Source organism: Capsicum annuum, chromosome 11 (genome assembly GCF_002878395.1).
Source record: "Capsicum annuum cultivar UCD-10X-F1 chromosome 11, UCD10Xv1.1, whole genome shotgun sequence".
NCBI classification, from domain to species: domain Eukaryota; kingdom Viridiplantae; phylum Streptophyta; class Magnoliopsida; order Solanales; family Solanaceae; genus Capsicum; species Capsicum annuum.
Genome location: NC_061121.1, coordinates 83,331,821 through 83,403,909, shown reverse-complemented (window position 1 = coordinate 83,403,909; position 72,089 = coordinate 83,331,821). Strand labels below are relative to the sequence as shown.

Below are 72,089 nucleotides of genomic sequence, written 5' to 3'. Positions count from 1 at the left end.
TACTCACATTCAAGAAATGGGTGGACTAGGTCATTCTATCAACGATGACCTAAATGGAATCACAATGATTTTGACATCTAGGAAGATTGGTAATGAAATCCATATTAATTTTCTCCCATTTCCACTCAGGTAACACAATTTCTTGGTACAAACCATCAGGTTGCATATGCTCAACTTTCACTTGTTGACACTCCATACACTTGGCCACCTAGTAAGCCATATCTAGTTTCATATTACTCCACCAATAGAACTCTCTAAGGTCATGATACATCTTGGTCAAACCGAGATAAATAGCATAATGGGCTTTTGAGCCTCGGCCATGACACTTTCCCTCAATCCATAGACATCGAGAACACATAGCCTACCTTGGTATCTCATGATAACATCACCACTAATCACAATGTCCACATCTTTGTATTGATTCACATTACTCTTGATCTTCATCAAGGCAGGGTCCAATACGTGCTTTTCCATTATCTCAACAATAAGAGATGATTGAGATACTGAAAGCACAAATACACCACTATCCTCAAAGTCCACAGGTCAAACTCCAAGACTAGTAAAACGGTGAATGTCCACCAATCCCTACTTGTCCTAATCTATATAGGACAAACTTCCTATGGACAAATAGCTAAGAGAATCGGCAACTATATTTGCCTTAGCTTGATGGTAATGAAGACTCATATCACAGTTTTTCAATAGCTTAAGCCATCTTCTTTGTCTGAGATTCAACTCTTTTTGAGTAAACATATATTGAAGGCTTTTATGAACAGAAAAGATATCAACAAAAACACCATAAAGATAATTCCGCCAAATATTCAAAGCAAAGACCACAGCTAATAACTCTAAGTCATGGATGGGGTAGTTTTTCTTATGAACTTTCTATTGCCTAGAAGCATAGGCCACCACCCTACTATGTTGCACCAATATAAAACCAAGATCGACACAAGAAGCATCATAATACACCATAAATCCATCACTACCCTCAAGTAAGGTCAAAATAGGACCAAAGTCAATTTATCTTTCAACTTCTAAAAACTACCCTCACAAACATAGGACCACAAGAACTTGACCTTCTTTTGGGTCAACCTGGTCAACGGGGAAGCTATAGTGAAAAAACTGTCCACAAACCTTCTATAATAACCAGCTAGACCCAAGAAACTCTGAATATCTGTTAGAGTCGTAGTTCTAGGCCACTTCTTAATTGTTGTAACCTTTTGGGGATCTACCATAATCCCTTCACTAGAGATGACATAACCAAGAAACGCTACGGCTTTCAACCAAAACTCATAATTGGAGAACTTGGCATACTAACGATGATCCTTCAAGGTTTACAACATGGCACGAAGGTGATCTACATGATCCACCTCACTCTTAGGGTATACTAAGATATCATCATAAAGACAATGACAAAAATAGCTAAGAATGGATGAAAGACCCTATTCATCAAATACATAAATATTGCCGGGGCATTGGTCAACCCAAAGAACATAACAAGAAACTCATAGTGACCATACCAGGTGGCATTGGTCAACCCAAAGGACATGACAACAAACTCATAGTGACCATACTGGGTTCAAAAGGCAGTCTTAGGGATATCTGCATCCCTAATCTCAAGTTGATGATAACCCGATCTCAGATTAATAGAGAAATATTTTGCTCCTAGAAGGAGATCAAACAAATCATCAATCCTAGGAAGAGGATACTTATTCTTTATGGTCACTTTGTTCAACTAACAATAATCAATGCACATACAAAGGTAACCAGCCTTCTTGTGCATGAACAACACGAGAGCACCCCAAAGAGACATATTAGGGCGGATAAAACCTTTATCTAAGAGGTTTTTCAATATTTCCTTAAGCTCTTTTAGCTTTATTGGGGCCATTATATAAGGAGGGATGTAAACCAGATAAGTGTCCAAAATAAGATCAATGCCAAAATCAATTTTCCTATCGGGATGAACACTGGGAAGATCATCAGAAAACACCTCAAAAAACTCATTAACCATGATAAGGGATTCTTGGGAAAGATCTTTCGAGTTAGAATCTTTAACTCGGACCACATGATACAAACACCCCTTTTGCAATCAACTTTCAAACTTTAAGAGAAATGAATCTTTCCTTAGGAAATAGAGAACCACATTTTCATACAATGGCTGGCTCATAAGGGAATTTGAACATGACCCTATTGGTCTGACAATCTAAGGTAGCATAGCAGGAGTGCAACCAATCCATCCCCTAAATGACATCAAAATCAACCATGTCTAACTTTATTAATTCAACAAGAGCATCTTTTCTACTAACAGATACCACAAACACCCTATAGACCCATTGAACAACAATTGAGTCTCTCACCAGGGTAGAAATAAAAAAGAAGCCAACAGATTCTCGATACCACAATCAAAATGCACAGCCACATACGGAGTCAGATAGGAAAAAGTGGACCTTGTATCAAGCAAATAATACATATCACAAAAGAAAAGTCTCAATATACCCGTGACAACATCAGGGATGCCTCAAAATTCTAGTGAGTATCATTTGCATAAAAGAGGTTTTGGCCAACACTGGTGCCAGAAACAAAAGCAAAGACACACATAGAACCTTTTGATATGAGGGGAGGTGGAGTAGCAATAGGGGCCCTATTGGCCCAAGAAGCTGCTAGAGAGGGGAACTCACGTTGTATGTACCTAACCTGACCATAACAAAAACAATGGTTTCTCCTTTTCTCATAATGACCACGATGACTCTGACCACAAAATCTGCAAAGCGGGTGGGATGGAGCCGATTAAGCCCCACAATTCTAAAATTGGGTACTTGGTTCCTAAAACCCTTTATTAAACTGAGATCAATGATCACCCTACGACTTTGGGTAAGAAGAGTGAGTACCAGCCACGGAGAATGAACTCGAACTCTCCCACTTCTTTTGTGGCCACTTGTCACAATCTCTATCACTACTCTTAGAAGGCCTAAACTTCTTGCCTTGTCTATCACTAAGCTAAACTTTCTTTTTTTTCTGATTTTCTACTTGTTTCATATACATAATCAATCTAGAAATATCCATGTTCTAAATCAATAAGGTCGTCTTGCTCTAGAGAACTAAATCACAGGGTAATCTCAAGACAAACTTACACATCCTATCCCTCATGCCATAAACTATTTTGGGAGCATAGCTTTACAGTTGATGGAATTTCAAGGCATACTTTTGAACAGACATCCTTTCTTGCTTTAAGTTCACAAACACTTCTGCCTTTGCTTCCCTTAACTCTTGAAGAAAGAAGCATTTTAAGAAAGCTTAAAAGAAATCCTCCTATAAAGTCGGACTAGCATCAACAACTCTAGAAAACATCCACCCTTCATACCATTGGTATACTACATCTGTCAATTAATAGGAAGCAAGCTCAACACCTCACTTTTTGAGGCATGCATGATTCAGAAAATTTTCTCCATTTCATCGATAAAGCCTTGAGGATCTTCCTCAACCTTTGTACCTGTGAACATAAGAGAGATCAACCTCATAAATTGGATAATTTTTGTGGACTTAGAAAAATGGTACTCGGAGCACCATGCTTTAATTGTGAGGCCACCAATTGAGTTAAGAGGTTCATACAGCAACAAAACTCCACATTAGAAGTATTCCCTTGAGGGAAATGAGGAGAAGATTCATTCTCATAAGTAGGGTTGTTGGGTGGAACCCTATGAGAATGGCCAGATACTGCAGTCCTAGCCCGGGTCTAAACTCCAGAAGTTGGATAAGCTTTGTCAATAGGATCCTCAGTTAGGGTTGAAGTATTTTCTTGAGTCTCAAATTTCCTTGGAGAAATAATCTATAAGATAGCAAATAGAATCAGAGGGATCCAAAATCTTAGACTTTATAGCTTGAGATTGAAACACAAGAAAGGAACAATCCTAAGATGTCTCATAGCCCTTTTTAATAGGTGTGGTGCTCTTCACACTCATAAAAGCAGATCTACTTGACACGGCACTGTGAACACCCAACTAACCATGAACCTAAGTTCTAATACCAACTTGACATGACCCAAAACCTGGTCCATGTCATATAAGCACCCCAAGCTTACATAAACCACAGGTCAACCCAATAACCTAACCCAAACAACTCATCCTACCATAGGAGTCGAAGGAACTCTAACTCACAATTTAAGAATCACAGAAGTGATATAATAATTTAACATTAGATTCATGATAAGTAACTTACACCCAAGTTCATAGTTGTGCATAATACCTCTATACAAAATAAAGTCAATAAATGTATACATCCGAACAAGCCCCCAATGATAGAAAAACCAAGTCTAAATAGGTCTAAGTCTAATCATAAGAGACCAAGAGATGAAGATCTTCTAGAGTAAGAAAGATCACCACTTCAAGTTTATGCATGAACCGCTTTAATATACTATACACTACATAGGAAAGAAGAAGATACTCTGACCCCTATATCACATGGGGACATAGCATCCAAAGATGGTTAGCGGTTGGAGCGTTGGTATGTAACTCAAGGATAAGTAATATAATATCATCACCAATCAACATCAAGTCAATATATCACATTTCATTTCATTCAGATACTACTCCATCTATATAGATATATCACATGCTAATCAAGATATTAAGGCTCGTCATCATTCTTAAGCATTCATTCATTAGACATAAAGTGGGGGACTCCGACCCTCCACACTTATAGGTTTAATAATTCACATTATGCATAGGAATTTAACAACATTCACATGCACTTATACAAGGGACTTGAACCATTCTTACTCTTTTATTAGCCAAGGATATTAATCGCATAAGCAATTATTCAAACAAGGGGCTCTACCCATACACACATCCAATTAGACATAGGAATTCAACCATATGTCCACACATTTAATTGGGCATGGGACTTTGACCTCATATCATTAGGCATGGGATTCTAACCTAAACCTACACTTAGACTCTAACCATAAGTCATTTCATTCGGCGAGGTTCTGTAACCGCAATAGATCTCTCTATGCAAAGAACTTTATCCTTGAGAAATATCATTGGTCAAGGGACTTTAACCTTAATCCATGCATAAGGAAAGGGAATTCAACCTCAAGCCATCACATAAGGACAGGGACTTTGACCTCAAGATATCACAACTATAATTAGTTGGCATTTGGGACTTTAACCTTTTGCTCATGCATCAACATACCTTCAATACAATATTTAAGGACTTTAATGACTTTAGACAATTCAAAACTAAACATAACCACATGGTCCTTATGGGAACCTTGATTTCTCAACCATCTTAATTGGCCAATGCCTTCACTTAATTCAACATACAAAGAAAGTTATGGTCATTAAGACCTTTACAACAATTCTATGTCATATTCTCACCACACTTGGGTTCAACCTATAATTTAAGTTCATCTTTATATCTAGGGACTTCACACTTTCATTAGTCAAAAACCAATGTTATAATTTCATCACTCATGGTTCATAATTCCTTTAACACATTGTTTATCATTCATCCATGTTAATTTGATCCATTTCCCTAGTTCTATACATCAATAACATATGACTAGACATTTTCACAAACACCTTGGGTGTACGCCTTTAACAAGGCTATTTCCTTGGTATATATTACCAAGATTAGGGTTACTCAATACCCTCATGTTAATACACATATAAAAAGAACGGACACATGCAATTCATTATCAATATCACTTATAAATATAAGTCTAAGCAAGATTCAACATCATATATCATTAGGCAACAAAACTCTTTTCATTTATTTTCAAAACAACCATGTATACTTACTAATCCAAGTGTGAAATACATGGTTTAGAGATATTTACAGATGTAAAGTGATACATTCCTTAAACAAGATGACACATCAATAATCTTGGCTCTTTCTTGCCACTAGATGAGCTCCCTCCAAACCCGAGCCTCCAATCTTGCTCCAAGAAGCTTTTAGAGTGTTTTGGATTGTTTGAGTCTTATAAATGATGGATTAGGAGGCTAAAATCCTTATATAGTGTGAGGTATTAGGGTTTTAGTCAAGGGAAGTAACCACATATCCCTTAGTTAAAAGGTAAAAAGTGTACTCATCCAGGGGTACGACTCCCCCATACAACTCCTTTAGCAATCATACAGTAAGGTACAAGTGGTATCCTATCACATACCCTAGGCTTATCTGAGGTCAACCATATTGTTGTGGGTATGAATAGTCACCCTTGAGTCCTATCCAAAGGGTAAGACTCTTCCCTAAATCATAAGATTCACTCATGACAAAAACAATCCACTTTGTTTGAGGCCCCCTCTATATGGTTAGTAGTATACAAATTGTATACATTGGTTATGACAAAAGGGAGGTTATTTTGTATAGGAAATTACATGATACCCTTATGGACTAATCAAGGAACAAAAAAAGGAGTTAAGGTGGGTACGAGTCGTGACCAAGGGTACGACTCAAGTCTCTAGTCGTACCTAACTCAGAGGCACAAAAATAAAGTTATTTGTCAATAGTTTAAGTCTAGTTGTTTCAGTAGAGGCATGAAACCCTAGTCCTTTAGTATATCATCCATGTGGATCTACATCATCAGTCATGTGTTAGTACCCATGGCAAGGTACCAGCACCCTTCCAACTTGGTTATATGTTAGACCCCAATAGCTTAGATTGGGGAATATCGGTTATAGCTAGATCCTACAGTATCAGCACAGTAATTAGTGTATTTCAATTTAGGTTTACTTGACCAAATGTATAGATTTTCAGTTGTTTAGTTATACACTTTAAGTCTTTCAGATTATAGATTATCTAAGAAATATATTTATGTTTGGTCTTGCATTCTCAGATATTACATGTTTATGCATTTATGCTCAATTACCTTATGTATTTTAGCCAGTTCTTATCTCATAAACCAGTACATTCAAAGTACTGACCGTATTCTGTTCTTTGTGCTATGTTGATATATAACATAGGTTCAGATGCACGGTTTCCTGATCGCTCTTAAATAGCTCAGCATTACTCAGCAGCTGTAGTGGTGAGTCTTTATCTATCGAGGACATTATTTGTTTATTTTGGTTACTTCAATGTTTTCTTATGTTCAGTCAGTTGGAGTTAGTTAGGGGTATATCTTATCAACTTTTCATGATGTATAAAGGCATTCAAACAATCAGTTAGATAGTCATTTTAGTATTATCAATTGTTTTCACATAGAAAGTTGGTTTTAAGAATTCTATCAAATAGACATATTTTTATACATATTTTAGTATCAAATGTTATAATGCCTATTCAGTTGATCTTCTACACATATATTGTATTAATATTTTGTTCATTATTATAGTAGGTACCAACCTATGGGTTAGCATGTGGTCACTTATTGTTGTAAGCATCATTGTCGTGACCAAGGGGTAGCCTCAGGTCATGACAAAACATGGTACCAAATCCTAAGGTTTTAAAGTGTCGTAGGGAGTCTTAAAGTTGCGTTAAGTGGAGTCTTATGCTTGGGTGTGAAGCACGCCATACCTATAGACAGGAGGCTATAAAATATTTTAGGAAAGTTTCCCTTCTTTCAGTGTTCATGTCGTGTGAAAGAGCATGATCTCTATTTAAAATCTCTTTATAATTCATCCTTCCTTCAGTTTATAGAAAATGCCTCCCAAAATAAACCATGGAATAAAAAATGTGGATTAGCCTGCACCACCACTTGTTCAAGAAAATCCCCTGAATGAGCACGTCTCTTACACTGAGTTCAAGGTCGCTTTTATGGCCTTATCCCATTATGTAGTTGCTCAGAACAACCATCAAGTTATCACCCCAGCCAATCCAGTAGAAAATACAGTTGGCATGAGGATTCGATATTTTACTCGAATGAATCCCCTCTATTTTTTAGATTCAAGTGTGAAGAGGATCCACAGGATTTTATAGATATGGTGTAGAAAGTGATAGATATTATGGGCATCTCTTTGAGTGAGAGTGTAGAGTTGTTTGTATATTAGTTGAAGGATGTTGCTCATACCTATTTTAAGCAGTGGAAGAAGGATTGGGGTATAGAGGCAGGGCCTATTGAGTAGGAGGAATATGCCATAGCTTTCTTAGATAGGTTCTTTCCATTATAGTTGAGGAAAGCTAATTTAAAGAGTTCTTTAATTTTATGTAGGGTAATATGAGCGTGAAGGAGTACTCGCTTAAGTTCGCTTAGTAAGCGAGGTATGCTCTTACTATGGTGGTGGATAACAGGTCTAGAATGAGTAAGTTTATGTCTAGTGTATCTGATAGCATGGTCAAAGAGTGTAGGACCGCCATGTTAATTAAGGAGATGGACCTATCTAGACACATATTCATTCTCAAGAAATTGAGGAAGAGAAGCATAAGGTGAGAGAGAGAACAAAAGGGCCAACACAGGTAGTTTAAACTTTTCTCATCCAAGGTTTGAAAGTTGTAACCGTTCTTAGTTTAATTAGAAATTTCCATCCCCCTCTCCATCTTCAGCTAGTGTACCAGTTCCTAAGTTCAGGCAGGACAGTTAGGATAGGGCTCTAGGCTCTAAGTCCTAGGGCAGTATGAACAGTGGACGTACTAACCTACTCTGCAGGAAATATGGTAAAAATAATTTAGGTGAATAATGGGTTGGTAGTGACGTGTGTTTTGGATGTTGAAATCTAGGCCATAGGATTAGGGATTTCCCTATAGGTATATGGAAAGGCAAATATGATCGCCAGAAGGGCCAAAATACTTCTTTAGCAGCACCAGTGAGTCACCCGACTCAGCAGGTTGCCACTTCCAGTGCCACCAGCAGACAGTGGCAGAATGGGCTATATGCTCTCTAGACTCGGTATGATAAGAAGAGTACTCCTGATGTGGTTCTTGGTATGTTACAGGTTTTTCATTTTTATGTTTATGCATTATTAGATCTCTAAGCTTCACTTTTTTTGTAACTCCTTATATAGCTATAGATTTTGGTGTCATCCCCAAAATGTTAATAGATCCTTTCTCAGAGTCTACCCAAGTAGGTAAATCTATTATAGCCAAACGGGTATGCAAAAATTGCTCGGTCATAGTATCATAAAAAATTACTTCGATTGACCTTGTGGAGTTAGAAATGACTGATCTTGATGTCATTCTTAGCATAGATTGGCTCCACTAATGCTATGCCTTAGTTTATTGTAGAAATAAAGTCATTCAGTTTTAGTTTCCTAAGGAACCAACCATTGAATAGAGGGGTAGTACTTTAGTGCTTAGGGGTCAAATTATTTCATATCTTAGAGTAAGAAACATGATATTCAAGGGGTGTATTTATGATTTTTCTGAGTCAAAGACTCAAATTCTGACACCCAGAATCTTGATTTAGTTCTAGTAGTAAGGGAATTTCCAGATGTGTTCCCTGAAGATCTTCTCAGAGTTCCTCCCGAAAGGGAAATTGACGTCGGAATAGATAACCTTCAAGATATCCAACCTATCTTTATTCCACCATACAGAATGGCTCTAGTTGAGCTTAAGGAGTTGAATAAATATTTAAAGATCTCTTAGATAAGGGTTTCATCAGGCCTAGTGTTTCGCCATGGGGTGCTCCAGTCTTCTTCATGCATAAAAAAGACAGTTCTCTCAGAATGTGCATCGACTACGGTCAGTTGGACAAAGTCACAATCAAGAATAAGTATCCACTCCCCAGAATTGATGACTTGTTCAACCAAATTCAGGGTGCCAATTATTTCTTTAAGATAGACCTTATATTTGGCTATCATCAACTCAAAGTCAGGGAATATGGCATTCCAAAGACAACTTTCAGAACTTGATATGGTCACTTTGAATTCCTAGTTATGTCTATTAGACTAACGAATGCCTCTATAGGTTTTATGCACTTGATGAATAGGGTGTTCAAAGAGTACTTGGACATATTCTTCATAATATTCATTGATGATATCCTTGTCTATTTTCGTAGTGAGAATGATCATGCAGACTATCTGAGAATTGTGTTGTAGACCCTTAAAGCTCATCAGTTGTATGCCAAATTCAATAAGTACAAATTTTGGCTGATATCAGTAGCTTTTCTTGGACATATTTTTCTGGTGATGGCATTAGAGTTTACCCTAAAAAGACAAAATCAATAAGAAATTGGCATAGACCTATCTCTCCATCAGACATCAGGAGTTTCTTGGGTTTGTCTGGCTACTATAGATGGTTTGTTGAAGGTTTTTCTTCTATTGAATCCCCTATGTCTCGATTGACTTAGAAGAAAGTCAAATTTTAGTGGTCGAATTCCTGTAAGAAGAGTTTTCAGAAGATAAAGACTCACCTCACTTCTGCCCCCATCCTGACCTTGCCAGATAGTTAAGATGGATTTGTAGTTTACTGTGATTCTTTAAAAGTTGGTCTTGGTTCTATTTTGACGTAGATGGTCAAGTTCATATCTTAGGTCTCAAGACAGCTTAAAACCTATGAAATGAATTATCCAATCCATGATCTTCAGTTGGCAGCATTTTCTTTGCCTTGAAAATTTGGAGGCACTACCTTTATGGGGTTTATGTTGATTTGTTCACTGACCATAAGAGTTTACAGTATGTGTTCACACAGAAAGATCTAAATCTTCGTTAGAGAAGGCGGCTTAAGTTGTTAAAAGATTATGATATAAGTGTGTTGTATCATCTGGGCAAAGCCTGCAAAGTGGAAGACGCCCTTAGTAGATTGTCTATAGGTAGTGTTGCCCACATAGAGGATGATAAAAATGAGTTAGTCTATGAGGTTCATTAGCTTTCTATGTTAAGAGTTCAGTTGGTAGATTCAACTGAGGGTAGTACTTGGGTTCAGAATGGTTCGGAGTTGAGAACCAAAGGCCTAGTGGTACATTACAGAGTTTAGCATCCCCACTTGAAAGTGGGAAGTGGTGAACATAGATTTTGTGATAGAATTTCCTCATATGCATTGTCAGCATGATTGGATACGAGTCATTGTGGATAATGACCAAATCAACTTATTTCTTGCTAGTTCATACTTCATATTCAGCTGAGAATTATGCCAGGCTTTTATCTTTGGAGTTGGTTAAGTTGCATGGGATTCCATTGTCTATCATTTCAGATAGAGGTACTCAGTTTACCTCTCACTTTTGGAAGGATTTTCAAAATATTCTTGGTACCCAAGTCCATCTCAGTACAGCTTTTCAGCCTCAGATAGATGGTCAGATGGAGAGGACTATCCAAGCCCTAGATATATGTTTAAGGCATGTGTTATTGACTTTAAAGGTAGCTAGGATGACCACTAACCTTTGATTGAGTTTTCCTATAATAATAGTTATCACTCCAGTATTCAGATGGCTCCATTCGAGGCTTTCTATGGGAGGAGATATGGATCTCCTATTAGTTGGTTTAAGGCAGGTGAGGGTGCAATGACAGGGCCAGATTCAGTATTTGAGGCAAGGAAAAAGGTTTAGTTGATTCGAGAGAGGTTGAAGACAGCCCAAAGCTATTAGAAATCTTATGTAAATGTGAGGAGAAGAGATCTTGAGTTTGAGGTTAGTGATTTGTCCTATTTGAAGATTTCGCCTATGATGGTAGTAAAGAGATTTGACAAGAAGGGGAAACTTAGTCCCGCTATGTTGTCCCTTACAAAATCTTGAATATTTTTGGAATGGTTGCCTATAATCTTGAGTTACCTACAAATTTGGTATCAATGCATCCGGTATTTTATGTTTCTTTGTTAATGAAATGCATTAGTGATTCAGTTGTTGTTTTTTCTTTAGATAGTATGAACGTTAAGAATAGCTTTCCTATAAAGAAGTCCCAGTTGTGATTCTTGATCATTAAATTTTTAGACTAAGGAACAAAAAAGTTCCCTTGGTTAAAGTCCTTTGGCAAAATCAATCTGTTGAGGGAGCTAGGTGGGATGCGGAAGCAGATATGCAAACCAAGTACCCTCATTTTTTCTCCACAAACTCTGATTCAGCTTGAGGTAACAATTTTTTCCATTAGATTGACTCTTTTTCATTCTCAGTTTCAACTATGTAACTATTCTCATGTCCTTACATGCATTCACGAAATCATTTTAGTTCATGTATTATGTTTTAGACTCAGTTATGTAATCATGTTACAAGTCATGCATGTTCAGTATGTGATCTCAGTTTCCTCAGTAGTCTCAGTCTAACCAGTTTCATTCGAGGATGAATAATACCAAGGGAGAGATATTATAAAACCCCGTAAAGTTCTAAGCTTGCTTCAGCTTCTAGTTGCCTAAGGGGGTCCAAGGCTTGAAATTTTCACTACGTGTTAAGGACTTAAGTCATTTCCAAAACCCAAAAACTTCAATGATTTTTATTTTAGTCTTCCCGACCACGAGACATTAATTTTTGAGTTGATTCATATTTGGCGTTATTAAAAGTACATGTCGAACTAGTTTTATGATTTTTGGTCGGGTGTAGGGATGAGTTTTAAAAATGAAAATAGTAACCCCACCGGGATAGGCCTGCAACGCCCAGTTTAGTCCGTCAGGCCAAAGTCCTCGGTACCTGGTCTAGTTTGTTAAACTGGAGCCCACAGCATGGGGATTACCCCGCTGGTCTGGAGCATGTGTCGTACCCATGCCCATTTGTCCAGCCCCTTGTCCTTTAAACTAAGGGCGTTTGGGTCATTTTCCCTCATCCGATTTTGTCCATAACACGAATTAGGGATTCCAAAAGGGCATTAATTTCCTCTTTCACTCTAATTGATCCCAAGAAAACCCTTATTTATCCCCAAGACCGAATTCAAGCTTCATTTTCATGAAATCAAGGGTTCAAGCTTTACGTTCAAGCAATCTTTAGGATTATAGCTATTAAGGTATGTGGGGTGTTCATCCATGGGTCCATTTCACCAATGGAGCCCAAAAACCTTTCTTTGATTTACAAATATGAATTTTCTCCTATCATGAAGTTGCATATGTTTAAGATGAGTTTAATTGATGTTTTTCCCTAATAATTTGGCTTAATTCATGTCCTATAAGATCTTTTTGAAGGTAAGGGTATTTGATGTTTCAAGTTTCAAATTCTTATGTCGTATTTAATTGAATTTCATGTCATAATATCAAATTCAAGAATTTGGCCTTAAAGTCACGTTGTTTTCTCACATTTTAAGAATTTTTCATGTTCAAGTTCATGATTTCGACATGTTAAATTAAATGTCTACATTTTAGGTCTTTGAACCATGACCTCATACTATTGTTTTTAAGCTTTGTTATCATATTTATGGTCATTAAGTGCTGACAGGTTATGAATACCCGATACTTACGTGTTTTATATTATTTTTGTTTTCAAGTAATGAGTCAATTAGACCATTGTTTTAATATCATATTCAGAATGTCAAGTTCATGCTGAGAACATACAAGTACAGTACCATGTTAGGCTTAACGACTAATAACACCAGTGTCATTAAGTTAGGAGTAATGCTTAGCACCAAGTAAACGTAGGGATAGCATCTCCCCGTCAGTTAGGCATGAGACGTTACTAGCATTCCCTAGGTTCCAGACCTATGGTGCTAGTATGGATTATGAGGGGTCCCACATCAGTAGAGGCATGACACCCTCGTCCTTCTAGATATAAGTCTTGGGGATCCACATCATCAGTCATGTGTTGGTACCCCTACCTAGCAAGGTACCAGCACCCTTCCAACTGGGGTTACAGGTTGGACTCCAATAGCTCATATTGTGGCATATCAATTATCGCTAGCTCCCATAGTCTCAGTATAGTAATTACTGTATTTCAGTATAGGTTTGCGTGACCAACTGTACAGAATTTAAGTTGTTTAGTTATACAGCTTTTAGTCTTTCAGATTACAAATTATCTCAGAAACATGTTTATGTTTGGTGTTGCATTCTCAGATATTATATGTTCGTGTATTTATGCTCAGTTACCTCATGCATTTGAGACAGTCCTTGTCTCATATACTAGTACACTGAAAGTACTAACTGCATACTTTTCTTTACGCTATGTTGTCTTATAACATAGGTTCGGACGCATTGTTTCCCAACCGCTATTAGATAACTTAGCATTACTCAGCAGCAATAGTGTTGATTCCTCGTCCATTGAGGACATGATTTATTTAATTCTATTACTTTAGTGCTTTTTTATGTTCAGTCAGTTGGAGTTACTTGGAAGTCTGTCCCATCAACTCCTCATGATGTTTAGAGACTTTCAGACAATTAGTTAGACAGTCAGTTAGTCATTTCAGTGTTATCTGTTGTTTTCAGATAGATGGTTGGTTTCTAGTATTCTATCAGATATTTTAGACAAGTTTTGATATGTATTTCAATATCCACTGTTACATTACCTCATCAGCTTACCTTCCGCAGATGTATTGTATTACTATTTTGTTTAGTGCTCACAGTAGGTACCATTCCATGGGTTAGCTTGTGGTCACTTGTGGTTGTAAGAACCATTGTCGGGGCTGGCGGTAACCTCGAGTCTTGACATAAATGGAGGGTTGTTTAGACATAAACATACCATAGCACAAGTCCTTAGGACTAGGCACTGGAAGAAATATGATTGCATATGTCATGGGTAATACAACATAAAGCCATGTTTAATATTCAGGGAACAAGGTAGGGATTTTTGCTCTAAACTACTATTTCTTAGAACTGGGCATTACGTGAGAAATAAACGTATGGATAATGAGCATCATGACAAATAGCTTGAACACTTGGAAGCTCGGATTTCTGAGAACCATTATTGCCTTTGCTTCATGGGATGGAGTATGGACATACGTGGCATGTTGAATATGGGCCTTAGACATAAGCACTATTAGAATGCATACAACACTAGTAGAGTGTCATCTTAATTGAAATATAAGGGAATCACTAAAATAGTAGTAAATTCACCCTGACTCTCCCCTAAAGATCACCTCTAGGAGAAAATTTAAGATTAGCTATCGATCCCCATCCTACTACACTTATAAGCACCACACTTTGTTCTAAGGGGTCACCATGGACATATACTAGGGACTCTTGGCTCGCTTAAGCTTAAAACCTTATTTATATAGGTACTACCTAGGGCTTAGCACATTCTTACAAACTTCATGCCCTAATCCATTTGATGACTTAAGCCTCACTCCACCAGTTCAACCTGGACCACCGGCCTATATATCACGACTTTCCCACTTCAGTATTCCCTAAGTCATCAACCTCATCCCTTTAACATACCACATCAAGCCTACCAATTTACTTCCACAAACCTCGCATCACTAACCTCGAGCTAACATACTCCTTTCACCAGAATCAACATCGAAGGTTCAAACCTAGTGTCTATCAACCATCATTCACGAAAATATACATATTGTTCACCCCACAAGGACATCACCCTAAATTCTTTTTTCACCCTTCGATAACCTATACATATCTGGAGGAAACCATCCTTCTTATGTACCAAAGAACGGAAGAACCATACAAAGAAACAAATTAGGATGGATAAAACCCTCATACAAAAGATTTTTTTACTTTCTCCCTAAGTTCTTTCAACTCGGTTAGAGCCACTCCATAAGAAGGGATAGAGATAAGATGAGTGTTTGGAAGAAGATAAAACTCATTCAATTTTTCAATTGGGAGGAACACCAGGAAAATCATTAGAGAACACCTCGAAATATTCACAAACCACAGGGATAGACTGCAAAGAAGGACCTTCAAATCTAGAACCCTTAGTGTGCTCTAGATGGTAAAGTCACCCTTTTGGAAAATAATTTTTGGACTCTAAGATACGAAATGAACCTTACCTTAGGCCCTAGGGAACTACCTTCTTATTCAATCACTGACTCTTTTGGGAAATGAAAACTGACCCTACGGGTCTGACAATCTAGAGAAAAATAGAATAAATACAACCAATCCATCCCCATAATCACACCAAAGTCTACCACGTCCAACTCAATTGGATCCACGAAGGTCTCTCTACCATGGACTAAAATCACACAACCACTATAGACCCCTTTAGCCACAATAGATCCTCCCACTGGGGTTGTCTCATAAAAGGATCTGGAATACACTCAGGATCAAAACCAAAATGAAAGCCATATAAGGAGTCACATAAGAGAGAGTAGACACCAAATTAAGAAGACAGCACACATCAAGAGTTATAATATACCAACAACCAAATCTAGTGATGCCTCAGAATCCAGGATAGATAACAAGAGTATAAAGACAATTTCAGCCAGTGTTGGTATCAAAAGTAGGACCCCTTGGTGCAAAAATTGAAGAGCTAGCAACTGGAATCTTATTAGCTCCAGTAGCAACACTGACCGAAGGACAATGCCATTGTATATGACCAAGTTGACCATACTTGAAGCATCAATTCTTCCCCTCACAATAAAATCCATGATGCCATTAACCACAAAACCAGCAAGGAGGATAGAGAGGGACTAACTGGGCTCCATTAGACATATATTGGTCCTCCTTTACCCTAGGACCTACATCCTTTTGAAAATAACGATCACCAGATAGTTTTGGGCAATGGGCTCTAGCCGATGGGTATGAACCAGAATTTCCCTTGCTCCGTCCCTTAGTCCATTCTCTCCCATGTCTACCGTTATTCTAATAACCCTACCCTACTCTGAATATCTAAACTTTTTACTATCCCTCTCTACCATCTTAGCCTGATTTCTTCTCTTATAAACAAGACCAGACTGACGTGATAGAGAGACTACTATCTGGATTAGTAGATCAATCGAATGGCAGAACTCAATATTAGACACTTCACCTTGAGGTTTTAGAGCAGGACTAGAGGGACCGCTGGAACTCCACTAGGGTAATCAAAAGTAGCGACCCTGGATCAAGTCTGTACCCCAAGGGTAGGACGAGTTCCATCCATATTATCCTCAGAAGAGATAGAAGAGTTTCCATGAGTATTAAATTTTCTAAGAGGCATAATTTGAAAAGCGAACATACGAGAAATAGAGGAAATTTCAAGACCTTAGACTCTATAGCCTGAAGAATAGATCACAATAAAGGGAATATTCATAAATTCCTCATAGCTTCTCCCTTATAAGTGTGGCGTGCTACACACCCATAAAAGAGATTCTACTTGACATAGCTTTATTGGACACCCAATGACATTAAACCTAGGATCTAATACCACTTTGTCACGACCCAAAATAAGGTCTAGCCATGACGGGTATCTCAATTCTGCCAGGGATTGGAGATTACCTCCTTACACCTAACCAACCAACATAACATGCTTAATTTTGAATGAATTTTAAAAATATAACAAGATATCATAAGGATAAGCTTAAAGATATTTAAACATGTTTATAACCTAACAACCAAAAATGGCCAAATAACCTACCAACAATATCTAAGTCCATAGTAATCCAACAAAGCCTTCTAAATAAAGGACCGAAACTGAATACCAATAAAGTGCTAGGATATTTCCTCGACTATAGCCAAAATAAGTCTAAGCAATCTGATACATAAGAGACCAAAACATGAAATATAGACTTCCAATATATGGAAGCTCACCACTTCAATGTTAACTTACTAGCTGAACCCAAATCCAAATCACTATGCAGAAGAAGTAGAAGTATGTTCAATTCCTACATCGTATGAGGATATAGCATCTAAAGACGGTTAGTAGGGTTGATACTAGCATGTAAATTAGAAATAAAAACAACATAATGTCATGTTCAATAGTTTCAAACTCATTCAAAAACCAATGCGCATAATCAAATACGTATATATATATATATATATATATATATATAACATGTCGGGATAGGGAACAAGGTTTAATATGCACATTAAAACTTTAACCTAGATTTTGTAGCTCAACCGTCATATAATAGTACCCACAATCTATATGGGGCTCAGTTCTCACCCCCTGGTTGGGCCCCAATGTGTATAGCCATATGAACTGGAGAAATATTATATATATATGCATGAGGGACTCAAACCCTTCAATCATAGACTAAGGTGACTCAAGAAACCGATCATTAAATGTGATATAATTAATTATCATTTTTATAACAATACATTATTACAAGTAGGTAAACCAAACTATGTGACAAAAAACCTTTTTCCTTGAGAATTTCTTAAACATATTGAGGGAATACAATTTCCAAAACTATAATCAAGGCAAAATCATCAAATTGGGGTTTAACCATGACTCCTCAATTTAATCACTATTCCTATGCACCCACAAGTTCAAAACCATATTTAAAACATGAATGGTCATAATTAAACCAAGGGAAAACATTATTCAACAATAAGCATTAAAAACCCTCAACCCTTGTTATAATACCAATATGGATATCTCATGAACAATACTTTAAAATATGAGCTTTTAACATATTAACAATAAGGGAAGAATAAAATTCCTCAAATACTAAGAAATTTAGGGAAGAGAGCACAAATGAAACCCTAGATGACCATCTCTTTTAGAACCCTAACTTTAACTTAAATGAAGAATTATAGAGAGTATTTATGAGTATTTGATAGAGAATAATAGGCTAATAAAGTCCCAAAGATGGTTTTAAGTCATGGGGTCAAAAGGTTAAAGTGGAAAATATCCAACATACCCTCAGTTTAAAAAATAAAAAAGTGTCTCCTTTGGCTGCGAGTCACCTATCAACTCATAACCACACCTTATGTCTCGTCACTATGATTCATAACTAAAATAGTCTCTAAGTACCCCCATCTACTGTTGTCCTTACGACTTATTCAACCGACTCATCACATGACCCTACGAATCATTGGGTCCAAGTTATAGTTAGAGTAAAACCCAATTAGGTGAACACACGACACATTACAAAATACCCTTCTTATGAATAGTTAGGAGTCTATACAACTCATTAAGTCTAGTCATTATCAAAGCAGTGACTTAGGAAAATCCTTACGGGATTATTATAACTGTCCCATGACCCATACATATTACAACTCATCAGGAAAGTCGTTGCTATGGCAAAAAGCTCAGAACTCAAAAAAAATTCAAGGGCCAAAATATGGGGTGTTTTAAATATTTCTCTTGATGGTTTACGGACAATATTGAATCATGGATGGTTGGTTGACTTGAGTGGATCTTGGATCACATTGTTAATACACTAATTGGATATTGGAAACTCTCATTTTGGTTGGTTGTTAAACTTACATCGACATATCATACTCATTTATGAAACATTGGTACCACAATGGAAATACTTATAAAATTGGCTTTTTATGATAGAAAATATGATATCTTTAAAAACCCTTTATAGATGTATGTGCAGGAGAGGAGTTATATATATTTCTATTGAATATTAGTTGTATATGGGTTGATGAACCCCCTATGTATTCTATCTAGGAGCAGAGCTCAGTAGGTGTTGGTTGAAGAACGCCCCATGGGTCCTACTTGGGAGCATAGCACTATAGGTGTATTCAGAGATTGTGTGATGACCTCGTGCATCATCATCACCATCATCATCTTCATTGCATTCCATATATTGTGCTTATTTTGTTATTGTATTTTTATTCTTGACTTGATATCTATCCATTTGTTTTATCTTCATATACTTGTATTTGGTGTATGTGTATATTTGTTATTCTTTCCCCTACCTGTATTTGTTAAATATGTATATAGTAGAATTATTGGTGGAGACGGTGTGGGATACCATTTAGGACATACCTGATTATAGGTGACATGCCTATAGTTTGTATTTGTATGCTTTATTTTCTACTTTATTTAGTTGGCAGATGATACCTACTGAGTAAAATAGACTACACCCATCCCTGCTATGTCCTTTTGGTGCAGATTCAGGTATGAATGTGCCACACATATAGCTGATTCATGTAGTATTTGGGTTTATTCGAGGTAGTAGTTGATCTAAACATTTGGAGTTGACCACTACCTTTTACTTCTTTATACTACTATACTATGTCTTGCTGTATTTAGAGACAAAGTTTGTTTCCTGTTGATATCCTATCTTTATTTGGACTTTGAGTTGTATTAGTGGTCCTTACACTATGTCACCAAGTTTTGAGCTTTGGTTTGGTAAATTTTATTATATTTCCACTATTATCATATTTGTATGGATTAGCTACACTCTAGAAGCCTTGTCCTAGGTTTTTGGTATTGATTTTCCTTGTTATATCAATTTGGGTGATAGTCTTACTTGTCAAGGCTTTCCATGACAAGTGTTATCATGACCCTTATTTTTGGGTCATGACAATTAATTTTATAAAGTCAAAGGTAAAAGGACTTGAAGAGTAGGGTAATAATGACTCAATCGAAGCAAATAAGAATGTCATTGTTATGCTAAGATCGAGGATCCCAAGCCATCAATATTAAAAGGGGTTCATGATACACAAGAGGTAAAGATCTATATTTGGAACATGGAGAACTATTTCATTCATGAAAAAGTAAAGGAAGATAAAACCATGATCAACACTATTGTGTTGTATCTATCAAAAAATGACATGCGATACTAGAGAAAAAAAGTGGCTAATATTGAAAGAGGTATGTGCATTATTAGCACATAAGATCAGTTTAAGGTTGAGTTTGAGCATCAGTTCTTTCCAAATAATGTCTTGTATATGGAATGATACAAACTTAGAGAGTTGAGGTAGACAATGAGCATATACCACTTAGTAAAGGAGTTCACCACCCTTGTGCTCTCATCCCTAACTTTAACAGTGATGACTTATTATTCCCCTTTATGGATGGTTTGCAAAATTAGGTTAAGCAGGAGTTTTAACATCAATAATTCACTAATATAGACAAAGCCAAGATAGAGGCTAAATCTATAATAGAGTTCAGGAATGAGAAGTATTACAAAGGTAGAAGAAATAAGTCAAAGGATAGAATTACTAAAAGTAGGGTAAGGTATGGTAAAATCAAGGAATTACATCAACAATACACCAAAACTCAAGATACCAATAAGTTCAATTTGAATAAAGTAATTGACGGCCAAAGCTACACCAAAAAGAAAGTGCAAGTTGAGAAGAAGGAATTGTCATGACCGGAGACTACCCCTAGTCATAACACAGTGTTTGGAACCACAAGTGATCCCAAGATAACCCATGATCTGGCATACTACTTAAGAAACTAAATTACATGGTGTAAAACCAAATTTATTAATCTAAAACAATGTCATGACAAAGTCTGAATAAATGAAATACTCATACATTTTACATTGTGATAAAACTAAGAAGGAAACATAAATCACATGTAATGACTCTTACTAACTGTCTGTGAAGCCTCTACTATACTGAATATATATAGCTGACACATGCCTCCAACTACCATAAATCAATACATATGAATAATCATAATATAGTACATTAACTACAACTAACTGAAGGTTCTTGAACTAGGAAAACTCATTACCTGCTGGCTGGAAGCTGCAAACTATTTGATTATAATGTGTAGTCTACAACTGGTACCTACATTATGCGAAAATGTAGCATATAGACATATATGTGGATCAGTACTTTGGAATGTACTGAGTAAGTAGGGGTGAATGCTATAAGTTAAACGGATTAGATACATAATCTTAAAACATGTATGCTAAGTGCTAGTAGACTCACCAAGAGACTGAAATCAATTAAAAGCTGAAGTATCTTAAAACATGCGTAGCAAATATAATCTGACAAACTGGTGAATCACTATACTTAGTTTCTTAAATCCTTACTTTTGTTGAATAAGTAGAACTGAAACTATGAAGCGGTAAAACATGAATACTGTATGAAAATCTCATGTAAAGTTGAATATACTATAAAACTAAACTAAGGGCATGCATGGATACTGAGCATGAAAATATGAACATATAATATTTGAGAATGCAAGGCCAAGCATAAATATATTTCTGAGGTAATTTATAATCTGAAAGACTTAAAGTTGTATAATTGAATAACTGAAAATCTGTACACTTAGCCAAGCAAACATGAGCTGAAATACACTGAATATTGTACTAATACTTTGGGAGGTATCATGTAACTGACATTCCCTAATCTAAGCTAATTGAGGTCCAACCTATAACCTTTGTTAGAAGGGTTTTAGTATCGTGTCACGGGTACTAACACTGGATATATGGATGCACTAACATGGTGTCCCAAAAACTAAACAGACACTCTCTACTGGCAGGTACTCTCATGAGATATGCGTCATCCCTTAGCTGGCAGGAAGATATCTCAAACCTATGCAGGCTATATAGTTCTATAACTCAAAGATTGCTACTATAAGTCACACCCTCTACTAAAAGGTAAGCCCCCACCCCTAGGTTCGCTCGGTGCTAAGTCCTACTCCCAACTGAACTAGCACTGAAATTATGAACTGGTGCACGCACTAAAGACTGATATGCTCAAACTTGGTTTTTTGAAAACAGACAGTGCATACATAAGCTAAAGTAACCATAAACTTATAAACTGAGGTATTTAACACAAAATATTACTGGTGGGTTTGTTATAAAAAGAATAATCTGAGTATGGGGATAAAATCATGGTTCTGACTGACTTGTTACTTGAAATTTTGAAATCATGTAAAAACACCTAGGTATCGAGTATTCATAACTCACCAGCGCTGAATGATTTATAAAATATGATATTAATGCTTAAAATTATAGTATGGAAATCATGGTTCGAAGATACAAAATATAAAAATCTCACCAAGTAAGTGAAGAGGAACTTGAACATGGGAACATGTTAAACATGAGTAAACAACATGATTACGTGTCTAAGTTCATAATTCGATATTATAACATGAATTTCACTTGAATAGGACATGGGAAATCAAAACTTGAAGCATAAGATAACCTAACTTTTCATGGAATCATACTTGAATATGAATTGAGTTCAAAATACTAAGGGAGAACATGAATTTAACTCATCCAAAACATAATAAATTTCATATTAGAGAAGAAACTCATACAATACTTAAAAAGGGGGTTTTGATCTCAATGGGTGAAAGGACCCATTGATGAACATCCATATACCTCAATAGATGGCTTTTTCAAGTTTTCTTAAGGGTTTTTTTATCTTGGAAGCTTGAATTCTTTATTTCTTGAGAAAGGGGCTTGGATATTATTCTTGGGAAGGGATGAGAGTTTTTGAATCATGACTTGAATTCTTAGGGTTAAGGGAGTGGAATTTAGGTGTTTAAAGACCCCTTATATCAATTAGGAGTGATTAGGGATGATTTAGGGGTGTGAAATAACTTCAAAGCCCTTGATTTAAGTCAAAATAAAGAACTTTTTGCACTATCAATCACCATACAATGCACAATACTCCCCCAAGACAAGGTGGGTAATGTATGGCCATCACACAGCCCCAAGTGGGCGATACATGGCCATCGCACACCCTTGTTTTTTGTTATATTTTGAGATTTTATTAATCAAAATTAATTAACGTCTAGTACAAGAATGGACCAACCCATTCTATATTAGCCCAAAATGAATAAAACCTACCGTTTTACTTCTAATGTTAAAATAAAATAAAAATAAAGTGGACACTATATAAGTCTAGTAGGGTGCAAAATTGAGCTATTGTTTCCCCTTGTTACTTTTGCCTCTTTTGCTATTGTAGCTATGTATCTGTTTGTCCATCATTATTTTACTTTGCTTCAACTTTGGGTGATTAATGAAGTTCCATGGCCTCTATTGCATGAATCCCTTTGTAGCTTGCACAAGTAAGCTTTTTGTTTTATTACAATTTTGCTCTCTATTAGCTGTTGATACTCTTTGTACAAACTCAAACTGTGTGACCTTCTTTTTATTCAGCTCTATTCTCTAGTGGATGGAATATTGTCATGCTTTTTGAGAGGGATCAAAGGATCTAGTCAAAGGAACAATGATACTTCTTCCAAGTAAGTAACATTCTCCATCTTGCTTTGTAATACCTTAGAAGTTTGATTTACTGAACTTCTTTTTACTCTACAGACATAGTTGGTAGAGAGATAATGGGATGCTCAGAATAAGGATTGTTTGAAATGTACATCATTCCTTAGGTTCTTGAAGTTGTATCTGACCATCAGAACCCCCATTTAATGAGAGTCCTTTTTTGTTGGCTATTGCAGAGTAGATAATTAGCCGCTTCACTATTTTTTTCTCCTTTGCATATATAAATATAAATTCTTATGAAAACTTATCTTAAGCCATCCCAGCTCTTTCATCCTTTAGTTGGTGGCAGTCTTAGATAAGGGCATTGTAGGTTATCACTATTAACTATTCTCTTTCCTATTATATGTATCTATTGGACTGATGTGAATATGAAATTTCCATTATCCAAAGCACAATTTGGAAAAAAGTCAGCTAACTGATTTCCTTCCCTGTGTATATGCTGAAATTGAATTTGCTTGCCTGAGATCAAATACCATATTTGTTGTATGTGTTCTGCTATGCTCCATGGATAGTCCCACTCCCTTGTTAGCATCTTTTTCATTGCCAATGAATCTGTTTGCATTATGACCTTTTCATACCTCATGTGATTTTAATATTTTGTTGCATTTAGAGTAGCAACTACTTCAGCTTCCATGTTATTAGTGTCTTCAGTTATTGGCCCCTTAGCATAAATTAAATCTCTTTTTTAATCCCTTAAACAGAAGGCGTATTTGTTACTTCCAGGATTTTCTCTTGAAGCTCCATCAATATTGTATTTCACCCATCCATTCTTAGGTAGTTCCCATAACACTATTGTGACTCTTATTGAAGGCTTTAACTTTACAAAATCCTTCAACATCCCTGGCCAATCTGATGAGAAATCCATGTTGGGTTTTCATACCTTTAACAACATCCTCATGTTTCTCGTAATGATCAAAATAATTCTCTGAACATTTACATCCCTTCCTTCATGTTTCTTCCTATTTCTATTCTTCCACAATTCCTAAATAATGAACCTTGGTAAAGTTTTAAAATTCACTTTCTCCCTGGGTTTTACTTTAGTTGTCCACCTCTTCAAAATTGCTTCTCTTAATCTTAATCCCTGAATATGCATATACTTACTCTTGATTGACTTTTTTGTTCTGAATTTCCACTATAGCTTATAGAATAAGGCTGTAGAAATATCATGTACCATTCTGAAACCTATGCCTCCCTCTTACTCTGGCAGGCATAAGCTCTTCCATTTCACCCAATGTCTGCCTCATCCCCCTATTGTATTACTCCAAAAAAATTGTGCAAAAGCTCTATGAATTGTGTTCATAACATTGAGGGGAGGATTCATAATAGAAATAAAATGAATAGGAATGCTTTGGAGGATATGTTTAATTAGGACAGCTCTTCCTCCATAAAACAATAACTTGCCTTTCCAGCTTTGCAACTTTCTAGTTATTCTATTCATTAAGGACTGATAATATTCCTTTTCCTTTCTCATGTAAAATATTGGACAACCCAAATAGATAAAGGGAAACTCTTGCCTCAAAATCACTATTGTTGCCTTAGCTATAACAATTGTACCATTAGATACTCCCTTATGCAAATAAAGAGCATTTTTTTCTCTATTAATCTTCTGACCAGACACTTGTTCATAATTATCCATGGTATCTGTAATCATCTTGTTCCCACTTTAACTTTACACAACATAATCATATCATCTGCAAAAGCATGATGATTAATTTTCGGACTTCCTCTTGGCATACCAAATATCTTAAACTGTTTCTCATTAAGCAAGGATTTCAAGCTTCTAGTCAACACCTCAATTGCTAATATAAACAAAATGAGAGATATTGGATCCCCTTGTTTCAACCCTATTGAGGATTTAAAAAATCCTTTAGGCTGACCATTCAATAAGATAGAATACCAATTATTAGCAACTAATCTATACATCATGTCAATTGTTTCTTCACAAAATCCTATCTTTCTTAGGACTTTTGGGAGAAATAGACACTCCACTCTATCATATGCTTTCATCATATCCAAATTCATAACAATGTTAGGAGGTTTTCCCCTTTTTCTTATTTCTGTAATGCCCCGCAAAATCCTTTTCTAGTCTGAGCCTTATAGCGTATTTGGTAAATCGAAAATCTGAGTCAAAATGTTTTAGAAATATCTTCCTAAGTATGAAATACTTTGAATGGTGTGGGAATCTATTTGATCATGAATTAAGATCATAGAGGTCGAGTTGAAAACTTTCCTATCTAGAATTCAATTCTTCTAACTATTTGATCAATCGTCCAAGATTTAAACTTAGATTCTAACACGTAACATGGATATTCCCAAAACTTTAATGAACCATACTACTTCCATCATAGCCTACTAATATCATATCTCTAAAATTATATTTTCCCCTAAACCATGAGAATTACCATTACACCAGCATACCCTAAATCAATAATATATAATCCATAACTTAGCTGGTAAGAACATCATATACTATATGGCCTCATTCGCACTTAACAAATCAAGGGTACTATCTATGCATACACACTGTTAAAACATAGAAATAATACAATCCTATATCACCTTGGGTACACCTATAGATGATACATACACTATCATACTTTAACTTCGAACCAACAAACTTAAATTCTTGGATACATTATTTACAGCCTACTGGTTCATCTTACATACAACTAGCTCCATTAATACATAATCTACTAAATCCAGACAAAAACTATCCCCACTTTACTACTGCTAAACTTCTGGGTTCATACTTTTAACTCTAGATCATATGCTACCATAGGATTCTAAGAAGGGATTTGAGGGCACATCTGACTTTGACTTAGTAATAATCTTCATGAACATGAATAAAATCTTTCAAACTTCAAAACTTAAAAGCACTGATAGGATATTTTCAAGCCTGCATATAATCCCATAACTATCTGTGGAGACTGTCTGAGAAAACTCTATCTGTAAGGATTTAAGCTTGGTAATTTTTGTTGACTTAAGAATGAGGCAGAGTTATCATGGATGGATTACGTAAAAACATGTAAAAGTTCCTTAGAGAACACTTTTACTAGACGATCCAAAACATAAAAGAAGGGAAATATTCCTTAAATTCCCTGTAGCCTCTCAAAGAAATGTACAAATGTCTCTATACTTTTCTGTAAGACTTTACTAGACACGGCTTCAAAGACACCCTAGGACACTAGAATCTTGGGATTTAATACAAAGTTTGTCATGATCAGAGACTACCCCTAGTCATAACATGGTGCTTGGAACCATAAATGATCCCAGGCTAACCCATAATTTGGCATATTGTTTAAGCAATTGAATTACATGGTGTAAAACCAAATTTGTTGAGTGGAAACATAGTCATGATAAAGTCTAAATAAATGAAATCCTGATACATTTTACAACATGATAAAACCAAAGAATGAAACTTGAATTACATATAATGACTCTTATTGACTGTCTATGAAGCCTCTACTATACTGACTATAGATAGCTGGGGTATGCCTCCAATTGCTATAAATCAATACATATGAATAACAACAATATAGTACATGAACTACAACTGACTGGATATTCTCGAACTAGGAGAACTCATCACCTACTGGATGGAAGCAGCAAATTATCTGATTATGATGTGTAGTCTACAACTGGTAACTATATTATGAGATAATGAAGCACACAGACATATTTATGGATCAGTACTGTGGAATATACTAAGTAAGCGGGGCTGAATATAATAAGTAAAACTGAGTAGATACATAATCTTAAAACATGCATGCAAAGTGCTAGTAGACTCACTAAGACACTGAAATCAACTAAAAGCTGAAGTATATTAAAACATGCATAACAAATATAATTTGATAGGCTAGTTAATCACTGCACTTAGTTTCTTAAATCTTTACTTTTGTAGAATAAGTAGAACTGAAACTAGGAAGCAGTAAAACATAAATACTATATGAAAATCTCATATAAAGTTGAATAGATTATAAAATTAAACTGAGGGTTATGTATAAATACTGAGAATGAAAACATGAACATGTAATATTTGAGAAAGCAAGACCAAGCACAAACATGTTACTAAGGTAATCTATAATCTGAAAGACTGAAAGTTATATAACTGAATAACTAAATATTTGTACACTTGGTCAAGCAAACCTAAGCTGAAATACACTAAATACTATACCAAGATTATGGGAGGTATTATGTAACCTACATGTCCTAAACTGAGCTAATTAGGGTCCAACCTGTAACCCTAGTTAGAAGGGTATCAGTACCGTGCCACGGGTACTAATATTATTTGTGTGGATCAACTAAATTGGTGTCTTAAAGGAATGAAGAGTCACCCTCTACTGGCAGGTGCTGTCATGAGATATGAATCAACCCTCAATTGGCAGGAAGACATCTCAAACCTATACTGGCTATGTAGTTCTAGAACTCAGGGACTGCTACTAAAGGTCACACCCTCTATTGGAAGGTGAGCCCTTACCCCTGGGTTCGCTTGGTGCTAAGTTCTACTCCCAACTGAACTAACACTGAAATCATGAACTGGTGCATGCACTGAAGGCTGATATACTCAAACACGGTATTCTAAAAATTGACAGTGCATACATCTGAAGTAATCATCAACTTGTAAACTGAGGTATTTAACAAGAAATATTACTGGTAGGTTCATTATAAAAATGATAATCTGAGCATGGGGATAAAATCAAGGTTCTAACTGATTTGTTACTTGAAAATCTAAAATCATGTAAAAACACCTAGGTATCAGGTGTTCATAACTTGCCAGCACTGAATGATTCATAAAATATGATATTAGCACTTAAAATTGTAGTATGAAAATCATGGTTCAAAGATTCAAAACACAAACATCTCACCAAGTAAGTGAAGAGCATGAACTTGAACATGGGAATATGTTACTCATGAGTAAATAACATGATTACATTGCTAAGTTCATAATTCGATATTATACTATGAAATTCACTTGAATAGGACATGGGAAATCAAAACTTAAAGTATGAGATAGCCTAACTTTTCATGAAATCATACTTGAACACGAATTAAGTTTAAAATACTAAGGGAGAATATGAATTTAACTCATCCTGAACATAATAAACTTCACAATAGAGTTAAAACTCATACTTTACTCAAAAAGAGGTTTTTCGGGATCAATGGGTGAAAGGACCCATTGATGAATATCCATATACCTCAATATATTGTTTCTTGAAGATTTCTTAAGGGTTTTTTTTATCTTGGAAGCTTGAATTCTTGATTTCTTGAGAAAGAGGCTTAGATTTTCTTACTGGGAGACAATGAGGGTTTTTGAATCGTGAGTTGAATTCTTGGGGTTAATTGAGTGAAATTTAGGTGTTTAAATACCCTTTATATCGATTAGGAGTGATTAGGAACGATTTAGGGGTATGAAATACCTTCAACACCCTTGATTTAAGTCAAAACGGAGCACTTTTGGCGCTAGCCAATCACTATGCAATGAATAAAAGTCACCCAAGCCAAGGTGGGCGATGTAAGGCATGGCCATAACACACCCTTTCCAATGGATTTTTGCGATTTTCATGCTACGCACGACCTTTTCATGGCCATAACTTTTTGATCGGGTATCAGATTAAGGCAAAATTGGTATCATTGAAAAGTTAACTCAATTACCTACCATTTGGTGGGTCTTGAGCTGTGAAATTACACATATATCAAGATTTATACACGTTCAAATTAGTCCCTTATAGAATCGAATACAAATATTTGGCTGAATCAAAGGCTCTTAGCTCAACTTTGCTCTAAGTGATTCTCATGATCATTTTTCACCTCAAAAGCATTCTTAACACTAGGATAATAATCATGACACATGTATTCAAATATAAATCATAGGATTAGAGTTTACATGCATAGGAATGATGGTTTAAAATCTAGCCTAAAAATGCGGGGTGTTACAGGAATGCAATATATGTTAAGAACCGCATGACTTTAGTAGTTGTCCTTTCTTAAAAAGTCTCAATTCCATAGTGAGCGACCAGAAATATAAAACGCAAGTAGAGGGTTCAGGAGCAACACAATTGGATATAGTAGATCTATGCAAAGTTGTCAAGAAATAATCTATATTGCTTGATGACAATAACAATCAATATGTGGATATCACCATGAACAACAAGCCTACTCGTGCACTACACTAGAGAAACTCACAAATTTGTTACCAAGGTTGTATCAAAGAGGCTGGAGTTGAAGCTCTCGCCATCTAACTCCTATGTCAAGACTGTAAATATTGAGCCTCAACATGCTCATTTTGTGGCCAATAGTAATGGTATGGAATTAGATAATTGGCAAGGTACAAAAAAATTTACCGCCACAATAATGGATATATTTGACATCATTCTAGGGTAGGAGTTCTTTAAACACTGTCATACATTGATCGCCCACTACCTCTATTGTTTTTGGATCATGGAACGAGAAAAAGCCTGAATGGTGCCTCTAGTAGCTATGACATACAAATAGATGTAAGCACAACTTTAAGCTATCGAGGTCGTCAAAGGGCTCAAGAAGAGAGAGTCGTTGTTCATGTAAACCATTGCAAGTCTTAAGGAGGTCAAGGGTTCAAATGAGGCACCGTTGCCTTACAAAATGATGTTATTTATGGAAATTATGCCGAAAGGGCTACCTAAGCATTTACCTTTTGGGCTTGAGGTGAATTTCAAGGCTGGGTTAAAGTCAAAAGATAAGCCATCTGCATTCTGGCCTTATCATATGACACCGCTCGAGTTGGGTGAATATCAGGTACAACTAATTAAGGGCATGCAACAACAACGCACCGAAGTCGTCGCAACATCAAGTGGGGAAGAGTGTGATGACCCGCCATGTCATCACGCTACGTAGGTGCTACAAGCACAAAGTTGTCCATATGAAAGGCTTACATAGGACAAAAACTAGTCCTTGGTGGAACATTGTAGAGATATAAGGAGAATTCCTTTGAAAGACTTTAGAATTCCATGAATTTACATGAAAGATCCTTGAAACATTTTGTTATTTAGAGAATTATAAAATAGGGACTTGTACACAATTATGCTTACAATTTAGCACCTAAACAAGTAGTATAAATAGAGGGACATTAATTAGTAAAACCATCACGCAAACTTTCTAATAATTCTCTTGCGTTCTTTCCTCCATTCTCTTTGCAATTGCTAGTGTCTTAGGTTGACTTGTCTTAACAAGAGCGTGAGCAAGTGGTGCAAGAACGTGAGTGAATTGTCAAGTACCCCACATGTACTTAGTTGAAGTCTAGTTTGTGACATTGGGGTGTATATTATTAGAAGAAATATGATAAACTGCAAATTGTCAAAAATGCAAATATTAAGGGTGCAAAATGTAAAAAAGTTCATTATAGTGTACCAGATCTTGAAAGCTAAGAAAAAACAAGAACGACGCCGCTCGTTGTGTCAACAGAGCAGAAAGGGCAAAATAGCAGAACTCGCTACTAGGTGAGACAAGGTGGTATCCCCCGAGCTGAGAAGACTCAAAACTTAAAGAGATAAGATGGTGAAAGTGGCGACATTCTTTGCTATGTCACTAGGAGCTTTCGCTTTCTGGCAAACAATGGACAAAATCCATGTCTGGATCGCTCTCCATCAGGATGAAAAGGTATAATTTGCCAAACCCTAGTTTTGATTTACGATGAAATGAACCTTACGATCATTGATTTTCCCCTTTTAGGATGAATGAATGGCCCAGAATTCAAATTTGTTTTATCTTTTTGGATTTTGTGCTTTTTCGATCTGGATCCTAATTCACTTTTTGTGCTTGTCGAGTTGTAATTTAAAAGAGGCAGGTATTGTTGCTTTGTATTTTTGAAAGTTTAGATTTTTCCGACATTCAGATTTATGGTGTTATCCGAAAGAGATTTATGATATTATTGTGTATAATCTACTCTCTAGAATAATTGAAAGCATTTTTTGTTTGGGAATGAATAAGGGTAGAGATTAGTAGGTAGTTGAGCATTGTATGTTCTTAGTATTATCCTATTCATGCAGTTTTTGGCTTAGTGGTAGTTCAAAGCGGCATGTCTGCCGTTGTATTAGCCTATTCAGGTAGTCATTGTCTTTGATATGTGTTATCATCTTTTGTTTACTATGTTTAGGCGATCACACCTCGTTGTTGATGTTACGGTTCCTTTCATATATTCTCTGTACTACTTTGCTATTGGTTGTCATGTTTTTCTTCACTACCATTTTTTCTTTGGTTACTACTTTGATTTGCCTCACTTAAGCCGAGGGTCTTTCAAAAATAGCCACTTTACCTCCAAGATCTAGTGGTATGATTTGTATACACTCTACCCTCTCCAGTCCCTACTTTTGGATATGTTGTTATTGTTGTTGTTGAGTTATCTAAGGGGTCATTTGGTATGTAAAATCTACTATCCCGGAATTATAATCTTGGGATAATAGTCCCTGGACTATTTTATACCATATGGAAGGTTGTACAAAATAGTCCCATGGTTGATGGGATAAGATGGGTTATACCATGACTAAATTTGGTATTAGCTTATAGGAACAATATACTATAGGAGGTATAAGGTAGGATATCCCATGGATAAGTTTGAGATATCTCATGGACAAATTTTATAGCGTGCTTGGTTGATAACCATGGTGCCCGGGCTATCTTTTGCGCACCTTGACCAAATTCATGGGGTACCTGCCACCTCCCACCAACAACAAATACCAGGTAACTTTGTCCATCAAGGCTAGGACAAAAGGGAAGAGTCATCTAGTGTTTTTGCCTTCTGTTGGGATTTGGGATTTGAACCTGAAACCTCAAGTTCTCAACTCACTTCATTTACCACTTGGCCACACCCTTGGGTGCATGATTTTTAATTTAGATGTTTGGAAAGAACCAGTGTACTTATTTCCTTTTCTCGAGGACCTCCTTAGTGAGGGCCTTGAAATACTTTGAGTGAGTAGTAGATAACAAGTACTCCCTCTTTGTAACTTGTTTGCTGGGTTTTACTTGATACAGAGTTAAAGAAAGTTAAGAAGACTTGCACCCAAGGGTGTGGCCTAGTGGTTCTATGAAGTTGCGTTGAGCGCCGTGAGGTCTCAAATTCAATTCCCAACAGTGAAAAACACTAGTTGATTTCTTTCCATCTGTTCTAGACTTTGTGGACAGAGTTAGCTGATACTCGTTGCTGGTAGGAGGTGGTAGTTATTCTATGGAATTAGTCGAGGTGCGCGTAAGCTGGCCTGGGCACCACGATTATTAATGAAAAAAGGAAAGTAAAGAAGATTTTTGAATTTTGTGGTCTTAAACTACGGATATGTAGAATGTACCATAGTGTCCTTAATTTTGTGGTCTTACACATGCCATATGAAAAATTGAAATTAAAGAATGGCCGAAAAAGAAAGAGACATTCTTTTTGAAACAGACTAAAAAAGAAAGTACAGACAAATAAATTGAAATGGAGGGACTAGTATTCAGTCCATCCAAGTGTTGCCACCTCGCTTGCATACCAGTGGGACCTGTGTCTTTTTGTACTTGAAAACTTGTCACTTTTCCACTACCATTCTAAAAAAAAGTACTCCTTGAAAATGTCACTTTTCCACTACCATTCTCCAAAAAAGTACTTGCAGGCTAAGTTGCTCGGACTTGGGTGCGGGTATCCGAGACGGGTGCGGATCCGTGAGTCGGATTCGTCAAAATATAAATTTTAAGATTCGGGGATGTGAATTTGAGTATGGATATGGGTCCGGGGATTCAGCTAAAAAAATTAAATATTATAAATATAGTGTTATAAAGATATTTACCAAAAAATAAAAAATAAGTATAATTAAGAATTTAAACTAATGTTGTCAAAGTAAGAGTACATTGATCGACACAGTGCTGTCAAAGTAGACATGTTTTTCAGTTTTTACTTTTTCTTAAAAAATTTACTTTTTATTAAAACATATAAAAAAAGGGCAGCCTGGTGCACTAAAGCTACGGCTATGCGCGGTGTCCGTGGAAGGGCTCTACCACATGGGTGTATCGTATGCAACCTTATCTTGCATTTCTGCCAAAGGCTGTTTCCAAGGCTTGAATCCGTGACCTCATGGTCACATGGCATCAACTTTGCCAGTTACTCCAAGGCTCCCCTTCTTTTTATTAAAACATATATCTGTTAATATACACGTGTTAATATATGTTATTAACAATACAACAATACAAACAAATAAAGACCGTCACTTTGACCCAAAAAAAATGTCACCGTGTCCAACGACCAACGCCGCCGCCGACTGGGGTGGGAGAAACGGTGACTGACAACGACTGAGGTGGTACAATGACTGCGACGATGATTTCCGGCAACGGCGACGGCACATCGACAACACCATCTCTGTTTTGGTGGTCGTTGGTCGGGATTTTTTAAGGTAAGTTGCCGGTTAATTATTCGATGTTTCCCCTCAAACTTCTTCTTTAGTTTGGTCAACGTCTACGAAATCGGTTGACCTAATTGGAGACGGCGGAAGCACCCATCCCCGCCTCAGAATCGTGTTGAGATGGATTCGGTGGCAAAACAGCCGACTCCGAGCAGCATAGCTCGCAGGATATCCTGACAACAATCTTTCAGTGCAATATCCAAATATTTGATTTGTTGACTTTTTGGCTGAAAGGGCATCCATGCTACAGGCTCTTAGAAGTAGACCCATGTTTGTGATCTGACCTCTGTTTTCTTTTGGAGTCCTTTTGAAGCCGAGACTTATGAATGATACCTTAAGGCCATCGACAGAGTTTTCTTAAGAAGAAAATAGGTCATTGCAGAAATACTGCCTACATCCCCAGTGAGCAACTCAAAATGCTAATCAAACAACCCTTAAGCCGAAAGTACAAGGCAAGAAATAGGCTTTTGTCCTTCTCACTCTTGGTCTATATCACTGACGCATCCACTTGAACTTGGATCAGAGCGTATATCGATTTGTCCTGAAGATACCACTTTTGGTCTCAACTGCATAGGACTTACAGAATGGACAACATCAGTTTTCTTCTATCCAAAAGTGTTATCAGCGTGATGTACGGCCAATAATGGGTCTTGGGAGTCTTGTATTGACTTATATGACAAAGGTTCATTTACTACGATGATTAGGGTTTTGTTAAAGCCATGTGCCTGCTAGCCACATAAAGCCTCACTCATGTACAACAAAATTGTCTATTTCTTCTAGTTATTGTATGCGTTTCTTGTCTCTCTTTTTCTTTTTTTTTTTTCATTTTTTTTCTTTATTCTTTTTGCTTGAAATATTGATGACTATATGAGTTTGGCTCACTGCAGCAAGAGAGAATGGAGAAGGAAGCAGAGATCAGAAGAATAAGAGCAGAGCTAATCAGAGAAAACAAAGAGCGGGAGTCTCTTGCCTAAGCTGGGAAGAATTGCAAACCTGGTGGCATTCAATTAAACAATTTGTGTTTTCTGTCTTTCTGAATGTTTCTGCACTTACGCTTCTATTCTGAATTTCCATAAAAATCATGTAATGATGGTCATGAATGTCTTCAATGTACTTTAGTTTGGACCTGTCTCAGGACTCTGCTGTCAATAGCATGATTTTCTTGCACTGTTAATCATGTAGCTACTTTTAATATGACAATAAATACCAATTTGTTTTTGGTTTGGTTGGAGCAAATTATGGTGAATTGTAATTTGTCGGTTATTCTTGCATAACCAGCTCAACTACATTTTGCTCTTACATCAGCAATTCTTTTTCTGTTAGGTTCCATACACAAGGCAGTCGGCTTGTGCAATTTATGTGTTTGGTTGGTCTTGGAGACTGCTGATTTTGGGGGGAAAAAAGAACTGCTAATCTTGTTTGTGCTAGCAGTCGAAGTCTCAGAAAACATCTATAGTGTGTTGTTTACACTCAAGAATGTTTCTTAGCTTGTGTTCTTTTCCTTTGTTATGCTTGCTTTGTTCAAGACAAACTCTAAAGACGTGTCTTTGCTTGGCTGTAATTATTCTCCTTCACGTGAGTCTGATTAAATTGGCATTTCCTGTTGACCCATTTTCTACTGTTTGTTGCCTGAAATCATTTTGATTAATCATCAAAACTTATTAGACAGAGTTTTGAAAATCTGATTCTGTGAAGATAAACGCCTTCCTTTCTTTTCACACTCATTTTCGTCTTTAAGTTCCAAGTGTTGTCTCTGCTTGGTAATTTGTTCTGGAATTGTTCTCAGTGATATATATGAGTATGATTTTTACCAGAATTCAGTTATCCTGTATTTGGTGCAAAGTTGGACTTGTGAGTTTGTCCTGCAGGCAGATATTAGAAATTATTTCACTGCCCAAAGTTGCTGCTCCTGAATCAGCTAATTGCATATACATATCTACGGGGGCAAGGTCTTTTGGTATTTCTATAGCTGGACACTTTAATCACTAGCCGCACCGAACCCTTCCCATTCCCATCCCCCAAAAATGTTTCTTACCAATCGAGGGAGTTCTATAAGCAGTTTCAAGGTAAAAATTTTCTGGTACAAACATCAACAAATGAGTGCAAGATGTGTCTCTCACACACATGCATCACTTAATCATGGTTAAATGATATGTATTCTAACTGCTACAATTAAATTATTGTGTTTGGCATACTTGAAGATTTACCCTGTCCGTAATACTGCCTCTGCTCCTATCTCTGTATCTTAACGGACTAGTAGAAATGAACTTTGCTTTCAGAAAAAAAACCTCTAGGAGGGTTTCTGTCTTGTTTTTCAGCAAGAAGTATTATGTTATGGTTGCTGAGGTTTCATATAATCGACTCTAATAAGTTTGTGATATTGGCATAGTTGATTAAATCAGCAGCATCAAGATTTTCACTACTATCAATATTCAATTGTAATTGAGATTTTCTCAAGCAAGTGACAAATACAAGTTATTACACAGAATTTGAAGCAGCTTGCACTGTTAATGTGGAAATGTAGCAGCCTCTGTGTTAGTTAATGGAAATAAAATTTTATCTGTGAACAAATGATGCGTCTTGGGAGTTCTGAAAATCTATGGACATCTTAAAAATAGCAGAAAGCAGCTAAAAAAAAAATCTGTGAATCTGTGTCATGCAGACATGAAAGAAATCGTGTCCAGCAGCCTCCAAATATTTGCCAGTCGTCATTATGTATAAACAAACTTAGCAAAAATAACGTGATCTCTGTATTAGATACATCACAGCCTGATATGTCTCACTTTTGCAAAAGTAAAGGCACTTTTCCCTTGAATATCTGTTAAAGACTGACAAATCTCTAACTGATGCAAGAGTGTGATGTAGCCTTTGCTCTATATAATACTAGCATTACTAACATATATTATCCTCATATCATAGCTTTAATAATCTTTAAACTTATATTGATTATTTCGGTTTCACCTTTTCCAGTTTTTATCAGAGAGATGGAGGTAGGGAAGATTTTCTTGATTTTTCTTTTGTTGGCTATGGTATTTGGGCTAGTTAATGGTTTGGAGTTCACTGAAAAAGACATTGCATCTGAAGAGAGCTTATGGGATTTGTACCAAAGATGGAGGAGCGATCATACTCTTTCTCGAGACCTAACCGAGAAACAAAAACGTTTCAATGTGTTCAAGACGAATGTGATGCACATTCACAAGGTGAACAAGATGGGCAGACCTTATAAGTTGAAACTCAACAAGTTCGCTGATATGACCAACCATGAATTCAGAAATTTCTACAGCTCTAAGGTAAAACACTTCAGAATGCTCCATGGTAGCCGGCCTATTACTGGATTTATGCACGAGAAAGCTGATAATCTGCCAACATCTGTCGATTGGAGAAAGAAAGGAGCTGTTACTGGTGTAAAGGATCAAGGACAATGCGGTAAGTTAAAGAAGCTGTGACTATTTCATTTTAATGCTTGAGCTGTTAAACAAAACTCACTAGTAACCCCAAGTCTTCTTGATACTTTGATATAAAATTTGTTTTCGTACATGCTAACTTATCCTCATATACTTTTAGGTAGCTGTTGGGCATTTTCTGCAATAGTTGGGGTTGAGGGAATAAACAAAATCAAGACAGGCAAACTTGTTTCACTGTCTGAACAAGAGCTAGTTGACTGTGAAAAGGATAATGAAGGATGCAATGGAGGATTAATGGAAAATGCCTATGAATTCATCAAGAAAAATGGAGGAGTAACAACTGAGAGGATATATCCTTACAGCGCCAGAGACAGTCACTGCGATTCTTCAAAGGTAGATATTAGTACATATTAAACAACATACTCGATAAATATGTTAATATCCAGTTTCCGACAACTGTTTCTTTAACCATTTTTTTAAATCTCATCTTAGAGGAATTCCCCTGTGGTTAATATCGATGGACATGAAATGGTACCTGAAAACGACGAGGATGCTTTGATGAAAGCTGTTGCCAACCAACCAGTATCTGTTGCTATAGATGCTAGTGGTTCTGATCTGCAATTTTACTCTGAGGTAAAAACAACTTTAATTTGTCAATTGGGACATAAACTGCTTGCAAAACCAATCAGGATGAACATACCACATAGTCACGTATAGAGGTGGATTCAGAATTTAGTTTTGACTGAGTTCAAGATTTTACGTTCTTACTATTGAACTCATCGCACATTTGAAGTGATGGGTTTAAAGTTTGATATTTCTTGAACTTTTACTGTTGTTTTGCAAATATTTATGCTATCTGTCAAAATTACTGCATTTAATTGAACTCAGTAATAAAGTTGCATCTGCCTCTGGTCCCGTACAGGTGGCTGAATTTCCTAAACATAGCATATAAAGCAGAAAATACTGGGATGACACACCACACTTTGAACTATGTGACCAAACAAATTTCCACATGACAGACCCTATAGATAAATCAACTATGCTTCAACTCAACTAGTTTGGGCTATGTCGTATGAATCATCTCTATCCATTTTGCTCTCGCTTGATTCCAATCGATGACATATCATATGAAATTTGACAACTTATAACATGTGAAAATGCAGGGGGTGTTCAATGGAAATTGTGGTACAGAACTAGACCATGGAGTAGCAGTTGTGGGCTATGGAGCAACTCATGATGGGACAAAGTACTGGATAGTGAAGAACTCATGGGGGACTGGATGGGGAGAACAAGGTTACTTTCGAATGCAACGAGGCATCGATGCCAAAGAGGGACTCTGTGGCATAACCATGGAAGCTTCATATCCAGTCAAGTTATCCCCAGACAATCCCAAACCAGCTCCCTCTACGGATGAACTCTAGATTGGTTCAAGTATCTCTGCTTTAGAGCGTAGCATGCTATAGTGTTTAGAAAGAAACTTAGGAAAAAAGCAAGACATGTAATCTATAAGTTCTTTTGTATTGGTTTGCATGAATAAAATGCTTTCTTCCATGGGGTTGCCAATGTTTGTAAATTTAGCCTGTAGCTTCTACTTTCAATCCATTTTGGTTACAGAAGCAACATAGATTGGCTTATAGATGGGCCAATTCTTGCCGGTATATGGTAGAAGCTCATGTTGGGTGTATGTGAGAACAAAGTCTCGTATTGGCAGCTGAAAAGAAAAAGAAGTTATTTATAAGGTGTTGGACACTTCTAATGGTGTGAGGCTAGGAAAATCATACAGGCTTAGTTCAAAGGAGAGATTGATGGGTATGTATGAATAGAGCTCCGCATTGGTAGCTCAAAATAAAAGAAGGAAAAAAAGACATGGCCTGACCCTGTCAAATAAATAGCTCATGGTTAAGCTATTGGACAAAACGTGTCTCTTCGGTCATTTAATTTCCATTTTATAGCCATCAACTTCGATTACAAATCAAATCTACTCTTTATTTTCTCAAACACACATACAACTATGTTTTCAGGTGTCATTTCAACCTTTTCTCTTCCTTCATGTTTTGTCTTTCTCTCATTAGCTTAGATCACATTTCTTATACCACCAAGTTTGGCTCTACTCTCCTCTCTTCTTCAGATTTGTTTTTTTCTAATTGAAAGGAATTTTAAAAAGATTTTTTTTCAAGAAAATGATGTAGACTTTGATCCTTATACTTCAACCTCAAAAACAGAGATCATGACTAATAAATGCCATAACACCAAGGCATGAAGCTTTAACAAGCCCTGTTTCAAAGTTTTTTTTAAAGAAAATGGTTTCTTTCTCATTTTATCTACTTTGATTTTCTATTGTTTCTTTTATTTTAAAATTTCATTTTTTCCTTGCAATCTTATAATTGTACGAAGGAATTGTCTAAGAAAACTCTATCAGTAGGAATTTAAGCTTGAATGTTCTATTACCTCAAAAATAAGGTGTAGCGAGCAGAATGGAGCAATGCTAGAATTAGTTTGAGTTTCTTTAAGAACATCTCTACTTTATGATCTGAGATATGAAAGAAAGGAAATATTTCTTAAATGTCCTGTCGAAGAAAAGTTCATACATCTTTGTACCATTCTGTAAGACTCTACTAGACACAGCTTCATAGATACCCCCGGACACTTGAACCTTGTCTCTGATACCAAGTTTTTCTCGACTTGAGACTACCCCTAGTCGTAACAAGGTGCTTCGAACAACAAGTGGTCCCAAGCTAACCCATGGTACTGACATAATGCTTTAGAAATTGATTAAACCATATATAAAAGCTAAATTGACTGAGAGAGCATAATTATGAGATAAGCTATTTCAATATGTCACTTTTAAAGTTTACAACATTGTAATCTAAAAGAAAAAGGAACTGAAATTATATATAATAACTCTAACTGACTATCTATGAAGCTTCTACTAATACTGACTATAAGTAGCCGGAGATAAGCCCAATTATCCTTAATCAATACTGTAACACCTTGGATTTTTGGCCCTTGAAAGTTTTTGAAATTTTATCCTCACTATACAGACTAAGAATCCCTTAACGATTCGTAGGGAGTCTTGACGAGTCGTTGGACTTAAATCGTAACCTAATCAGTGTGTATGGCTAAGTTTTTGTTCTGAGTACGAGTGGCTCCCATCGAGTCGTATGGACTCATTATGAGTCGTGATGTCCAACCGTAGTCAAAGTCGTGTGAGTTCCATGTGTTGTTGTCATGGATATGACTTGGACCCTACGAGTTGTAAGGTCAAGAGATGAGTCATAAGGTCAAGATAGGAGTTGTATGATATAAGTCATAGGGTCAATAGTATGGGAGCACCATGACGCTGTCGTGACTATGACTCGTGGTGACGAGTCGTACTGTGTCATTACGAGTAGCAGTGCGACCCATAGTCCCTGGCGATAATTTTTCAGCTTTTAAGTTGAGGGCACTTTAGACAATTTCCTTCTTACCCAATTAAAAACCCACGTCCATAAAGCACTCAAGGGGATTATTTCTCATTCATACCATAATTAAAACTCGCCTTGTTCTCTCAAAACTCTCCAAGTCAAGATACTTAGGGTCTCCAAGAAGTAAGTCATCTAAGGGATCAAAGGCTGAATTTTCTCCATAAAACTTGGTATTTCAGGCATATTACTCTTCCCCCATTATTATTTTGTTAAAGTATGTGTTTTAAATTATAATTCATGTGGTTTTGATATTGGTTTTGAAACATGGGTTGAAGGATTTTGAATGTTTGTGTCTAAACAATGTTCCTATGGTATACATATAATTCTTCATACATTATTAAGGTTTTTGAACTTGTGGGGTGCATTGGTATGGTGAATAAACTAAGGGATTGTGATTTCCCCCTATTTTGTGGATATTGACTATTGAAGTGGTAATGACTTCAACCCTATATTGAGAAATTGGTTTCTATATGAAAAGTATGCACATTGAACTGTTTTAAACTATTGCATAGTGTTAAAGGCTAATAAAGCATAATGGTTAATTGAACCTTGTGGGGATGTATGACTCCCCAAGCTAATGTATAATTGGACCAAAGAGGTTGTGAATTCCCTAAAAGTTATGATATTTGGTTTCGCATGTTGTTATCACCTTGCAAGTTTAGTTGCTATGAGTATGCCTAAATGTGTATTACGGTTCAATGAATGGAAATATGTGATAAATGTTTTAATGGAGCTTAAAAGAGGGTTGTGTAGCTCAGTCGTGAAATTGAAGGTCCCAAGGGACTAATACTGGAAACCATGGTTGACGATGTGGTGGTCTAAATGATCGAGTGATTCGAGTCCCCCTTAATATATGATTGGGAGGTTTGAGTTCCCTATATTATATTACATGATTGGGTGCTTAAGTTACCTTGGTATGCCGGGTGGTTTGAGTCCCCCATGGTGCATATGTATGTTCTTTGGTTCGTGCGACTACCGCACTGAAGACCTTTCAGCTGGAGAAGAGCTGGACCTATATAATCTGTGGGTGCCTTCTTATAACGGTTAAGCGACACAAGTCCAGGCTAAAGTTTTAAAGTGTATCCTAAGCCTTGTTCCCTTCCCGACATATTATTTATGTATGTATATGATGATGCTCACATGGTTTTGAATTGGATTTGACTTGGTTTTATTTTATTTCCCTATCCCTGAGTTACATGCTAGTGCATAACCCATGAATATTTTTCGGATTCTGTATCCCCACGCGATACAGGCAATTGAGATACTTCTACTTTTCCTGCGTATAGATTAGGTGGATTATCTCGGTTCGTCGGCTATTATGGTGAAGTGGTGAGCTTTCATTCTCTGAAAACTTGGTCATTTCATTAGTTTCTATTTCATAGATTACAATTGAGTGTTCATATTATCATTAACATTATCATTGTCATTGTGAGGGTTGGGGCATGTCTCGACACATTATTGATTTCAATTTTGTTAGAAGGCTTTGTGGGTTACTGTGGACTTGGGTGATCTTGGTTGGTTATTTTTGGTAGATTACCGGTTATCAATTATAGACATGTCTGATGAAGTCCAAACAACACCTCCTCTCAGATGATGATATGGTCGCTCCCAAAATATAGTAACCCAATAAAAGTTGGGGGCGAATTCCAAGGAAATACGTGGACTCGTGGATTTCAAATGATGTAATCAGCGGGCGAAAACTAGAAAAGTAAATGGGGGGATTTAAGTATCAATATCAAGCAAAGAGCAAATATCAACTTTAGTTGTGATTAGGATTTATGAACACTAGGATTGTGTTACCATTGGCTTCTCGACTCTGTAGGATTATCGTGCTTTGTTGAATCAATTCGATACCATGCATGCAGAACCGATAAGTTATGTACCATCTACAATCTTTTGGACGAGTAGAAAATTTCACTATTTACCTTTTGAGTTTCAGGATGTCGCATTGCTAACCCTTATCTTGATCTTAGTTAACTATTACCTTTTGATTCTCTAGTTATTAGATCAAATCTAACCATCTTACACAGATACAGCTAAACTCTAAATTACTGTTGCCATTATCTTTTTCTAGTCACTACTCCTCTTTTGGAGTAAGTAGCAATAATCTAGGTAGGATCTTAACTTTGTCCAACGCTAAGAAATCTATTATAGTGAAGATAATGCAATACACGCCATGGGTGTCAGTTAAATTCAACAACCGCACTTGCCTTACTTCGTTAATCCGCCAGGGTTTCCACAACCCTAGCTATGAGTTTTATCTGCTTATGCTTGTGGAGAAATCAATAACATTCATATTTGAAAGCATAGATGAAATCCCAATGATAAGAAGTGTAAAAACCCTCAACCGTAACTAAATTAATCAACTGAAGTCAATACGAGAGAATCCTAAGTTCAAAATTGAATTTTGGAATCAAAATATGTTTGTGAGTATCAAAAGTGCATAACTCCTGCTAAAAACACATAAAGGGTATTTATTGTACATGAGAAAATTTTAAAAGCAAAGCCCGAATGAAATAGGAGAAAACAAGGTCGTCGGTGGCCACATGTGGTCTGTACCTGCGCCTTGACCCTAGGAGCAGGTAGTACCTATGGTCAGTAGGGTGAGGGCAGGTACCATATGGAAAAAATCCTACAACTCAGCTCTCGGATTTTTGGTCTTCTGGCACTTGCTTTGCCTACTTGTGGTTTGTAGGTCTTACATGTGGTCCATAGGTTGACTTAGTAAGTGTCGGGAGTTATCTTTTCAGCTTTTCTTCGACTCTCAAAAATGCTTTGATCACGAATAAGACGGAAAGTGTCCAAACATCTATAATTGCTCCAAAAAGTAGCCAAAAACACTTTTTTCACCTTTTCATGAACCGAACATCAAAAACATGATTTTCTACAAAACATACCCGAAATACATCATATCTACCAAAATAACCTCAGAAACTTTCATATATTCTATATTTTAAGCGTTGAAAGTGCTATACTATATGCTATAGACACTCTCAACATAGAAATATTTGCATGTCCCTAGACAACAAAACATAACAGAAACAAAAACAATGCTTAACTAGGAGAATCTAAACTATTTAAGGCAGTCAGTCAACACTTAAGGCTCAAAACACACCCCCTCCAATATTATTTTTCAAAGTCAATTGTGTATGAACATGAAGTACAACAATGTGACATAATGGGATAAACGTATGTTAATTACCTTAGAAATAAACCACCACTCATTTTTATAAGTTACACTACGTGAAACAAGCAAATAACTAGCAATATGACTTAAGTTCCCTCACAACGAGGATGTCCCACTCACTCATATGAAATAATGCATGTCAGTGTAGGGACGATCAAGAGACACTAACACTCAGAAGTGAAGTTCCAATTAATGTATGTCAAATACCATAAGCTTGCCCTTATTTCTTTACCTTAGCATTCAGATAGTCAAGTGAGGATCACTATATGAGTTTTCTTGGCTTGTAATATAGGATTGGGTACTGGTATGATACATATGGATGTATCAAATGACTAAGCTTTCTTGGCACTACACTAACCTTGGGGTATCACTTTCTAGCCAATTTTCTTTTTATTCCACCCTTAAATCTCCCTTTTTATTCTTTATTGCACATTCAGGTTTGGTGCGGTCATTTATTCTGTATTTTTCGCTTTTTTCACATTTTTTCCTTTTCTCTTTCTTTTTCTACCACACCTAGTCTTACTAACTTTTTATCTTATTTTACCCTTCTTCATCCCATTTTTATACTACGTACCCCTATGATAGCCACCCTTAACTTAAGCATTTTGCCTGAGTTAAGGAGCACAATAGCGAAAGAGGACAAGGGCCAAAAATGGTTAATTGTAATATAAATTGAAAGGTGAATGGTGAAATAAGAAAAATAGGCTTATATGACTCATACAGGGATTAAGGGATATCATTTACACATGGGAGGTCATTTAGGCTAAAAGTGGACTAAAATAAAAAACGTCTAATGATCCTTTCCAAACTGACTATTCTTTAACCTGGATTAGACTAACCAAAAATATAACGCCCCGAGTCTGGTACCTCGGACCTACATGATGCTCATAATCCCGAAGGACCACAAGCTAACCCATGACTAGTACCTGTTGCAATACTGTAAAATAATACTGAAATATATGGAATAATGGGCTGAACTGCCATAAGGTTCAATACTATAATAAATATGAAATAAGGTATATCAACACCGAAACTAAAATAACTATCTAAACATATTGTAGTCTGAAAAAACCTTTAAACTGTCTGAATAAAGTGCTAATGGGACATGTCCCCAACTAACTCCAACTGCTGAAAGAAACTAAGTACTGAAGTGCTAAAATAATAAAATAAAAGAATATCCTCAAAGGATGAGGACTCACTGCTACGTCTACTACTGCTGACTGAATCTGAACTGCTAAGGGTGCTCTGGACCTTGTACTTCTAAACCTATGGTATAAGACACCATAGCACAAGAGAAAAGTATGTGTCAGTACATGAGAATGTACTGGTATTCCAAATGAGGTAGGCTGAGTGCAAGGGTTCATATGCATGAACTATAACTAACTGAATAACATGAACATGACCGTGTAAGAATGCATGCATGAATACATGAACTCTAACTAAGATTCGTGATAGTACAAAATACTAAATCTGAATACTGATAACCTAGGTTACTAATAACTGATATAACTGATAACTGATATACTGTTAACTGAGTGACTGTGTCTAACAGTCCTGATTCTGATGTAACTAGCAGAGTTCTACACTGAGATAAGTGACTGTATCTGATAGTCCTGAAATTTATAGCACTATTTGAGTTCTATTATGAAGACTAAAACTGAGACTGTGAAAGGTAGTCATCTAACCGACATGCCCCAAATAAGATAATAAAGCTGAGGGCGCGTGCAATTGATTTCAAGGGTGGTGGGGCCCTAACCTAACAGGCTAAGCCACATCATCAATCCTCATCTAGTAGGTTATATATCTCTACCTACGCTACCTACATAGTTCTGGAATACAAAGATTGCTTCTAAAAATCACTCCCTCTGCTAACAGGTGAGTTCCCATCCTTGGGTTCACTCGGTATTCAATCTTACTTCTATCTAAATAGACGCTAAACTAATTATACTGAGCTGAACTGAATTGAGTTTGCTGAGTTCCGTTGACTGATGAAATACTACTGAATTATGATAACTGACTGAGTTTTACTGAGGACTTACCTGAATACTAATTGGGACTGGAATGACATTGAGATTACTGAGTTTTCCTGAGTTCTGTAACTGATTAAATTATAATGATCATGGCTTGACTGAGAGTATCTTGAAAACTGACATTGTCAATAGGAACAACTAAATTATCGGCTATTAAATACCCCTAGGACTCGATAGCATGAAAATAATAAGACATGACCATTCTTGAATGCGTGACCATAGTCATCAATTCACAATACAGTCATTGAGGGATTTCACAAGCACTTGACGGTCATAAACTTGTACATGGATAGGAAAGTATGCAATATATCATAAATTCACAATTTCAATCTCATGAACATTTCCTCAAATCATTACAAGACAGCTTTAGCATGGAAGTTCTTTTGAACATGTGGGTACAACATGAGTTCATTATTTGGATCACAAATGGGTCATAATACATAATTCTTATTCACTTAGGCATTTTAACAAATACATGGAAGTCATAACCTTTTCTAGAGCATGAATCAACAACTAATACATCATGGCTATAACAAGTACCTCAAATTTAAGGATTTCCAATCCACATACTATTATAAAGTCATGAAAATTCAATAAAGATTCAATCTTGGAAATCATAACACAATATTTACATGTGTACAATCAAACCCACAACATGAAATTCAAAACTCACATTTTGAAAAGGGTTTCTGGAGCTCCAAGGGTGGAAGAGACCCTTGGATGAACACTTTACATACCTTTGTTGAAGAATTCTGGAAAGTTAATGGAGAAATCTTGAGTTCTTGATTTGAAATTAATCATCTAGGGTTTTTTTGTTCTTGAAAAATTGTGAAATAAGGAGTATAATTAGTTAAAAGAGGGCTAAATTTCATGTTATAAGGGATGAAGGTTGGGGGAAAAGACCTTATTACCTTTAAAGACTGGATTTAAAAGATAGAAAAATTTGGCCAGTGATGTTGCATCGACATGGCGCATCGAGGGTACCAATGAGATAAACAATGTTATGTGCCGACATCGCATCGATTCACTAAAAATTGCCTTAAGTTAAGAAATATTTTATCTGTCGATGCGATTGGCAACATGGCGCGCCAGCATCTCACCGACTCACTATTTTGGGATTTCAAACAAGGTCTAAACGAGGTCCAAAATATCCAAAATTCATTTAAGAACCCCTATAGACATTCCTGATCATGAGTTAACTTAAATATCGACCTTTTACGGATGTGAAGGTTGAGAAATAAGATTTACAACCTTCGAAGGGTAAATAAAACTAACTCTGGATACTTAGCCAAAATATTCTTAAGTCTTAGACCCCTTGACAAGGATTAATGGACTAAATTAAGCTTAGAGTTTTATGGGGTCTTACAATATCTCTCTCTTGGGAACATTCGTCCTCAAATGAAACTAACTGAGAAGAACTGAAGACTGAGTATGTATACTAGACATACATATCTGATGCATGGTTTCATGGCTGAAGCTACTGATATACTAAAATTTTATACTGTATATGAATATCTAATGCATGAATAACTAACTCATGAATGCATGATTGGGATTACTGATAAACTGAGTTTTCTCATAATGATAATGCATATCTGATGCATAAATACATGACTAATCTGACCTATGAACATATGACTGAACATGAAATGGTATTTGATACCAAGTTTGTAACTGAAATATGAACATAAAACTGAATAAGCTTAAGAAAAACTATTACCTTAGGATGAATCTGAGTTTGTGGAGAAGAGGTGAGGATACTTAGACCACATGTATGCTTATAGTTCCTAAGTAGCTCCCTCAACAGTCTGATTTTGCCAAAGAACTTTGACTAGAGGGACTTTTTTGTTCCTCAGTCTGTGATCTGATAGTCAAGGATTTTGACTGGAATTTCCTCATAAGAGAGACTGCTCTGAACATCTATGCCCTCTATAGGGACTACAACTGCTGGGTCACCTATGCACTTCTTTATCAAGGAGACATGCAATACTAGATGGACTAAAGCTAGATCTAAAGGCAATTCGAGCTCATAAGTTACCTTGCCGAAGCGACTGAGAATTTTGAAGGAAGCAACATATCGGGGACTGAGCCTTTCCTTCTTATCTAACCTCTTCACTCCCTTCATGGGAGAGATTTTTAAGTACATATAGTCATCAATCTCAAAATCAAAATCCTTTCTATGCATATCTTCATACGGTTTTTGCTGGATCTGACCTGTCTTGAGCCTTTCTCTAATCAACTGAACTTTCTATAAGGTATCGAATACCAAATTAGGCCCTACAACTGTGGCCTCACCTACTTCGAACCAATTAATTAGAGATCTACATCTCTTACCGTAGAGAGCTTTAAATGAAGCTATCTGAATACTATAATGATAGCTATTATTATATGCAAACTCAATCAAAGACAAGTGGTTATCCCAACTACCCTTAAAATCAATTGCACACGCCTTTAGCATATCTTCTATGTTTTGAATAGTCCTTTTTCCTTGACCATCTATCTGAGGATGAAAGGATGTACTGAGATAAAATCGGGTACCAAGACCCTTTTAGAATGCTTTCCAGAAATGAGAGGTGAATTGGGTACCTCTATTTAAGATAATGCACAATGGAGTGACGTGTAATCGGACCAACTCCCTAATATAGAGCTTGGCGTAATCCTCGGTGGAATAAGAGGTATGGACTAAAAAAAATGAGCTGATGTGGTCATCATGTCTATAATGACCTAAACTGAATCATGCTGACGACGAGTGCAAGGCAAACCCATCACAAAGTCTATGTTCACTTCTTCCCACTTCCAAGTAGGAATATTGAACTCCTGTATGGACCCACTAGGCTTCTGATGCTTGATCTTAACCTACTGACATATTGAGTACTTAGCCATAAACTTTGCAATGTGTCTCTTCATCCCACTCCACTAATAGATCTCCCATAAGTTGCAGTACATCTTAGTGGCCCCTGGATGAATAGACTAAGGCACACTATGTGCTTCTGCAAGAATTCGTTGCCTCAAGTCATCTACACATGGCACACACAGATGACCCTAACAATGTAACACACCATCTACCCCTTGGGAGAAAACCTCTACCTTCTGATCTCTGACTGACTCTTTCAAATTGACTAAACTGGGATATCTATCCTACTTTTCTTTTACCTCAAAAACTAGAGATGATTTTGAACTGTTCTAAACCTACACACTACCTTCTGCTGAATCAACTTAGCGGATACCTAGTCGTCGAGTTGGTGAACTTCCTGAGATAACTTATTCTTGCTATCCTTGACATGAGCAACACTACCCATAGACAGTCTACTGAGAGCGTCAACCACTATATTGACCTTGCCTGGATGATTAAGGATATATTATATTCTTTCGAGAGTTCTAACCACCTTCTCTGGCGGAGGTTAAGGTCTTTCTGAGAGAATCCGTACTGAAGGCTTTTATCATCTGTGAACACATCTATATGCACCCCATACAAGTAATGCCTCCAAATCTTTAAGGCAAACACTACAGCTGCTAACTCAAGATCATGAGTCGGATAGTTCTTCTCATAGGGCTTAAGCTGTCTGGTGGCATAGGCTATGACCTCACTATGCTGCATGAGGACACAACCCAAACCTACTCTGGATGCATCATAGTAAACGACAAACCTATCTAAACCATCTGGAAGAGTGAAAACTAGGACTAAGGTGAGTCGAGTCTTCAATTCCTAAAAACTCTTCTAAAATGAATCTGACCACTGAAACTTGACTTTCTTTTAAGTCAATCTGGACATAGGGGATACAATATAAAAAAACCCTAAAAAACCATCTATAATAGCTAGCTAAACCCAAGAATTTCTTGATATCTATTGGGGAGATGGGTCTGGGATAGTTTCTCACTGCTTTGATATTTTGGGGATCAACTCTAATGCCATCACCAAAAATTATATGACTAAGGAATGCTACTGAACTTAGACAAAATTTGCACTTAATGAATTTGGAAAACAGCTGATGATTTCTAAGAGTATGCAATACTATCCTGAGATGGTCTGCATGATCATGCTCACTGCGGGAGTAGACAAGAATGTCATCTATGAAGACTTTCACAAATATGTCTAGGTACTGCTTGAAGACAAGGTTATTAAAGTCCATAAAAGTTGCTGGAGCATTGGTAAGACCAAAGGACATGACTAAAATTTCAAAGTGACCATACCGAGTCTTGAAGGTTGTCTTCGGGATGTCACATTCTCTAACTCTGAGCTGATGATAGCCTGATCTGAGGTCTATCTTAGAGAAGTAACTGGCACCCTGAAGTTGGTCAAATAAGTCATCGATTCTGGGAAGTGGATACTTGTTCTTGACTATGACTTTATTAAGATGACGGTAGTCTATACACATTCTGAGAGAACTATCTTTCTTACTCACGAATAAAACTGGTGCACCCCATAGGGAAATACTGGGTCTGATGAATCCCTTATCTAAGAGATCATTCAATTGTTCTTTCAATGCTCTGAGTTCTATTGGTGCCATTCTAAATGGCAGAGTAGATATGGGTTGAGTATCTGGAGGAAGGTCAACGCCGAAGTCTATTTCCCTTTTAGGAGAAATTTTGAGAAGATCTTCGGGAAAGACATCTGAGAATTCATTCACAACTAGAATTGATTCTAGAATGGGAGTTTCAAAACTAGAGTCTCTGACTCACGCAAGATGGTAGACACATCCCTTAGATATAATTTTCCTAGCCCATAGATAAGAAACAAGTTGACCTCTGAATGTTGAAGTACTACCCTTCTACTCTAGGACGGGTTCATTCGAAAACTAAAACTGGACAATTCTATTTCTGTAGTTGAATATGGCACAGAAAGAATGAAGCAAATCTATGCCAAGAATAAAATCAAAATCAGTCATCTCTGATTTGATTAAGTCTGCTGAAGTGACTTTCTGAGATACCATAACCGAAAAATTCCTGTATTCCCATCGAGCTATGATAGCTTTACCCACTAGGGTAGAGACTGAAAAGGGATCTTCTAGAATTTTGGGATTGACTCTGTAATCAACTACTATATAAGGAGTAACAAAAGACAAAGAAGCTCCTAGATCCAGCAAAGCATAAACATGCAAATAAAAGATCTGTAATGTACCAGTGACCACATCAGGAGAATTTTCCTGATCCTGTCGGGACTAAATAGCATAAAGTCTATTTGGGCGTTGTCCACTAGTAGCGCTGGAAGTGGGACCCTACTTATTCGAGCAATTGAAATGAGCTGAGGAATGGTTATGATGACCCTAAAAACTTGACTGAGGACAATCTCTGACTCTGTGGACTGGCTTGCCACATCCGAAATAAACATCACTGCCAGCTCTGCAAATACCCTGATGGTGCTTGCCACAAGTCTGGCAAAGAGGATAGGTTCAGGTACTACTGACACTACCCTGAGACTTAGACCCTGGTGCCCTATCTTTGTTACCATTCCTGAACTTAGGAACTGGAGTACTAGTTGAGGAAGGAGATAGAACTGAAGACTTTGGGAGAAACTGAGAATGATTGCCACTCTCTGACTTAGGCTGATTAAAATTGAAGCACCTGTTTTAGGTCTTTTATTCTACTTTTCTCTCTCCTTAATCTTCTGCTTCTCTATTTATTGAGCATGGATCATAAGCCTGGCTATGTCCATCTTACTAATCAACATTGTGGTCCTGCACTCCTTAACTACACTATCATTCACTCTAGAAACAAACCTTCTTATCTTAACTCTGCTATCTTCCACTACATGAGGAGCGTATCTTGCTAGTTGAGTAAACTTGAGAGAATACTCTTTCACTGTCATGTTGCCCTTCCTGAGGTTGATAAACTCCAACACGTTAGGTTCTCTCAGCTCTAGGGGAAAGAATCTATCTAAGAAGGTTGTGGCAAATTCCTTCCCCTCAACGGACCCTACATCTGCAGCCTTCTCTGCTTCCACTACTTGAACCATGGTGAGCCACATCCTGCAACTGATATATAGCTAGCTCAACACTATCACTAGCAGTTACCCCCATGATATCTATAACCTTCTATGCCTGATCAAAGAATTCCTGAGGGTCCTTATCTATCTTAGACCCGATAAAAGATGGAGGATTTATTTGGGTGAAATCCCCAATCCTGGCTACAACATAGTTGGCCACTAGATTAGCTGAAATGCTATTGGAAGTTCATGCTAAGCAGCAACTGAATTATCAAGAGTAGTAAATACAACTTTTAATTATGCATGCGAGACGTGTTCATCCAGGGGATCTGGCTCGACGGGCTGAGGTGCTGACTGATTCCCATTTCTCCTTTCATTAGTCCTTTTGGGAGGCATGTTCTGTAAATAAAAAGGAGAAATAGATTAGACTAAGAGTTAAACTTGAGCACATTCTCACTCGCATGACTTAAATACTGAAAGAAGGGAGCCTATTCCTAAAATATCTTGTAGCCTACTGTCCATAAGTATGGCGCAGAACACATCCATGCACAAGACTCTACTAGATGTAGCTTTTCAGACTTCCTAGGATATTGTGCAACCTTAGCCTCTAATACCAAGTTTGTAATGCCTCAAGTCTAGTACCCCAGATGCTACATGATTCTTATAATATCGAAGGACTACAAGCTAACCCCTGACTGCTACCTGCTGCAATAATTATAAAATAATACTGAAATATGAAGAATAATGGGCTAAACTACCATAAGGTTTAATACTGTAATAAATTTGATATAAGATATATCAATACCAAAACTGAAATAACTGTTTGAACATGCTATAGTCTGAAAAAACCTCTAAATAATTTGAATAAGGAGTTAATGTGACATGTCCCCAACTAACTCTAACTGCTGAAAGAAACTAAGTATTGAAGTTCAAAAATAATAAAATAAAAGAATATCCTCAAAGGATGAGGACTCATTGCTCTGTCTACTACTGCTGGCTGAATCTAAACTGCTAAGGATGATCGGAGCTCCTGCTTCTGAACCTATGATATAAGACACCATGGCGTAAGAGAAAAGTACACGTCAGTACTTAAGAATATACTGGTATGCAAATTGAGGTAGGCTGAGTGCAAGGGCTCATATGTATGAACTATAACTTACTGAATAACATGAACATGATTGGGTGAGAATGCATGCATGAATACATAAACTGTAATTGAAATTCGTGATAGCAGTGAATACTGAATCTGAATACTGATAACCTAGGTTACTAATAACTGATATAACTGATAACTGATATACTATTAACTGAGTGACTGTGTCTAACATTTCTAATTCTGATGTAACTAGCTGAGTTTCATACTGATTTGAGTGACTGTATCTGACAGTCCTGAAATCTGTAGAACTATCTGAGTTCTGTTTTGAAGACTGAGAATGAGACCATGGGAGGTAGTTATCTAACCGATATGCCCCAAATAAGATAATATAGCTGATTTGGGGTCCAATTTGTAACACCAATTAGAAGGGTGTCAATATCGTGCCATTGGTAAGGACATACTGTGAGTGACCCTCATCTATCAAGGTACCCTAACGAGAATAGTGGGACCCTCACCTAACAGGTTAATTCACCTTATCAAACCTTATTTAGAAGGTTAGATATCTCAACCTATGCTGGATACATAGTTCTGGAATGCAAGGATTGCTTATAATAATCACACCTTCTGCTAGCAGGTGAGTTTCTATCCTTGGGTTCACTCGGTGCTGAATTCTACTCTCATCTGAATAGATGCTAAACTGATTATAATGAGTTAAACTGGATTGAGTTCACTGAGTTCCATTGACTGATGAAATACTACTGAATTCTCATAACTGACTGAGTTTTACTGAGTACTTAACTGAATACTTATTGAGACTAGACTGACACTGAGATTACTGAATTTTCCTGAGTTCTGTAATTGATTAAATTATAATGATCATGAATTGACTGAGAGTATCTTAAAAACTGATACTGGCTCTAGGTACACAACTAAATTGTCGGGTATTAAATACCCCCAAGAATCGATAGCATAAAAATAATAAGACATGACCATTCTTGAACACATGACCATAGTCATCAATTCACAATACAATCATTGAGGGATTTCATCAGCACTTGAAGGTCATAAACTTGTACATGGATAGGAAAGCATGCAATATATCATAAATTCACAATTTCAATCTCATGAACATTTCCTCAAATTATTACAAGACACAACTTTAGCATGGAAGTTCTTTTGAACATGTGGGTACATCATGAGTTCATCATTTGGATTACAAATGGGTCATAAAAAACTATTCTTATTCACTTAGGCATTTTAATAAATGCATTGAAGGCATATCCTTCTATAGAGAATGAATCAACAACTAATATATCATGGCTATAACAAGAACTTAAAAATTAAGGATTCTCGATCCACATACTAGCATAAAGTCATGAAAATTCAATAAAGATTCAATCTTGCAAATCATAACACAACATTTACATGTGTACAATCAATCCCACAACATGGAATTCAAAACTCATATTTTGAAAAGGGTTTCATAAGATCCAAGGGAGGAAGGGACCCTTGGATGAACACTTTACATATCTTTGTTGAAGAATTCTGGAAAGTGAACGGAGAAATCTTGAGTTTTTGATTTGAAATTAATCACCTAGGGTTTTCTTGTTCTCGAGGAATTGTGAAATAATGAGTATAATTAGCCAAAAGAGGGATAAATTTTGTGTTATGAGGGCTGAAGGTCAGGGAAAAAACATAATTACCATTAAAGATGCGGGTTTAAAAGACAGAAAATAATGCCCAGCGACGCTGAATCTGCTGCAGTGCATCAAGTGTACAAACGTAATAACCAACATGATGCATCAACATTGCATCGGTTCACTGGAGATTGCTTTAAGCCAAGAAACATTTTATAGGTCGATGCGATTGGAAACACGATGTGCCAACATCGCACCGACTCACTATTTTGGGATTTCAAATAAGGTCTAAACGAGGTCCAAAAAATCCAAAACTCGTCCGGGACCCCCTATAGACATTCTTGATCATGAGTTATCTTAAATATCGATCTTTAACGGATGTGAAGGTCGCAAAATAAGATTGACAACCTTCGAAGGATAAAAATAAAACAAAGTCTGGATATTTAGCCAAAATATTCTAAGTCTGGGACCCCTTGAGAAACATTAATGGACTGAATTAAGCTTAGAGTTTTATGGGGTCTTACATGACAAGTTTTGAATTTAACACACAAAGGAAACTAGGTAGTATCTCACATACACATGGCACAAAGTCTATAGTACCAACTACTACCTTTCCAGTACATGCAATTGTTAGCAAGTTATTATCATGTCCCTATTTCTAATGCCTTGACAAGATCCAAAATGTTCACACATATATACATTCACATTGTTCTTAAACATAAACTTTTGGAGGGGTATCAAAAATCAATCAAAGTATGACTATTGCTCCAAATACTTAAAAATCTCCTAAATATACAAAAATAAAACACAATATAAAATAAAACAAATTATGATACAAAGTTATTGTAGACCTTTTGGTTCTACAACCATACTGCAATCGTCAGGAAAAGAAGCAAGACAACAAGAACCCATGGCGGCATGGTATGCCCACCCCCAACTAAAAAATATGCATTGTCCTCAATGCACTAAAAAAGTAAAATAGAGGCAAGTTAGAACATTTTCAGGATGCACTAGGAGTCTGTGTACCTTGGGTTGCCTCCCAAGTAGTTCTTGATTTACTATGGTGGCACGATTCTATTCCCTTGGCTACTCAAACTTCACCAAGGTCTATTTCAATTCAAACTCTTACTTCTTCTAAGTATCCCATATAGTGTTTCGCTCGCTACCCATTCACTTTAAACGTGATATCACCATAATGATTTATCTCAATAGAACCATATGGTAGCACCTTAACCACGGTGAATGGTTCAGTCCATCTTGATTTCAGCTTTCTAGAAAACAAGCGTAGTCTTGAATTATATAACAAGACCAAATCACTGGGTTTAAATATCCTCTTCTTAATTTTCTTGTCATGGTACAACTTCATTTGTTCTTTGAATATGGACGAGCTATCATAAGCATGGATTCATAATTCATCTAATATATTAACCTAGCCCAACCTCAAGTTTTCTGCATCATACCACTTAAAATTTAGCCTTTTCAATACCCATAGTGCCTTATGATCAAGCTCAACTGGTAAGTGGAATGCTTTTCCATACACAAGCTGATATGGAGAGGCACTAATGGGGGTATTATAGGATATCTATAGGAACATAATGCATCGTCTATATTTCTAGACCAGTCAGTCCTTTTGCCATTTATAGTTTTCGCAAACATGGACTTTATCTCTCTATTGGAGACTTTCACTAACCCACTTGTTCGAGGATAGAAAGGTGTTGACACCTTATGCCTTAAAACATATTTGTCAAGCAGTTCTTTGAACAAGTGGTTGTAGAAGTATGAACTACCATTAGTTATAATTGTATGTGGAGAGCCGAATCGGGAAAAGATATTTCTCTTAAAAAAGACGGCAATGCTTCTATCTTTATTGTCTGGAAGTGCAAATGTCTCCACCCTCTTTGATACATAGTCCATTTCTACTAAAATGTATCTCATGCTATAGGAGCTCATAAATGGGCCCTTGAAATCAATCCCTCACACATCAAACAACTCTAACTCTAGAACAGGTATCATGGGGAGTTCCTGGCACCGTGAAATGTTGCCTTGATGCTAGCATTTACACAGGCTTTTTAAAAATCATGCGTATCCTTGTAAATTTAAGGCCAGTAAAACCCACACTATTGAATTTTGTGGGGTATCCCTGTGCCACTGTGGTGACCCCTAACTAATAAAGAATGACAAACTTCCAGAATGCTTATCATCTGTACCTCTGGACTACATCTTTTAATCACACCATCAACGCAGATCCTAAACAAATACGGCTCATCCTAAAAGAACTTCCTTACCTCGTGCATAAATCTCCGTCACTGCTGGAAAGATAGATCTTATAGGATAAGATCACTTGCAAAATAGTTGGCAAAATCAGCAAACCAGGGAATCAAATCTTAAGATGTTGCCAACACATGCTTATCAGGAAAAGCATCATCTATCTTGAGGTTATCCCCTATTTTCTATATGATATCCTCCTTAAGTCTGGATAAGTGGTCTGTAACTTGATTTTCTTTCCCTTTTTGGTCCTTGACCTCAAAATCAAATTGTTGCAGTAAAAGAACGTAATGAATTAATCTAGGTTTGGCATGTTTCTTCGATATCAAGTAACTCAAGGATGTATGGTCAATTAGCACTATAACCTTAGTCCCAATCAAATAAGACCAAAATTTTTAAAAAGTAAAAACCACCATAAGTAGCTCCTGCTCTGTAGCTATATAATTTTTTTTGTGTGGGGTTTAAAGCTTTGCTGGCATAGATGATGGGATGCAACATATTTTATCTTCTTTGGTATAGAAAAACTACCAAGGCCACTCTGATCGCATCACACATTACCTTAAAAGGTGCAGACAAGATAGGAGACACAATATTGGGCGCCGAAATCAACTTCTCCTTTGGGAATTTGAAAGACTTGAGACAAGCATCGTCAAACAGAAATTTCACCTCCTTATGTAAAAGCATTAATAGAGGACTTGAAATTTTAGAGAAGTCCTTGATGATACTCTTACAAAAGACTGCATAACCCAAAAAACTCCGTTTGCCTCTAACTGACACTGGTGATGGAAACTTCTCAATCACCTCAGTCTTTTGTTTTTCCAGCTCAATACCAATCTTGGAGATCTTGCGCCCTGGTACGATACCTTATTTCACCATGAAGTGGTATTTTTCCTAGTTTAGTACCAAGTTGCACTTTATATATCTCTGTAGTGCACTGGCCAAATAGGCTAAATAGTTATCAAATATGTCCCCAACCATTGAAAATTCATCCATGAACACTTCAATAGTGTCTTCCACCATGTCAGAGAATATGAACATCATACATCTCTAAAAAGTGGCAGACGCATTGTATAGTCCGAACGACATCTGTTTGAATGCCAAGTTCCTATAAGGGAAAGTAAAGGTAGTCTTTTCTTGGTCTTCAGGAGAAATCATGATTTGATTTTACCCCGAGTATCCATCAAGAAAATAGTACCAATCCATGCCTACTAGTCTGTACAATATCTGATCCATGAACGACATTTGGAAGTGTTTTTTTGTGTCCACTTGTTCAACTTTTTATAGTCCATACATATTCTTCAGCCAGTCACTGTCTTTATTGGTTCTACTTTATTTTTTTCATTTGGAACCTGTGACATCTTTGTTTGGAATATGTTGAACCGGGCACACCGACTTGCTATCTGCAATGGGAAAAACTACCCCAGTATCTAACCACTTGATTATCTTATTTTCACTACCTTCTGTATATGAGGATTCAGTCGTCTTTGGTGATCAATACTGGGAATGTTGTCCAGCTCAAGCTGTATCTTATGTGTACATATACCTGGTGGAATCCCTACAATGCCTAAAATATTCCACCCAATATCTCTCTTGAACCTTCATAACACTGATATCAAAGCTTCCATTAGTGCTCCTGCTAGATCTGCCTTAATAATTACTAGTAAAGTATTATTGGCCCCCAAGAATGCATAATGTAAATAAGGTGGGAGGGCCTTCAATTCCAATACTGATGGTTCTTCAATCGATTGTATTGCATGAGGTGTGGTTCTGTTCTTCAAGTCAAGATCTAGCTTATTAGGGGCATATTTGTAAGAACCTATGCCATGTAGTGCCTGAACAAGCTCATCATATTCATCTATCCCATCACTTTCAAACTTTATGATCATTATTGCTAATGCTTCTACCCCTAATATTTCCTTAATAGGTACACCACTGCAACCACATCGTCATCCACTATATCAATCACTGGTACCACTCTCATATCATCAGGCTGCTGAACTGTCATGAATATATTCAACACTATTTACTTATTATTCCATTTGAAAGTGATCTCCTTTAGGTCTATATCAATCAACACCCATCTAATAGACAAGAAAGGTTAACCCAAGATAATCGGATAGCGGGCATCTACTTTACTACCTAAAATCATGGATCTACTAGATACTTGAATGATGCCACATTTATTTCTACATTGTGCATAATATCCATTGGATTTTTCACAGATGAATCAGATGTCAACAACCTTGCAGATGTGTGCTAGATTTCTCCTAGATCCAATACCTTGTATACCACCAATGACATTACATTTATTCCTACTCCCGTATTATATATATCCTGATTAATGTCATAAGGCGCAATAGAACATGGAATGGTGACTGAACTGGATCTCATTCTTTTATACTAATGGTGCATGAAAGTTTGTGATAAATTGCTACATTATATCTTGGGTCTCTCCTACTACCCAATCGTCATTGTCATCACTTTCAAATCATCACCACTACAAGTTAGATTCTTAAATTCATCTTAAGGTTTCTAATCTGCAATAATATTTTCCATTATTGGTTCATTCATAGTAGGAAAAAAGTGCTCATCAGGTGGGGAATCACTGCCCGTGTTAATAGCTAGACAATGAACCCATATTGGAGGATTCGACATATTGTCACTAGGAAATGCACCTATCTGACATTGGTACAAAGTGAGATTTGCCCATACTGTTGGTCCAACTGGTTAATAGCATTTGAATGTGATTCAATCCTAAAATATCGACCTTGAGTTCTTTGAGGTAAGTTTCCTGACAATCTTGACCCTTCATCAGCTTTTCCAACATCTCTTCAATTCTTAATTCCACATCTCGTTCGCAAGGTGGAATGTATTTGTTTCTATTATCATAGTTTTGACCTTGATTCTATTTCCCTAGGTCTTAAAAACCCATCGACTAATGATCCACATACTTTGACTCCTCCTCAAACTCAGACTCATGCACCCTAGAAGTTGTACCTTGTACCTCTACTGCGTTAACCTTTCCAAAATTTATTGTTGCAAATTATTTGTCCAACTTATCAATATCTGTCCTTAATAGTGAAATCTCCTAAGATACAATATCCTCAGCTAATCTTCATTCACTAGAAGCTCCAATGTCTAAATATCAGAACCTCTCTCAACCTCTCGAGTATACCACCCTCGGTTAGTTAATGAGATATGATCTATAATACTCGAAGCTATCTCCCATCATAATCTCATGAAGGCTCCTCCAGAGATAGTGTCTGCCATTTCTCTGGAACTAATAGTTAGGGCTCTATAGAAGATCTCCAACAAGCTTAGCCTTGAAATTCAGTGGTTGTGCACCATGCTAAGATTCTCTTAAGCTTAAACCATGCCTCATGCATAGATTTTGATTACAGTTTCCTAAAGTTATAAATCTCATCCTTGAGCTATAATTCCTTGGATGGAGGAAAGAACCTATTTAAAAATTGTCTGCGTAACTCGCTCTTTATAGTGATAGACCTTTTTAGAAGTTCCCCTAGCCATAAAGATGCCTCTCCAATAAGCGAGAAGAGAAACAACCCCAATCTCAATGCCTCTTGATCTACCCTAAGTATGGTATATGAATTGTAGATCCCAGTAAAATTTGCCAGATGCAAGTTTGAGTCATATATAGGCAACCTTACAAACATGGCCTTCAAGTATACGGTCTGAATCATAGCACTAGAAATACTGAACTTGACATCAGGGGGCAAAACAAGAGGAATGGTAGCTCCAGTCTCTTTCAGCTCAACGTATCCTAGATCCTCTTCATCATCTTGATACGGATGAACATACTAATATATTGGAATCACTTGAGGTTGGATTCTTCTGACTTTATTCTGGTTTTCACCGAGTACTACTCGATGTTCTGCTGCTTGTCTCTGCTCAGCTAACTCTACCTCCTGAGCTATGTATTAAGCTTCTTCTACTACCCTCTTCTTATTTTCATCTTGAGGTGAAAGCTCACCAATATTTCAATCAATAATGTCTTGAACTCCTTCAGAAGGATGGGGAGAAAACTCTTCTTTTTTCAACTCTGACATCCTACTAGGTGTTTGTAGGACCTCTTGGGATTTTTAATCCATGTACAAGGAATACACCGATGTATGCCCAACTAAGAACAAAAAAAACTCAAAGACTGTAATGACTTCATCTCATAAATCAACACTGTAGTCTCCAACAATGGTGCAAAAATTTTAATTACGTCCAAACAATACCTCTTCTCAGATGGTGATACAGTCGCTGAAAGAATATAGTAACCCAACAAAGGTTGGGGTCAAATCACTAGGAAATATGTAGACTAGTGGATTTCAGATGTTGTAATTAACGAGTAAAAATAGAAAAAATATATGGCGGGATTTAAATGGCAATATCGAGCAAAGAGAAAATATCAACTTCTATTGTGATCAATATTAGTGAACACTAGGATTGTACTCCCCTTGGCATTTCAACTCCGTTGGCTTATCATGCTTTATTGAGCCAATTAGATACCTTACATGTAGAGCCGATAATTTATGTATCATCTACAGTCTTTGGGATGAGTAGACAAATTTCACCTTTTACCTTTTGAGTTTTAGGATGTCACATTACTAACCCTTCTCTTGATACAAGTTAACTATTAACTTTTGAGTCTCTAATTATTAGATAAAATCTATCCATCTTGCATAGATAATGCCTAATAGTATGGATCGACAGCTAAACTCCAAATTACTATTGTCATTATCTTTTCCTGGTCACTACTCCTCTTTTGGAGTGAGTAGCAATAATATAGGTGGGATCATAACATTGACCACCGCTAAAAAATCTATTATAGTGAAGATAATGCAATGCATGCCATGGGTGTTGGTTAAATTCAACAACCACACTTCTCCTACTTTGTCAATCTACCATGGTTTCCACAACTCTATTTGTGGGTTTTAGCTGCTCATTCTTGTAAAGAGATCAATATCATTCATAATTGAAAGCATAGATGAAATCACAATGATAAGAAGTGTAAAAACCCATAACCGTAATTAAGTTAATCAACTAGAGTCAATACGAGAGAATCCCAAGATCAAAATTGAATCTTGGAATCAAAATATATTTGTGAGTATCAAAAGTGTGTAACTCCTACTAAAAAACATATAAAGGGTATTTATAGTACATGAGGAAACCCTAAAACCAAAGATTGAATGAAATAGGAGAAAATAGGGTCGATGGATACATTTAGTCTGTACTTGTGCCATAACCCTGACCGAAGGTAGTACCTGCAGTCATCAGGGTGAGTGAAGGTACATGGCACAAGTAACAGATGGGAAAAAAACTTCAAGTCAGCACTCGATAATTTGGATTTCTTGCACTTTCTTTTCCTACTTATGGTCCGTAGGTCCCACATGCGGTCCATAGGTTGACTTAGTAAGTTCCGGGAGTGATCTTTTTAGCTTTTCTTTAATTTTCAAACATGCTTTGATCAATAACAAGTCAAAAAGTGTCCCAAACATTCGTAATTGCTCCAAAAAGTACCCCAAAACAGCTCTTTTACCTTTTCATGTACTTAGTATCCAAAATATGATTTCCTTTAATACATACCCGAAACACATTATATGTAACAAAGTAAGCTCAGAAACTTGCATATTTTCCTCGTTTTAATCATTGAAAGTGCTATATTTCTATAGCACATCAATTTTTTAAATTCTTTGAGCTTGTTTATGTTATTTTATTATATGTTCCGAATTCATCCGACATTGAGGGTATGGTATTTTGTTTGGTTTGGTGCATGGGGTGGTCTTCAGTCCTTTTTGGACTTGATATACCCATCACGGTCAGGCCCTAGATCGAGTCGTAACAAATATATATGATTATGCAATTGAAATACTAGATCTACAACTAACTTGAGTATTTAAAATAAGAGAACTTATCACCTACTAGTTGAATGTTAAGATCTTCCTGACCATGATCTTGATAGTAAATACCTGAACCTACATCATATGAAAAATATAGGCAGAAGAGGTATATGATCAGTACTTTGGTTATACTGAGTATGTGAGATATGCACCAGTCATGAAAATACTTACAACATGCTTTGAACCCAAAGACATGAACTATTTACTAAAATAAGTATTTAAAATATGTTAGAACGTAAAAGCTATAAGTCATAGTGAAATCTCTAAATTATGATCTAAAACATTTATAAATATTAGAAAGCCATAGAAACATAAATACTTTATATAATTTAATATTGGTGCTGAACATGCTGTAAAACCATACTGAATGCTAATTGACTACCCAAGAGCTGAACTGAGGTACAATGACCCTATATGACATACACAAATACTACTATTCAATGATAATATGAAGTCATAGTTTAAAAGGAAGAAAAAACTAAACTAAGGATCATGTACAAATACTAAGTCTAGAACCATGGGATGCGAACTTATGCAATCACCATGTAAATAAACATGTAATTGATCAATATTGTACTGAATAAACTGATCATAAGGTTATATAATAACGAGTTTAAATTATGGGAGATATTGTTAACCGACATATAACCATGTAAGAAAAACATAAATTTTGATGGGTAATCTCCATTGAAAAGGGCCTAATATACCTTGCCATGCTATAAAGATTGATCTGACGTGGTACCACTAAACTGATGTGCAAAATGACTAAGGTGTCAAACCTAGTATGACAAATGACCCTTTAGAACCTCGGTGGTATTGTAGTTCTGGGACTCAAGGACTTCTACAAAAGGTCTCAACTTAACTGATGGGTGAGCCTCCATCCCTAGGTCCGCTCGGTGCTAAGCAGTACTCCCAACTGAATATAAACTGATATACTGAATAGTTTAAAAATTACTGATGTTTTATTACTGGAAGATAAGTGTTTTATTTGAAAGTATTCTAAATTATGAAAGTCGAATGACTGGGTGTTTGACTAACAATACATCATATCCTAAGTCATCGAGTGTTCATAACTAGCCATCTCTGATTAATGCAACTATCATGATAAATTTTATAATCTCAGGATAAATGTAAAATTTAACAAAACAAGTCCAAAATCAAGAATTTATCAACATACAGAGGGTTCATGCTTCTAAGTATGTAAAGATCCTAAAGTTTATGGGAAACATGGTATGCCAACTACTATAGACTGAAATCCACCAAGTTATGAATAATTCAATCGAAAGAGAATATGTAAAACATGCATTATTGATCTCATATTAAAGTAACTGAGCTAAATCCATGAAAATTATGCATAATGACAACCAAAATAGTAAAAAAAATATGAGGGAACTATGATTCAAGAATTTAAAATAATTAGGTGTGAACCCTAGATCATGAGCTCAAAAAAATCATGACTGAAATTCATATTTTAAAACTAGGTTTTGGGCATAAGGGTGAAATAAATTCCTTATTGAATTCCCACATACCTGAACTGATGAAATCATGGGCTGAAGGTTTGTAAATTTGGCTTTGAGAAAAACCCTAGGCTTTGGTTTGATGTGATTATTTGACTTAGAATGAATTTGGGGAAAATAATAAGGGTTTTAGGGTGATTAAATAGACTCATACCTCTTGTAATAGGTGGAACGACATTGTTTTATTGTTAAAAGAGTGGGATAAGACCAAAAAATCCTTTTAAAATCATTTGATGTTGGTATCAGTCTTGATAATTCTGGTGATGATCTGTAGTATCTGGGGTGATCCGTAGACTGAGTCATCATCTGGGACTCATTTTTCACATCTCTAGCAGTTACTATGAGTTGTAGGGTGTGAGGATGACTCATAGTATTTGAGTCGTCATACTAACAACTTTAGCAAGGCTCAGTAAAATGACCGTAACTTTTATTCCGATATCAAATTAGGGTGAAACTGGATGTAGTAGAAAACTAGTTTAATTATATATCTTTTTTTGGGTCTTGAGATCAAAACTAATTCAGAAGCTAGGATTTATGCTTGTTTGAAGTTGATTGTAGCAAGATATATAATAAGAAATCATTCATTAAGAGAAGTTTAGACGTGGCTATTGATGTCGCCTAGAGCTATGCCTCCAAATAAGGGTAAAGTGGTCGAAGCCAAATATAGTAACCTTACAAGGCTAGGGCCAAATATACAAATACACCCATCTTTGAATATAATATAGAGACTAGTCTAATACATAAGAGAGAGGTAGTAATACTTCAAACATTAGGAGCTCACTCTAGGTCTCCGAACCATGGTTGCTCCACATGACTCACACATCAACAACAATAACCCATGCTATGCTCTGCAGGATGCAAAAGTGTAGGATGAGTACCAAATACATGGTACTCAGTAGGCATATACCAACTTAGCTCCAAAGATAAGGTAGATATATATAACATATAAATAGAATAGAAAACTACACCCAAATGTCCAACAACCACATAAGCAAGCCAATGAGATATTTATGCATGATAGTACAATCAAAAGATAGAAGATCCAGAATCATACCTTGGACATCGATATTGAATTAATAACCAATCTGTCATAAACTAGCCATAACAATGATCATAACAATGATATTAATAATATCAATAGCAATGAGAGTAACCGACTAGTCTGGACAACCAAATGCCTAGACGAGCATATCACGTACCCCACCATTAGAGGCTGAGAAGGTTCAATCAATATATATCATACCATAAGGTATAGTCATCACCCGTGCCTATGAAACCCCCCATATGGGCTGATAGATATAGGCGCATACTGGTGATAGATAATGTGCATCCAAGAATGAATGAAAGATAGATAATTAATATTACAAACTAATTCTCATAACCATAAACATAATAACCATAATTATCATAATCTTCCTCTGAAATCAAATCGAGAATATGTTAGCTATCCGAAATTTAATCAGGAATAAGTATCATCAAGACTCAGAATTGAAACGATCATAAATATGATCAAGACTCAAAATTGAACTAGTTATAAGTATCACCAAGACTTAAAACTGAACTGCTCATAAATATTACCATGACTCAAAATTGAACCAATCATAAATATATAATCTATACTCTCAATCTCTTTAATTATCATCAATATCATCAATACCTAAATTTCTAACACTAATACTATAATATATCATTGGGATTTTAGCTAGAGTTTATATCATCAATACAACATCTTCCTTCGTCTTATACTAGAGAGATATGTATATACTATAGTAGGTGCATGGGCTCAAACCGTGGCTAAAAAGAGGGTAAATTCATAAATCCATTAGCAGGAGTGAACTTTGGGAATAAATCATTATAAAAGTGTAAAAAGGGTCAGAATCTCTCATGATTGAAGTAATTAGTAGTATCAAATCATAGTCCGGAATCTGTCTTAGTCAAATCATTAAAACATCACTATTAATCTCTTTTATGCATATATATCATCCATTAAGGCTGGCAGTTATTATTATCAAGAAATCTATTTTAAGGTAAAAAGTAGGCTTTAACCCTTATTTAGGAGAATCCTTAATAAGATCCTATATTATTTAGAATTGCATCTTTCACCGAGTTAATGATCATGAATGTATCAAATCTATACATTCCATCACCAGTATTTAAATAATGGAACCATAAGTATTAATATATACATAAACCACAACTGCATCCTTTAAATGTATAAAAACTTCCTAGATGTTCAACCGATATCATAACACGACCTTTGGCCCAATAATGTGTCTAGAATAATTACAACATCATAATCACGTCCTTAGGCCCACATACATATCTGGAGCTCATGTCGATAATCATAATAGTAAGCCATATCATATCTAATCAGTATAATATCAATAAGAATCTCACATAGTAACCTTACTATAAAGGCTTACTCATCTCAACTATGCCTAACATCTACAGTTAAGTCCATATGGGCTAACCCAAGTCTTGGCCTATGGTGGGCTGGAAGAACAACTTCTAATCATTGAATTCCATTTTTAGGAAATTTATACTCCAAACTAGCCTAAGGTATCTAATTTCACTTCTTGATGTTACCTAAGCCATATCAACTCTATGGCAGGTAACCCACCTAGAAACATGAGCAATTAAGTCAACTCCACCCATTTTATTTTTTTAAGATTACTTAAATATTGCAAATAAGGTTAATCATACTAACTTTGATTCCAATGCTTAAATAACACCACAAACCTAGCACCACTATCATATCTACTCTACAAGTTAGTTCAATCTAAGTAGAAGTCAATAGGATTCTAAAAGTGTAATAAGCATTTTACCTTACGGGTCAAAACCCTCATCTAGTCTCCAAACTTCAGTAATTAAGACTATGTCATTCTACCCATAATAAATCTTTACATTCACATTCACATGGAATATATAACACGCATCATCTTACGAAGAGTAGATAGAAGCCTACCTCAACCAATTTGAGGTTTTTTCACTAGCCAAGAAAACTCACCAAGAAAAGGGTGAAATATTTCCTTAATCTGAAACATAATCAAGAGAACAAATGTTAATCAAGCTTTCAAATTATCAACAAGGCTTAATTTTGATTTATCACCTTATTCAGGTCTTTTTCTCTCAAGGTGTGAGTGGAAAATTGCCAATTCACAATCTAAGGTTCTTTTTATACCCCTTATAGGTCATTAGGTATGGCTATCGCACACCCAGGTGTGGAATCGTACACCCTAGCCTCAGAAGGATATATGGAAATCACCACACCCTCTAGTATGATCGAAATGCTCACTCTTCACCTGTTGGTGTCATTACCTCACCCTCTGGTGTGATTACACATGCACCAGAAAACCAACTAAACTTGGAAAAATTTTAAAGTTCCAACCGTAGTCTTGGGATTCATTCAAAATCTGATATATGCAAATAAACTATGTAACCACACTAAATTTGACTTTCCAAATGCGATGGCAAAGTTGGATTTTCCATCCAAGGTTTATTAAACCAAATGTGGGTCCTATACCCATATTTCTAATTTTTTAACTTTTTGACCAATTGGTCAAAATAGGCTTGGGTGCCCACCTAGCCTAAAATCTATATTTTATAGGTGTTGGTATAGTTGGAATTTGCATACGATATCATTTACTGAAGTTTTTCCTATTGTCCATTTGGAACCAATGACGACTTTTAAAAAGGGAATTGGCTCTAAATACCAAACAAACTGCCTGATAACACAACTGTCAGTCCCAAGAAGTCAAAAATGACTTAGGGAAGCTATGGATAAGATCTAATAGTGAAATAATTAAAAATATGAAAAAATAACCTGGAGGGTCATTACAGTTCTGGATTCAACACATAAATAGAACTAAGTAGTGTCTCCCACACACATGGAACATGGTAATATTACAAGATACTACTTGTCTAATTCATGCAATTGTTAGAAATGATTTTCGTATCCTTAATCCTAATTACATAACAAGATCCATATGGTCACATATATATTGATATCACACAATTGTAAAATAATTTTTTTGTGGGGTATCTTTTTTCTAAAAAATTAATAAAAAAAATATGTCAACTTCCATAAACACTCAAAATCTCCTAATTACATAAAACACAATACATTATGTAATAATACATGATACAACAAAAAATTAACCTAGATATGCCATTGTAAAACCATACCGAGGCCTACAGGAATTGACACACAGTAACTAAAACCCACATCGGCTATGGTGCACCCCACCCCCAACTAAAAGATTATGCACTATCCCCAGTGCTTGTAAGCAATGTAAAGTAAGGGAATGAGGACATAGCCGGGATACACTAGGCATCTATAACATAATCATCCCCGTGTGTGGGTATCTCAGCCAGTGGAGGAGGTGGTGGTGCACTACTAGAATATGAACCTATGGATTGCTCATAACACCTCTACCTATTTGCAAACTCAATCTCTTTTGAATCATGTGTGACCTATTTTAGGGCTTGATCATATGGTAGTTAAGGATCCTATAAATCTACCTCTCAGCCTTTCTTGGTCCTAATTATAAAGAACATCTTCTCATCCTCCACGAATAAGTAAAGCATCTAGGTCAATGTAGAGGTAGCAGCTAAAAAAATAGAGGTATAACTAGAGGGGTAGCTGGAATGTTTCTCCCAGTTAGAGAGCGTATCTCTTCCCATAATGTGGCTACCTACATTTTAATCTCACCCAGATCAAGTACCTCAATATCACTAAATCAGGCTAACACTCAAATCTCAAACTTATCTATATGGGTATACACATCAGCTTGGAACACTAACATCTCAACACTATGCACAACTTGTAATCTACTCTTTACATTTTCTAGTGTCATCCGGACTCAAGGCCAGATATGTTTATACAATGATGACACCTTATCCTCAATATTTGCTAGCCAGGTGGTAGTAGCACTCTGATTATCTACTAAGCTCTGCAAGAACTTCCGTGATACAAAAACCATACCTTTAAAAATAGTTGTAGTAGAGGGGCAAGGGGGAACTGAAGGTGTACCAACCAGATCTGAAGTTAAAGTCGGGGTAGAAGTGGATATAACTGGGGTTCCCTCACCCTATGTTTCCATCTCAGGGGCCTTTCTCTACAAACCCATCTCAAAATTCATACTAACACTAACACCTTCTCCCTATTTATCAATAAGCTCCACAGGAATTGATAATCCCTTAGACTAGGATGGAATCACTATTAGAGACATATGGGTCCTCTAAGCAAGGAACGAGTTTGTTGGATCCTTGATCATACTAGCTCGAGCCATGCTCGTCACCTCTACTCTTGCATCAACACTAAGGACCTCTGACACACTTGCCTCATTATGTAGAATCTGGACTAGACAAGGAAAGGGAAATATATCCATATCACCAAAGGCCCTCTCATGAAGTTCGTGCTTGATAATGACTGAAAAATCAATATGATAACATACCATCATGCTCGCTATCAATGTAGCTCCATCCTAGGTCAACAAGTTGTCTGTAGCATCCGAACACAATCTATAATAAACTACCAGCCACCAGAACTTTGCAGCAAAATTTGATACCACCTTTTTAGTAACTCCCTGCCTCTTTATCCAAGAGGTATCTATATAAATAAGTGAAATATAACTAGTGATCTATCTCTCTATCTCTACTCTCTCTTCTATGCTCTATATCCCATATATCGTATTTGTCCTGCAAAAATCTCAACCTATAATCACACTCTACAGTAGAAGTTGGAGCAATAAACTCAACACTAAATAGAACTCAGTGAATGGTCACCACTAAAATATCTACCATAACACCTCTCATAAGTATCTGATCTAACTGAGGCTACCCTACCTCATTACCATATCTGGTAGTGGTCAATCATACTGTAGTGACATATGAAACATAGACCTTGTGCATCACTGTCTAGCTATATGAACCTTAGGGTCTAGTCATCCACCCCAGATGATACCCATCAAACCTAACCTACAACAATGGTGCTTCATCCAATTGGGGCAACTCAATCTATCTCTCCTCATAAATAGTCCTCTTAGGCCAGCTGGTCCTAGTCATAAATATATGCTCATAAATAGTCCAAAGTTCCTCTACACAATACCTCATGTTCACCTTATCAATAGGTCCTGCTAAGATATATATAGGGTCAAAAGTTTGATCTGTATAAGCTGGTGAATCTATAATTTGCGGTGGCACCTACTGCATAATTTGGTCGTACCCTCCTCAAATTGGGGTACTACTACTGATTGCTTCTAAAATGCTACCTTAGACTCATCCTATAACCCCTCCTCAGACTAAGGGTCCTGTATGGCTATGTTGGAGGTGACTCAGATTTTATCTCTTTCTCTTTCTTATTTTTTTCCTCCTTAGAATTGGGAAAGTGTAGAGGTGAAATCCTAGCCAACTACATTCTCAACCTAGGTACTGGTAAACTAATCTGTGGATAAGCTCTAGGCTAATTAGAAGTAGGTCATTTTCCTCACTATGAATGGTCTACAAATGGTACAGCTAAGGTATCTTTAATAATAGTATCGGCTGCAATACGTCTATAGGATTTGGTCTATTGCCTCATCACTCTGATCGGTGTAATAGAGTACTCCTCCATTGAAAAATTACTTTTAGGGGATTCATCCCATCGCCTCAAAGATTCATCTTTTTTTTTTTGAAGCCTTTGGTGTTATGTGTACCTGAAAAATCAAGTGTTAGTGTCTAAAATATAGTGAGGGACTGCAAAACTTGAAGAAAAACAAAAAATTTGAAAACTTTGAATTTCTCCCTCAGTTTCACATCCTTATAACTTATACTCAATCCAAACAAGTCCAATATTTGTACGTAAAACTAGAGTCAACTTTTTAATAAAAATGTGTCTTACAAGACTCTTGGGATTCCTCGACCTATTCAAATTCATCTTTTATTTAGGGCATGATCATCAAGTTATAATTCAAGAATAATGTACCTATTTTAGATTTTAGGCTATTTCTAGGCTCCCATACATAATTTTGTTTATTTTAACATATTTTTTTGTTTATTTTAACATATTTTACAAACAATTAAACATACCAACTTACTTATTCCAAGTTTAGCACCATTTACTATTATTAGGAGCCAAGAAGTTTACCTTTAGTTTCAAGAACCAAAAGTGATGATTAAAAAAGATAAAGAACCGTTTCTTTGATGAGCAATACATAAAATTTAGAAAATTTGGTATCGAGTGAAATTAGTGTTATTGCCTTATATAGATTTTGGAAGAAGTTGGTAAGTTTTAATTTTTAAAAAAAAAGGAAATTTTGAGGTTTTGTGGGGCTGAGAATTGGGTTTGGTAGTTTTGGGTTATCTTAGGTTGGGATGGGCCCAAATTTTAAAAAGAAATAAGGCCTAAAATTGGGCCAATTATGGCACCACCTACGGCCCCTAAGTGAGCCTATTTTTTTCGACCATTTTCCTTCTCTCTAGACTTGTTTTCTGAAAAATA

The 72,089-nt window shown here is 36.4% G+C and overlaps 2 protein-coding genes across 2 annotated transcripts; both read left to right on the top strand.

The window, feature by feature from the left end:
* The first annotated feature begins 30,907 nt into the window (after positions 1 to 30,907).
* LOC107847721 lies at positions 30,908 to 35,416 on the top strand. The gene is made up of 2 exons (XM_016692157.2): positions 30,908 to 31,415; positions 35,068 to 35,416. Exons 1-2 carry the CDS (start codon positions 31,311 to 31,313, stop codon positions 35,152 to 35,154), a joined length of 192 nt encoding a protein of 63 aa, XP_016547643.1. The 5' UTR covers positions 30,908 to 31,310; the 3' UTR covers positions 35,155 to 35,416.
* Positions 35,417 to 35,556: 140 nt separating this feature from the next.
* On the top strand, positions 35,557 to 39,157 carry LOC107847720 (vignain). The gene is made up of 4 exons (XM_016692156.2): positions 35,557 to 37,606; positions 37,745 to 37,977; positions 38,077 to 38,217; positions 38,748 to 39,157. Exons 1-4 carry the CDS (start codon positions 37,027 to 37,029, stop codon positions 39,003 to 39,005), a joined length of 1,212 nt encoding a protein of 403 aa, XP_016547642.2. The 5' UTR covers positions 35,557 to 37,026; the 3' UTR covers positions 39,006 to 39,157.
* The last annotated feature ends 32,932 nt before the right edge of the window (positions 39,158 to 72,089 follow it).

Bases quoted from the DNA above. Each gene is read 5' to 3' on its own strand.
- LOC107847721 (XM_016692157.2), top strand. From the start codon at position 31,311: ATGGTGAAAGTGGCGACATTCTTTGCTATGTCACTAGGAGCTTTCGCT. The intron at 31,416-35,067 runs GTATAATTTGCC...GGCTCACTGCAG, and splicing joins CTCTCCATCAGGATGAAAAG to CAAGAGAGAATGGAGAAGGA.
- LOC107847720 (XM_016692156.2), top strand. From the start codon at position 37,027: ATGCAAGAGTGTGATGTAGCCTTTGCTCTATATAATACTAGCATTACT. The intron at 37,607-37,744 runs GTAAGTTAAAGA...ATATACTTTTAG, and splicing joins AAAGGATCAAGGACAATGCG to GTAGCTGTTGGGCATTTTCT. The intron at 37,978-38,076 runs GTAGATATTAGT...ATCTCATCTTAG, and splicing joins GTCACTGCGATTCTTCAAAG to AGGAATTCCCCTGTGGTTAA.